We start from the raw sequence: 72089 nt of genomic DNA, 5'->3' as shown, positions 1-72089 counted from the left end.
TCCCATCTAAAACCAAACACTTGTCTTCAACTGCTTCTTCAAACTCTTTGAATTCTTCTGCCAAGAAGTCTTTCAAATGGTCTAACAAAGCTGCAAGATCAAACACAGGATTGAATATTTCATATGCTTTGGTGTACACCTCCATGTCACCACCAGCCATCATAGCCACCAATAGTTTCTCACTTGGACTCTCCTCCAAAATCTCCTCCCGGCCTTCAATCATGGTAGAGGAAAAGTCGACAGGTGAAGCTAGGTACAGGGTACGGGAATATGTCCAACGTTTGCAAATGTACTAGTGCCAATGTACCACAGCAAAACGAAACCGGACCACACGATATGCGCATGACCCAAGATTTGGAAATGCCTCCTTGAGCGTCGTGCGGGACAAAGCCACACAAACACCAAACGGACCAAACGACGCGATAGACGTTGGACCTAGCCTTTGGAATTGCTTCCCTGTGCGTCGTGCGGGAAAAAGCCACACAAAACCGTAAAACAACACCAAACGACGCGATAGGCGTTGGACCCAACCTTTGGAACTTCTTCCCTCCGCGTCGTACGAGACAACGCAAACAAGAAGCGATAGGGTCCACCAATGTGCAATTTGCAAAGATGAGATTGTGCGAGGCGAAAGGATTACACAAAAATAGACGATATCTTGCATCGTATGCGACAAGTGAACGTGCAACATTTTTAAAATTCGAGACCAAGCTTTATATATATCGGATATATGACCGTTAGCGACACGTGTCAGCCATGCACACGTGCCACGTGGCCTACGTACAACGGTCGTCGTACGGACGGCCTTATGTATATAAACCCTTGTCACGTGCTCATTTTGTGTTTTCTTCTATACTTGACATTCGAGTCGTGTCGTCCTCAACTACCCGTACTTCGAGTCATCCGTCCACTAAGTCAAGGTAAGTTTCTTCTCAGCGATGTGACCCTTACGAAGCGATAGGCGCAAGTTCTAGAGTCTCGGTGAATCTCTCATCGCGTCATGCGGGGGATCGACTCGGCATAAAGATTTGACCTCGCATACGAGGCTCTATACCATGTCCTAAGGTGTTTGTGTGCCTTCTACCGCGTTGTGGAAGTCTCTTTCTCGAAATACTCATGACTTTCCATACGACGCGATAAGCGTATGTTGCAATTGTTAGGTGGGGCCCTCATCGCGTCGTGCAGGGGTATTTTCTTGGCTTTAAGATTTCACCTCGCATACGGCGCAATACTGCTATGTTCTAAGGTGTGGTTGCGCCCTCTATTGTGTCGTATAGGGAATTTTGTGAGATTATTTTTGCATGTTCCGGTGGTCACATACGACGCGATACGGACCTATTCCACAGCTTGGGTCACCCTTCTATCGCGTCGTGTTACCCTTCTCCTCACACACGGTGCGATAGAAACATCTTGAAGGTTGTGGCCTACCCCTCTGTCGCGTGGTGTGCTCTTTTACCCAAATGGCCAGGACTAAGCAAACTGCAAGGAAGGTCTACCAAGCCCCAACTGATCCACAAATAGGTGATGCTGAGAAAGATGCAGAGAAAGCACCCCCTCCACTACCTCGTCAGAGGCCCAATGCCATAAAAAGATTGAATTATCAGGTGAAGTCCCTAAGAGAAATAAGAAACGCACAAAAGTCTACTTGTCTACTAATTCCAAAGCTCTCTTTCATGAGGGTTGTGAAAGAGATATCTGATAGACTTGTAAGCATGATGAATATCAAAAGTTTTGTCTCGGTAAGGTGGCAGTCTCAAGCTGTGATGTGCCTTCAGGAAGCTGCTGAGGATTTTCTCATAGACTTTATGAATGATAGCTACATTGCAGCTGCATTTGCTCACAGGGTCACACTTATGAGCAAAGATTTTGTGCTTGTGTCAAGGCTAAGGTACAAGTTTGATAAGGCTCTTGAGCTCATTCCTAGTGAGGATCTTAGAGCCTTCCAAATTTTAAACATCCCTCCTTCCAGGCAGCAAAAAGATTCTGGGGTTGTCATTGAGGATGTTACACATGAGTACGAGACAAGAAAGTCCTAGGATATTAAAGCAGGAAAGGAAGTTGAGAGGGAGCAAGACATGATATCCGAGGATGCTATCCTTAAAGAGCAAGCTGAAATTTTAAGAGCATCCAACTCTCTTCTTTATGAAAAAGCCACAGGCCAAATGGTGGTGGATGTCTCCTTGTTTGGAGACACTGAGGCATATTTGGACATATTCCCTCAAGACACAAGTATGCTTGTAAATCCCAACATTGAGCTTGGTGACACTGTGCTCTATATCTCTCTCAGGTGTGTTGCTTTGCTAATTATTATAATGTGCATGTGCATGGCAGACAGGCACAAGGGGCTCATTGTGGCTTGTGTTTCCTTTTCCAGGTGTCTTATGAGGGATCTTCCAGAGGCTCTAGCTATGCAAATTTCCATACTTGACCCTCTAGTGACACAGTGCCTTTTCAACAAGCAAGGAACCCTTTCAAGTTTTTTTGATGATTTTAACATGCTGACCTGCAATTACATATTATACCCCTATGTTGAAGGGTAATTCTTAACTCCTTACATGTTATTTTTAACATTTTGTGGTATTCTTAGCTAATTTGTTTTTTATTTTGTAGAGGACATTGGAGTTTTATTATCTTCAATCTTTTGGAGAAAGATATTATATTTATGAATTCATTGTCAAGTATCCATGGGAAAAGTAAACTGTAAGTATGAAGCATAATCTATGCTTGATGATGGCCCATTGTTTTCTATTAGTAGCTTTTTGATTCAATGTCTTCTTGCAGTGCTGCCAAACTTATTGTTGGTCACCTGAGTACCACAAACAAGGATTACAATATAGAAGCTTTCAAGCACTACAATCAAAAAGTGCCTTTACAGACAGACTCAACATCTTGTGGATGGAGGGTGCTTGCAAATGCATGGAGATATCTTGAGTCAAGGTGCCGGATGACTACACTCACTGTAAGTGTGGTTCATGTATTTATTTTGATGTTTTATATATGTATGTCATGTCCTTTAGTTCCTTTTTCTATTTTTTTCAGTTGCATGACTATCCAGAGTCTTGGGTCACGTGGGTGAGAGAGAAGGCTGTTTCTATGGTTTTGGAAAGATCAATAAATCCAAATGATCCAGATTCTCCTTTTCCACCAAAGAAAGGTAGAGCCACCAAAGGTTTGGATGCAAAGAAAATGGATCAAAAGAAGAAAAGTCCTGCAAAGATCCATACAAAGAAAAAGGATCACAAGAAGAGTCCTACCAAGGTGAAGAGTCCTGCCAAGGGGAAGAGTCCTACCAAAAAGAAGATCCCTGCCAAGGGGAAGAGTCCCACTAAGAAGACTGCCAAGGGAAAGAGTCCCACTAAGAGCCCTGCAAAAAAAAAGAGCAGATACAAAGGGCCATCCATTCCACTCACCATTGAAATTCAAGGTTCAAAAGCGTCGTACACTTAAGAACAATAAAGGGGAGGCACCTAGCTCACCTTTCAAGCTACCATTTATGTTGTCAAAGAAAGCTGCCAAATCACCCAGGACAGCCAGTCCTAAGGAGACCAAAGCACCAACCCCTGCCAAGTCACCACCACCACCCACTCCTGAACTTTCACCCCCTTCTGAACACAAAAGGAAAAGGGTCTCTGAGGATGCAGAATCCTCTCAAGAAAAAAGAAAAGTGGAATTTCATGATTGAATAGTCCACAAAAGCTATGTACACTTTTGTTCATTTTGTCCATATGAACATATATATATATACCCTTTGGTGATTCATAATTTTGTACTTCCAATACTTAATGCAACTGTCGATTCTTAAATGTGTATCATGATGTCATGTAAGTTTAAAACAACATAAGTAGAGAAAAGATAAATATATTTGCAAAATGATTACAATATTGAACTTGTTTTTTCAAGTCCTTGCAAGTGGCTCAAATACAACTCTTTTTGGGGGAAGGCATGTGATGCAAGAGGTTGAATTCTCCATCCTTGTGCTCACCACAATTTCATCCACTTTGAATCTATACTCGGGAGATGTTTCATCAAGAAACTCAAGAGATTCTCTAACATCATTTAGTCTCCAATTTGTTGTTACTATCAGGCTTCTATACTCGGTGTGTGGATGTACTGTGACCTTTAGTTCAAACTCTAGACAATTTTCCTCAGAGTCGAGAGGAACCCAACTACCTAATTTGCTTCTCCATCTCCTATAGTCGTAGCCCAGAACTAATGATTGACGACATAGTTGATATGAGATAGACATAGAATTTGGGCTTACTCTACAACTAATATTGTCACCAATATGGAAAGTTTCTTTGGTGCTCCATCCGTCTCCAAGAACATTATCAAGTTCAGTCATAGAAAGTCTTCTATTAAGCCACATCGTCTTTGTCCTCTGCAAATCCATTGTTTTGCAACATGCCACAAAGACATGTATAGGCAAGAACCATTGAACTTTAATCCTTCTTGATATCCTGCCCGGAGACATAGCTTTAAGGATGTCTTCTTTGATCTTGGATTTGAAGCTTGATATAGTACATGCATCAGGAGCTTCCCAATCAAGTGAACTTATGGTGGGAACGGGTAACTGATGTAGTTCTCCATATGCACCTTCTCGTGATGGAACTTTGTATTCTGCAAAATAGACAAACAAATCCATTGTTTTGTAAAAGGAAGGTGGCTTGTCAGCATACATAGCATCTGTAATCCCTTTATGCATTGCTTTGAACGTCCCACTCAGACTCTCCACAGGCTGCCATTCCACAGCTGTTGAAGGAAATATACTTGGAATGGAATCAAAAAATGAGAAAAACAATGGGATAATGAAAAAAATTCACTGTATCAAATAGTTTTTTTTTGTACTTATAGTAAGAATGCAGTGTGGGATGTTCTTCCCAGTCTAACACCATATCCTTGGCCATGTACACATGTTGAATCTTAGCTAGCCAGCCATTGTCAGTCACTTTGAAAGCAAGAACACGACCTTTCAAATGGTTTTTTACTTTATCTCGTTTAGTTCTCTTCACTCTGTGTACACCTTTGCATGAAGGAAGCATTGTTACCCAGTCATTCACACGAAAAGATATGGACTTCCAAAGACCATCCTCTCTAACGTTATGAAAGTCACAAGAAGTTATGTTATGTGAAGGGCGACGTGCAAAAGACGCCATGGAAACTCAGAGATTAGAGAAGAAAGAAAGTATAGACGGAAACTAGAGAAACTAAAACCTCTCACAAACTAGAGAGCGAGAAAGGTATACATTTGAAAAAAGTAGGTGATTTGTCATTAATGCTCTTGTTTTGAGAGCCTTCTGACATAGATTTCGTATCTTTTGACAACGCTTTTTTGAAATATAAAATAGAATAAAAGACGAGACTTCATTGCTTTGAGCCGCAAATTTAATGAGCTCTCTCGCCGAAAGCACCTAAATATAGCACTTTCAGCCTTGTGATCAAGACATTTAGCGGTTCTCCGTCAAAATAGGACCACCAAAACCCACAATAGAGGAGACAAGAGTGCCATACTTTTGTATACGTGTCAAATAACTATTGGACTATTCCTTAATCCTTAGACTAACAAACAACCCTTTTTGAGTCATTTTTGGCCCTAATGACCAAAACTCCAAAATTTTGTTGAACATGGATCGTGATCCATGACCTTTTGAGCCAAATATTGCTTGTAGGAATTTCTCCTAGCGCCTGTAGCTAGCCTAGATGCACTAGTGAATTTTGGACCCAATTGGGCTTGTTTTGATCAAGTTATACTCATTTTTCAATTTATGATCAAAGTTTGCATTTTTTGACTTTCCTCGACAACTTGTTGGCCAGCTTCTGGAGCTAATTTTTGGAATGTTTGATTAGAAAATGCCTCGCAAATGACCTAGAAAGCAGTGGGAAGCCCCACCCTACCAGGCCATAGAGATTGCATCAAATGAAAAAGCACATGATCATATGAGACGTTGGCACAAAACCTAGCAAATATCTTCATTGGAATGTTTGAAGATGCCGACGGAACAAAAGTAATGTCAGCCATATTCCCTGAGAAGCTCTTGCATCGGAAACAAGAAGTGATCAAGGGATCAAGATGCCTCCAAATGGACACTTTTTTCCAACTATAGCCGTGGGGAATAGACTTCTAGCGGGTAAACATGGATTCAAAAAGGTTCGATATCCAATACAAATGGGAGGCCATACTTGTGGACAAAGATGGATCCAAATTCAACGTCTGAATCACTTTGGATATGACGAATTAGGCATTGCACTTTCCACTAGGAAACCGTAACTTGTTCCTAAAGACAAAGGCTACTGATAATGACAAAGATTTTGTGAAGCAACAGGGGCACAAGTTCACCTATAAAGACCTTGTGTATTCAGTGATAGAGCTGCCATTAAGGCTAATTTATTAGCATCTCAAAGAATAGAAGCTGCCAAGATACAGAAGCAGAACCCCCCAACCTGCACATTGTGGTGGTGATGGCGATAGGGCTATCAAAGAAAAGGACCATAAAGTTTGATCTAGGCACATATATTCTAGAAAATTTGGTGGAAGCTGAAATAAAAAAAATAGCTACCGCAACAAAACATACATGAATGGTGGACCATAATTGACAACGCTTGACCATCAAGTGTTAGGCATGATCGATGAGTTACCACCTGCAGAGATGCAATTGGAGTTGATCCATAAATCCAAACATGCAGTTAAACCAGTGGGGGGACCTTCTATAGTACAACCTCCAAAGAAGAAATCCATTGGACAAAGCTCAAGGAGAAAGAAGTTTGACAGTGAAGAAACTGAGTCAGATGTAAAATTGAGCGAAGATATACCCTTCAAATAAAAATCATCAAATGACAAAGAAAAGAAGGGGGAAGAAAAAGAAGATTATACGATCCGCAAGGTTTGACTAAAGCATAGAGATCACATTTCGATCTCTAAAGTGCGAAGGTCCATGGAAGAAGCTTAGGAACTAAGAGTGGAGCTCCGCAAAAAGAGAACAGAAGAAAAGAGGGAGTGGGGAGATGATGTAGACGATGAAGGAGAAAGTGACCAAGATAAGTCGCTTAAGCAAAGAAAAGCAGAAATACTACAGAAAATCAAGTAATACAAAAAGACAAGCGGCTAAAGCATATTTAGAAGCTGTCGGCAAAATGTGGCAAAGGATTAGAGAGGAGCTCAAACACAAAGCAAAAGCAAATTAAAAAACAAAAAGAGTCCAAGCGACAACACATCGATGATCTCAAATCATTTCAAGAATTGACCAAGTCCAAGGAGGTTGACGGGACTTACATTGAAGGGGAAGAGACATAAGAGGAGGGTGGTGTGGATCCTTTGGAATTCCATACCAAAAAACATCCCATCCACATCAAATCGTCAACCACCCCTCCTCCTACTCAAGAATCAACTGACCAGAAGGTTGAGTAGACAATAGAGATGCCAAAGAAAACAACCGACCAAGTGTTCCCAACACCACCTACAAATCAAGAGACGGATGAAGCTAAAGGCCAAGAGACAGAGTAGGTTCCATGAGCACCTCAAGAAAAAATTGATAAGAACAAGGAAGAGGAGGCCAAAGACAAGACAGAAGCGGGAATCTGTAGTTAACCTCAAATGACACGACTAAAGCCGAGGTCACCCCGCTTACAAGCCATAATAGAAAAAGGAAAGGAGTTAATAGACTCTTTTGACATTGACGACCATCGGAAACAAATCAAGCTATAGTTTCAATGTCAAAGAGCACTCCACAACCTACGAGGAGTAGAGCTAGAAGATATGGGAGGAGTAGCTAAAGCACTTAAAGTCAATCAAGAGCTACAACAAAATATTGAAGATTTACAAGGTAACCAACAAGACCTTCAAGCTGAGCTACAAAGGGAGCATGCAAATGTTGCTCATTTCTACTAAGAGTCTCAAGCCTTCAACAAGGAGAACACAAAATTACAGGTCGAGCAACAATGCTTAGAAGAGGAACTGGAAAACAAAAGGCAAAAGAATGCCAAATTAGGGGAATCTTATGGAGTTGTCAGAAAACCACTTACACAGCTACTAGCAATGCAAGACGTCCAAGCCCCTCCTTTGACTTCAGCAACGTCAACCTCAACAATACAAGAGTTAAAAGATCTCAAGGTGGCCCTAGCTCAAGAACGATATGACAAGAAAATCATGACAGCATGAATAAGGCCATTGAAAAGCAAAAAGAAGATGAGATTGCATTTTGACATGAACAGCTGGCAAAGGAAAAAGAAGATCTGATTGCTCAAAGCGATCTCAAAGCACCGCACATGCTGTGGCATTACAACAAAAAGATATGGCCATCATTACCATGAAAGCCCAGCCAACCAAAGTAGAGGTTCCTCAGACAATCGAGCAGGAACAAAGGACCATGGATCTTCCTCTCGTAGAACTGCCTAGCACTTCTACAAAATCAGGAATACATGAATTTGCAGATACATCTGAATAAGAAGATCAAGCAAATGCCTGAGAGGAAATTCAGCGGTGGATCTTAGAAGTGTGTGATCCCTCTCACAAAGACTCAAATATGCAATACAAACTCAAGGTACTGGAGTTCTAATGATCACACCTAATGAAGTAGTCAAGAACCATGGGCACAATATGATCGCATTGCCGTTAATGAGACAAGATGCTCTCTTATGGAAAAGGAAAATGTTGTGTAGCCTCGAGCCCAACCACAAAGGGGATTGCAGGGATGTCCCAGTAACTGCTACACAAATTCACACAATCCTCAACAACCAACCTTTGTGGAGGAAAAAATGGTTCAAAAAGCACCCAATCGATGAGACATATTATAGAAACGCACCAGATCATCTGAGGATCAATTTGACTTACTGCCCAATCAATAGAAAACAATCCTGGGATAGCTTCTACAACTGACAAGGTAAAAGACCCCGGCAGTATTGAACTACCAAGCTCTCACAAAGACAGACAGAAACTTTTGGCCAGTTGAGAAATATATGGTCCATAATCTAAGAGGCGTCATCAATCAGATGAAGGATGTTCTGGACTTGGCTTGCCAAATGCTAGTGAAAATTTCCAAGATGATCATCACATGTATCAAAGCATTTGAAGACATAGAAGCAGCAGAGCATCCTTGGCAAGTATTCTTGGAAGAAATCCAAGGGCTATGCTAGAATCTAGAAATAGAGATTTCAAGTCGAAACATCATCATGGGGTTGTACGCCTACGTCATGTTTTTGCCCTTACACTACATGCAAACATTTGAAGAGGCGTTCATGACCGAGTTCTTTGAAGTAGATTCATTCATCAAACCCCATGACAAAAAATATACCGGCTCACTAGATTGCATCACAAATAACTTTGAGAAACAATCTATTCAGGGAGCTGGCAAAAAAAGTAGAGATAGAAGGAAGGGCGGAGAAGTTCAGACAGCTCACACTAACTTTGGAAAAGTGACAATTGGACTACTAAAGAAGATACATCTCACAGTCCATCAGATGTCCAAGTAAAGCAAAGCAATCCGAAGAAAACCAAAAGAGTTTTCACAAACCTGTGCAAAGACTAGGAAGGGAGGAATGCTAGCAGTCAAGCCAGAAAAGCGCCCCAAGTTGACCCCTTCTTCCTTGAGCCTAAAAAATTGATGTATTCCCATTCTTTTTCCGAAATCCTTGTAATTATTTTGATAATCTCTTATTAAAGATGGAAAAGCTCTAAGTATCTCAGTTTTAGAGTCTATGATGAGTTTGAGTCTTGTATGGTTAGCCACTGGCCAAGAGGGCTCTAGGTATAAATCCTAAGTTGTAAAGTGGGAAAACACATTATGATTATTATCAAGTTTTGAAGAGTTTGAGCGAACGGCTAGAGTGACTACTTTCCTACAACTTGTAATCCTCATATCTTGAGCTCTAGTAATGACATTTCAATCTTGAAACTTTCAACGTGTTCTTTGTTTGATGCTCTTTCATTCAAGTATGTTCATTGTCGATTCTGATATGATTTTTTACTACGAGTTAGTAGGCTAAATTTCGACTCAAGAAATTTCGACTATAGGAGAGTGTTCCTAGAATCAAATTAACACTCATTAAATTTTCATAGAGTGGTCCTAGAAATTTCATAAAACACTATGAGTGTGTTACTAATGAGTGTTTTATGAAATTTTGACTATAGGAGAGTGTTCCTAGACCCTAGGGAGACCTTTTTGATGTGTTTTGTTGCAGTTTCTGAGACCTAAATTATGATGGATCATGACTTTGGTACCTCCTCAATATGCCCATGAACTTGGTAGGCTAGTGCCGCTAAGTGTCCTTGACCTCTTCCTAAAGTTTTGTAGAATTTGGAGTCCATTTGAGTGCCGAAACAAGTTCATGACTGAGTACGATGATGTAGGACATAGGTACATTGCCCGGACTGAGAGCAAGAGATTTGCATGTGTTACAAATAGAATTATTCCATCGGTTCACTCCTCAAGATTGACATCATCAAGAGTCTTCGTGCCACATACGAGTTTCTTCCCCATGTATTGACATTATGTTAGTGCCAAAAAACTATGCGATAGACATCCTTTGCGGAAATCTGCTAACAATGTATGCAACATCAGGTTGGATATGCAATTTGCAGTCTCATAGGTCAGCAAATTCATGCACAACCTAGGGTCTAAGCATTGGCAAGCTGTCAAGACGATTTTTTGCTACTTGAGTGGAAATTTACATCTTGGATTGTTTTATCCCAAGGGGGGATCATTGCCGTCAGATTTACATTCTTTTTCGGACTCAAATTGGGCTGGTCGTTTGGACATGAGAGTGTCCACAAGTGGTTTTTGTTTCATGCTCGGTAGTTCATGCATATCATGGTTGAGAAAGAAGCAATCTAATTGGCCACTTGTAGTTGTGAGGCTGAGTACAGGGTAGTCTTCACATCTATAGTTGAGTGTGTATGACTCAGACGCCTTATGGCTGATTTGGGTGTTGGACAGGAGACTACCAACAATATCTACTGATAGCCGTTTTTCGGCTCTTTGTAATTGCCACAGTGAGTTACCTCACCCTACCAAAATCACCCAAACACCGTGGCTATCCCTACCATTTCACTGTACATAGGCGTGCGTGAGTCACGGGACTTTTCCCATATCTTCTTAAAAAACCCTCAATTAGCTAGTCATTGGGCTAGTTGAGCCAAAAAAATAAAAAAATAAAAAATATAAGTATATTATGGCCCATTTGTGTGTAAATATTGCATTGTATATAGGGCCTAAATAAAAAGATTTTTCGTAATTATTTTGGTATTTATTTAAATATTTCTACGTAGGGTGTGTTATTTATGCTATGTACATTGACTCACCATTACCATATTTTTTCTTACCATTTTGCATACTCTTTATTCCATATAAAAATAATCTCATGCAAGCTTCTCTTATTTTTGGTGTAACTCCATCCCAACAAAAAACCAAAAAAAACTAGTTCTATTTATGTGTATATTTTTTCACTATTGTGATTTTTTTCCTTCCTATATCTATTCTCTATTACTCTCATAAGTTAGACCATAAAAAATACTCATTTTTTTATGGTAGACTTATGATGAGAGAGATTTATTTTGACCCCTTTATATTTTTTCCACCTATATTATTTATATTTGACATGTACATATATTTTTAGACCCCTCAATATTTGATTTTCTTAGTTGTACTATTCACTTATATCATGATCTCAACAATATCTTCAATTATAGACCTACCAAATAAGGTCAAGGGTAGGTGGCATGCATACATGCACCATGGAGGGCCCACTCTTGGAGGTATTCAAAAGAATCATCCAAAGAAGGACCCCACAAGGACTTTGTGCAGTGGAAAAAAACAGTCAGTTTTGCTGAATTTTTAAAGTTCACTTGCTCTCCGAATTTGAAAAGGTGATACAAACAAAAGTTGTACCTCGTGGGCTGAACTTTTGCCTCAAATTTTTTCATATTTTTTTTGAGCTACGAGCTGTGAGCTATGATTTTATTAGTGGACCCCAGTTTTCCCATGCTATGCAACCACACTCTCTTTTCCACTTTATCATTTTCCTCTTTCACACACACTTCTCCACTCATCATCCCCACCTCTCTCACCACTCCTCTCTGCACCCTACTCACCTTCTCCTCAACCTTGAAGAATAAGAGAAACCATGGTGAACTCATACCTCCCACACACAATTCCATTCCAAAATTGACCACCTAGTCTCATTTTTTCCTCCTCCAAATTACCCATATCTATCAAAAAAACCACAAAATTCAGCCTCTTCTCTTAAAAGACAGCATCATGGTGGTTGATTACTCAGCTTCAATTACCTTGTCTCTCAAGGAAGGTCAAGAGTGGAGAAAAAATGTACCGTCAAAGCTAGTGGACCGTCAACAAGCGTCAAAATTGGCCCTACTCAAGACACTTGGAGCATCAACCTTGTAAGAAATCCACCTTTTCTTACCTCTTAAGAGTTTTTCTTCCTTATTTGTATCCTACATGGATACTCCCATTGTAAATATCCAATTCCATTTGTAAATTAATACTAACTCTACTAACACTAACCCACTATGAAAAGTCCTATCACCTCCATTTCTCTCCTCTCTCTTTCCCCACCAACTTCTTGATAATTCCAAGCAAAAGAAATTAGATAAATTGCTGAAAATCTAACCCAACCATGGTTAGAGGAGTAACCCTAGCCTTCAAAATTGCTATAAAAGGAGGGTATAGCTAGCACAAAAGGGGGAGCCATAAGCAAGAGCACTATGCTATAGCTTGAGAAGCCAAGCTCAACCTCTCTAGAAGGAGCTCTTGAGTGGAAGCTCATTGTCTTATGCATGTGCATGTGTTGTAATAGGGGATTAGCAAGGGAACTTTATGCCATTGTAAGAGAGAGAGTGATCATTCAATTGAGAGTAGGAAATCTATCATTTCTCCTACTAGTGTAAGCCCAACATTTGCTGAATCAAGGAGGGTGGATTTGGACTAAGCTTGGATACTTTGTCTCCTTCCAACGTGAAGTAATGGACAACAATGATGCGTAAGTGTCTTGGTGTTTTTTGTTAAGTTCTTGATAGCTTGTCTCATGGTGTTGTCATCAATCTAGCCATAAATCCCACATACTGTAAGAAGGCGACAGGGTGGAGAGGACTCCCGTGGCCTTAAGACAGTGATTGGGGTGGCTTTTCTTGTGATGTGTTGTGGTGAAATTTACGCAAGCTATGTTGAACAAATACTAATCTCACTTTGATTTGTCATGACAAATTTGTAAGAAGGTATTAATGCAACAAGCACCCCCTCCCCCTTTCTCTCTCTTTCTTAAATATATAGTTGTATTTGCTTGATCATTGCCGATACGTTTCAAAGCAGCCGAGCACTATCTCTCTCTCTCTCTCTCTCTCTCTACGCGTCTTAGTTCGCATCCAAAACTAGGTGGTGCCCAAAATTTGTGTAGGGTTAGGTTGCGGGTTTGTGTGTGTGTTTGTTGTTTTTTCCAACCCTAACCCAATTGAGCAGCATGGGAGCCTAGAAGAGTGCTTGGAGGCCACTCTTCTTGTCGCCCGCCCCAGACCGCCTCAAATTGGTGCCCCCACTGAGGACAGGCTTGTGTATGTTTTGTGAAGGCGCAACCTTTAGCATAATCAAGTAGCTTGCATGAATCACGAGAATTTGTATGATCCCTTCATTCCCATTGCAAGGCAAAAGGTACACTAATTGTTAGTACTAAGTTGCAATTTCAACATGTTATTCGTAGAATTTTAGGTCCTCTTAGGTTGGCCGAGATAAACGCTTCAGTAAATCCTTTTATTTTGCCTCTTATTAGATACGACCTTAGTTTGGACGTCTATATTTTTGTTTTGTTTTAAGCATTAGGTCATGCATAGACCATGGATAATGGCCCAAGAATAGAGGTTTTCCCCTTCCATTTCACTCTACACATTAGAATAAACATTGCAATTAGTAGGAAAATCCATTTTCAACAACGTATGGTGTTCATGTTTGGTGCCCAAAGAGTAGGAGAAATTCTTGCATCACCAAACCCTGTCATTTTACCTCTCATCAACTACCACACTTCTTTTGATGTACATGTGTTCATTTTATTTTAAAATGAAGTGTAGCCCGGCAAAATAGTGTGTATGTTTGTTTTTTCTTTGTCCAAGTTGTTACAAGAAACAAAAAAAAGATCATTTGTTCTAACTGGGAATGTGTGTGCAGTGAAAGTTCAACCCTTAGAGATCTAGCTCTATTACCAATTGAGTTGCAGGAGCAAGTAGTAAGGCGTCTCCCTCATAACAAGAGGGTGGTGAAGTTAAGACGGAAGGTCCTACGCGTGGATTCCATTTTCCTCTTGTTGTTGGGCACTAAGGAAGACCGCGCATTCATCCAACTAGTGTGTGCCCTAAGATTGGTAAATAGAGTGAAATTTGGCGTTTGGCGAGTGCATTTCACCATTGAGGAAGACTCTTCAGGAAACTTGCGGCCAGAGTTCATGCTTCATAGACTCACATTTGGTGAATTTTTCCCTCATTTGCGTCTTATTAATAGTCTTCCTTTCGCTTTCAACAAAGGAGATAGGGAGCTATTCAGAGCTTGTCTTAATAAAGAGAGCATAGAGAAGATTGCAAATTTGTATAAATTCTCATCCTTCTCTACTTTCTATGACACTTTGTTCATAGAGACATTGTAAATCTCTTTATGCTTTTGAATGATTTAACCATAATCCTAAGGAGTTTTTGTCCAGGAATTTTGTAGCACAAGTGGAGTCTTTAAATCTTGCAAACTTGATTGGACTTGATGAGGATGTTCTTTATGAAATTGTGAGAAGGTTGCCTCACTCCGACTGTGTGGAACTCGAAGGAAAGGAGCTCCTAGTCAATTGCTACTTTCTCACGGCCTTCGACGAGCATGAAGATCTAGTTTTTATACAAACCGCTTGTGCGTTGGGAATTGTAGAGCAAGTGCAATTTATCACTTGGGACGTGGTTGCTCTTTTGGATCCAAAAAATGAAGTTCTAGAGATTTCTGTTTATCGCCTTAGCTTTGAAGAATTTCAACCCTTCTTAGAGCTCATCAATAGTCTACCTTTTTGTTTTGATCAAACAAATCGAGACCTTATTGAAGCTTGGATAGCTGAAGAAGAAAACCTAGAGTGGTATTTTCTTACTTCTTCATTTGCAGGCGAGTGGTTCTAAATCTCTATTGTATCCCTTATTGTAACTCGTGTTGTAATCTTTCATAATAATGGAGAGCCAATGCCAAATGTCTGGATATCCTCTTTTCTTTGGAGAGCCTGGAGAGGATGCAGAATTATTTTTAGCAAATTTCAAGATTTCTTGCCGTATCAAGAGGATAGTAACCGATCAAGAACGTGTAGAAATGTTTGAGGTGGTCCTTAGGAAAGATGCTAGTACTTGGTTTGACTCTTTGCCTGAGGAAGTTAAGGGGAATTACACAGAAGTTTTGAATCGTTTTAAGAGATACTTCTTTGATCCCCAAAACACTCAAAAACTATGTCAAGACATTGTTTCTCATAAGCAAAAAGACTTAGATGACTACTACTTGTACAAGCAAGAGTTTCTACGTCTTTGGGCTCTATGGATACGAAATGTTGCTAACCCTGGTGATGGTGCAGAATTTTTAAAGAAGGAGAGGTTCATAGCCGGACTCTTTCCTGACCTTAAGGTAAAAGTTGAGGCGGGTGCACCTGCTACTTTTGATGCAGCGGAAACTAGGGCTGCCGAGAAGTATAGGAAACTCAAGTGCTTAAGGGGAGAGGTTCCAATAGAAGTTCTTAGACCCAAAGGTAAGTCACAAGCATCAACATCTAGGGAGCTTCCTGAGGTAACGGCTGAAGCGATTGAGAAGTTAAATGAATCTTTAAGCAGCCTGTCAATTCACCTTGCACAAGCTGTAGGTCCAAAGGGACAAGCAAAGAAGTCAGAAGAGAGAGAGCCACGAACTAGGAGAGTCTTGCAATGTTGGAATTGCGGAGAGTCTGGACATGGGATGTATAATTGTCCTTGGCCCCGTGGAGAGCCAGGGAGACCTAACTTGAATTACCCAGTGATGAATGCAGGAGAAGGAGATGGTCAACAACCAAGGCTTCTACAAAGGCCAAATGGACCAAGACCACCTCCACAAGGGGTAGAAGGAGTTCCACCTTTGCCAGATCCAAATGTGCATGTGGTAGAGGTGACAAATTCAAATGAGGTTGACATGGAAGCCAATGGCATTAAGCGTGGCCGAGGGAAAGGTAAAGAGAAAGAAGGAGTCACATCACAGAGTGACCATGGACAAGGCAAAAAGGCAAAGGAGACCAAGGAAACCAAGAGGACTCGACGTCGTATCAACCTCCAAGACTTCCCTCTTGGACATGGTATGGCTCCGTACAACTTGTTGGAAGACATGAGAGGTAAGGGTCCTGATATTTCATGGCCTCAATTTCTTGCATTATGTCCACAAGTAAGGAGGGATTTAACAAGGGCAGTTAGCACTAGGAGAAAGGTAAAAGAGAGTGTGCCTGTTGTAAAAATTGCACAAGCTGAAATGAATGAGGACATTACACCGGTGCTAGACTGTTACATCAAAGGAAGATTGGTTAGGAAAGGTCTAGTGGATGGGGGTGCACAAATTTGCATCATGACAGAGGGACTCATGCAAAGACTAGGCATGCACATCCATGAGACACCTGAAATCAAAGTCAAGATGGCAAACAATAGCAAGGCTAGGTGTGTAGGCATTTGTAAAAATGTCTTTGTAGAGGCCTTTGGCATTAAGAAAGCGGTGGATTTTTATGTTATGTCGACCAAGGGAAGTGGTTATCCATTTATCCTAGGAAGACCATGGCTAATGAAAATGCGAGCTTTGTAGGATTGGGAGAGTGGGAAATTAATTTGCAGGAATGACAATCATAAGAAGGTTGTCTTTGACATGAAGGAGCAACGCCAAGAGGAGCTCCATAAAGAATCATCTCAAAGTGAGACGGAAGAAGGTTGGACCGATAGCACTTCAGTAGAAGAAAGTAGCGGCAGCATTACTGAAGAGGAGTCTTCCATCGAAGTCATGGGGGTAAGGTTTAAGCCAAGCAACCAAGAGACCTCTTGTCAAGGCTTGGAGGAGGTAGGTCCTCAAGAGAACGAAGGTGTTCAAGATGAAGGGATGCTGGAAGGTATGCTATCAACAACACTTACAAAGGATGAAAGAGAGGAGTTCAAATGTGTGCTAAGGAAGTTTCCTAGGCTTTTTGCTAAAGACTACACCGATGTGCGTGGAGTAGATGCTGTTCAACACAAAATTGAGTTGAAGCCAGAGGCCACACCTAAGGCTCAGAAGCTACGAAGGCTAGGAGTCATCAAGGAGCAGGCTTTACTCAAGGAGGTAAGAAAGCTTCTAGCAGCAGGTTTCATTTATCCAGTGGAGAATTCAGAGTGGGTCTCTCCCGTTGTTGTCACTCCTAAGAAAAACGGAAAGTGGAGGGTGTGTGTGGATTACCATCCACTCAATGAGGCAACAAAAAGAGATCACTTTCCCCTCCCATTTCAGGATGAGATACTAAATGAGGTAGCTGGTCATGAGAAGTACACTGTGTGTGATGGCTACTCAGGTTACTTTCAAATAGGGATTGCATTGGAGGATCAATTGAAAACAACCTTTATCACTCCTTGGGGTTGTTATGCTTTTAGAGTCATGCCATTTGGTCTGACAAATGCTCCTGCAACATTCCAATGTTTCATGAACATGGTGTTTCAAGCATTCTTTGGAAAGTCAATTAGGGTGTTCATTGATGATTTCTGTATTTATAGCTCAAAATCATTGCATCTACAAAGGGTAGAAGAAGGTTTAAAGAAGCTCTACGACATGGGAGGTCAACTCAACCCCGACAAGTGCCACATAGGTGAGGATGAAGTGATCTTGCTCGGTCACAAGGTTTCCTATAAAGGCATTGAGGTGGATCCTTCAAAGGCAAAGGCTCTTATTGAGCTCCCATCACCGAAGAGTCTTAAGGAGGTCATCTCTTTCATTCAGAAGGTGAAGTATATGTCACGCTTCATTTACTTAGCTTTGGAGTTGCTTCATCCTTTGCAAAAGTTGACACAACAAGTAGAATTTGCATGGTCTGATGAGCTTGAAGAGTATTTTTGTAACATTAAAGTCATTTTGTCAGAGCTACCAACACTCATGCCTCCTTGTTGGGAGTACACATTCTTTGTTAGCTCTAGTGTTGGAAGGGAAACAATTGGTGCTGTGTTGCTACAACAAGATCCCCACAGTACAAGGATGCGACCCATCTACTTTGCTAGTAGGGTCATGAATGCTTTGGAGAGAGACTACACAGAAGCAGAACTCATGATGCTTTCTCTCATGTTTGCGGTGAGAAAGTTTAGATCCTACCTGCTACCAAAACCTTTTGTAATTCTCACTGCAGAAAATTTGTTCCCTTGGGTGTCATCTCAAATGAATCTTAGTACTAGGATCTCAAAGTGGATTATGGAGTTGCAAGAGTTCCAATACTCTTTCAAGGTAGAAGATAGTGTGCGTGCACAATTGGCAGGGATTCTCACTTATAGGGTACATGAGAAGGAAATTAAGGTGCCTCAAGTAAAGACCCTACCATTGCCACCACCAAAAAGTATTCCTAATGCTTTTACCTTGTTCTTTGATGGAGCTTTTCGTCGAGCCACAGGGAAAGCAGGGGGAGGGCTAGTATTTCTCAACCCAAGTGGAGAGGTGGTCATGAAAGAGAAGGTCAATCTACCAGGTTCAACTAGCAACAATGAAGCAGAATATGACACACTACTTCATGGTTTAAAAATATGTATTGGCCATGGTATACAACGTCTCATGGTAAAAGGGGATGCACTTCTCATTGTGAAGCAGATTTTAGGCATCTGGGCATGCAAAAATGAAAGACTAAGGGCCAAAGTTCATACCATCCGTAGGCTATTTAATCAATTTGAGGAGGTGCAATTATATCATATTCCTAGGAAACAAAATGAAGATGCTGATTTACTTGCACAACAAGCCGTTGCATGTGTAAAGAAAGAAGTGCAGGTCATCATGGTGGTGGCTGCTGTGAAGCAACCGAGGTACCAGGGATTGGAGTCATTGGCTCCCATCATTGGCTACATTTTGGAGGGTGAGTTTCCACCAGACTTCACAAAAGCTCAGAAGAGGAGACTCATGAAGAAGGCAAGCGCATATCTCTTCCTAGAAGGCTCCCTCTATCAAAGAGGGAAGGATCAAGTGTGCAGAAGAGTACCAACTATCGAGGAAATTCCAGCCATTCTAAAAGGTTTGCATGAAGAGGCATGTGGTGGTCATTTTGCCCAAGAATCAACTGTGAAGAGATTTTGCTTGCGGGGTATGTTTGGCCAAGCTTGCATGTGGATGTTCAACATTGGTGTAAAAGCTGTCACAATTGTCAGATAAATGGAAATAGAAGATTGGTCCATGGCCCGAGGCAAATAGTGCTTGCAAATGGACCCTTTGAAAAGTGGGGCATTGATGCTATGGGTCCTCTGCCTAGGACAAAAAATGGTAAACTCTACATTCTAGTGGCTGTAGACTATATGACTAGGTGGGTGGAAGCTCAAAGTGTGGCAAGAGTGAATGAGAGGACAGTTAGCAAGTTTGTGTACAATCACATTTGTTGCAGATTTGGCACACCTTTGGAGATTGTTTCTGATAATGGTCCAGGGTTTAGGAAGGGCTTGCTCACAGAAGTTTGTGAAGAGCTTCACATTCTACATCGTCATAGCACACCATACTACCCACAGTCAAATGGTTTGGTGGAGAAGGCTAATGGTGTCATTGCAGGAATCATTAGAAAGATGGTGCAAAACAACACAAAATTATGGGATGACTTCTTGGATGGTGCCCTGTGGGCATATCGAACCACATATAGGGAAGCCACGGAGTTCACACCATTTCACTTGGTCTATGGTCAAGAGGCTTTACAGCCAATTGAGCTAAACATTCCAACAATGCGACTTCATGGAAAATCAGCACAAGATGATCAAGAAGCATGGATGGATCGACTTCTTACCTTAGCTGAGCTTGAGTGGAAAAGAGAAGCAGCATACGAGTGCTACAAGAGGAAAGCTACGCAGGCGAAGGAGAAGCTTGACAAGAAACTAAAGGACAAAGGCATCAATGAAGGAGATCTGGTGCTAAGGTATGACAATCGACTCGATAATCGTTTTGATGCCAAGCTTGAAACTAGATGGCAAGGGCCATACATAGTCAAGAAGGCTTTCAATTCAAGTTACTATCAGCTTATGGACTTGAATGGTAAAGAGCACTCTAGGAAAGTAGACGGGTATCGCTTGAAGCCCTATTTGAGTCGCCTTCTACCAAAGGATCTACCAAAGATCTGCCAAAAGGCCACTGTCTCATGTAAGTATTGTTACATGAAGCATGAGTGTAACTTTAGCCAAAATTCTGAGGGGCCAAACAATAAAGATCTCGTCAAGGACTCTGAAGCACTCTCTTTGGAAAAGATGCTCTATGATGGTACATGAATATACCATCATCCAGGGGGAGGGCTAATGATAGCCATTTTTTGGCTCTTTGTAATTGCCACAGTGAGTTAACTCACCCTACCAAAATCACCCAAACACAGTACATAGGCGTGCGTGAGTCACGGGACTTTTCCCATATCTTCTTAAAAAACCCTCAATTAGCTAGTCATTGGGCTAGTTGAGCCAAAAAAATAAAAAAATAAAAAATATAAGTATATTATGGCCCATTTGTGTGTAAATATTGCATTGTATATAGGGCCTAAATAAAAAGATTTTTCGTAATTATTTTGGTATTTATTTAAATATTTCTACGTAGGGTGTGTTATTTATGCTATGTACATTGACTCACCATTACCATATTTTTTCTTACCATTTTGCATACTCTTTATTCCATATAAAAATAATCTCATGCAAGCTTCTCTTATTTTTGGTGTAACTCCATCCCAACAAAAAACCAAAAAAAACTAGTTCTATTTATGTGTATATTTTTTCACTATTGTGATTTTTTTCCTTCCTATATCTATTCTCTATTACTCTCATAAGTTAGAACATAAAAATATTCATTTTTTTATGGTAGACTTATGATGAGAGAGATTTATTTTGACCCCTTTATATTTTTTCCACCTATATTATTTATATTTGACATGTACATATATTTTTAGACCCCTCAATATTTGATTTTCTTAGTTGTACTATTCACTTATATCATGATCTCAACAATATCTTCAATTATAGACCTACCAAATAAGGTCAAGGGTAGGTGGCATGCATACATGCACCATGGAGGGCCCACTCTTGGAGGTATTCAAAAGAATCATCCAAAGAAGGACCCCACAAGGACTTTGTGCAGTGGAAAAAAACAGTCAGTTTTGCTGAATTTTTAAAGTTCACTTGCTCTCCGAATTTGAAAAGGTGATACAAACAAAAGTTGTACCTCGTGGGCTGAACTTTTGCCTCAAATTTTTTCATATTTTTTTTGAGCTACGAGCTGTGAGCTATGATTTTATTAGTGGACCCCAGTTTTCCCATGCTATGCAACCACACTCTCTCTTCCACTTTATCATTTTCCTCTTTCACACACACTTCTCCACTCATCATCCCCACCTCTCTCACCACTCCTCTCTGCACCCTACTCACCTTCTCCTCAACCTTGAAGAATAAGAGAAACCATGGTGAACTCATACCTCCCACACACAATTCCATTCCAAAATTGACCACCTATTCTCATTTTTCCTCCTCCAAATTACCCATATCTATAAAAAAAACCACAAAATTCAGCCTCTTCTCTTAAAAGACAGCATCATGGTGGTTGATTACTCAGCTTCAATTACCTTGTCTCTCAAGGAAGGTCAAGAGTGGAGAAAAAATGTACCGTCAAAGCTAGTGGACCGTCAACAAGTGTCAAAATTGGCCCTACTCAAGACACTTGGAGCATCAACCTTGTAAGAAATCCACCTTTTCTTACCTCTTAAGAGTTTTTCTTCCTTATTTGTATCCTACATGGATACTCCCATTGTAAATATCCAATTCCATTTGTAAATTAATACTAACTCTACTAACACTAACCCACTATGAAAAGTCCTATCACCTCCATTTCTCTCCTCTCTCTTTCCCCACCAACTTCTTGATAATTCCAAGCAAAAGAAATTAGATAAATTGCTGAAAATCTAACCCAACCATGGTTAGAGGAGTAACCCTAGCCTTCAAAATTGCTATAAAAGGAGGGTATAGCTAGCACAAAAGGGGGAGCCATAAGCAAGAGCACTATGCTATAGCTTGAGAAGCCAAGCTCAACCTCTCTAGAAGGAGCTCTTGAGTGGAAGCTCATTGTCTTATGCATGTGCATGTGTTGTAATAGGGGATTAGCAAGGGAACTCTATGCCATTGTAAGAGAGAGAGTGATCATTCAATTGAGAGTAGGAAATCTATCATTTCTCCTACTAGTGTAAGCCCAACATTTGCTGAATCAAGGAGGGTGGATTTGGACTAAGCTTGGATACTTTGTCTCCTTCCAACGTGAAGTAATGGACAACAATGATGCGTAAGTGTCTTGGTGTTTTTTGTTAAGTTCTTGATAGCTTGTCTCATGGTGTTGTCATCAATCTAGCCATAAATCCCACATACTGTAAGAAGGCGACAGGGTGGAGAGGACTCCCGTGGCCTTAAGATAGTGATTGGGGTGGCTTTTCTTGTGATGTGTTGTGGTGAAATTTACGCAAGCTATGTTGAACAAATACTAATCTCACTTTGATTTGTCATGACAGATTTGTAAGAAGGTATTAATGCAACAAGCACCCCCTCCCCCTTTCTCTCTCTTTCTTAAATATATAGTTGTGCTTGCTTGATCATTGCCGATACGTTTCAAAGCAGCCGAGCACTATCTCTCTCTCTCTCTCTCTCTCTCTCTCTCTCTCTCTCTCTCTCTACGCGTCCTAGTTTGCACCCAAAACTAGGTGGTGCCCCAAATTTGTGTAGGGTTAGGTTGCGGGTTTGTGTGTGTGTTTGTTGTTTTTTCCAACCCTAACCCAATTGAGTAGCATGGGAGCCTAGAAGAGTGCTTGGAGGACTCATAGAGCACTGATCAAGTCCACATAGAGCACGGCACTTCCCTATAATCTATATGTCAGCTCTCTCTCATTGCATCACTCCTAGGGGGGATTTGTTACCATATACATGTGGTAGTGATGTGTGTGAACACACTTAGGACTGCTCGGGTATTTTTTCCCTCAGTAGGAGTTTTTTTTTCCCATGCATTGTATATACGCCCATCAAACTACGACTATCTTATCTTTCTAATGCACACTAAGCAATATACTCTCTATTGTGTGCATTGAGATTCCTTCTTCTTCTCCAAGATGTGTGTGTTTCTTGAGGGGTCACTATGTATAGATTGTGTATATCACGTGCGTTCTAGGACTATTTATAAAAATCCTCATCTGTGAATTTTTGACAAATAAAACACACCCTTTTTCTATTCAATCTGTATATTTTGATTCCAATTTCATTTTATAGTACCCTTGTATAGTGAAATAGCCCCTTATGCTGCACTCACGTGATAGTCACATAATCATAAAGTGCCCCCCCCCCCCCCCCCCCCCCCCCCCCCCCCCGCGAGGTGTGTTTTCCTGCAGCCCTAATTCCAACATGAATTGCCTAAATTCTCTTTCAGAGCTTTTACAATGACACCTAGGCCACCCCTATTTGTAGGACCATAGGTTTCCCTCTATTCTAATGATTACTTTCTCATTGCATAGTTGGACTCATCTCTCTTTGATCCAATCAAGTGTCAATGAAAAATCCTTCAAGATCCCTCAACTTGTCCAATCAATAGAAACATGCTCACACAGCTCCTAGAATCACAGCTACACCTATGAGAGATACCCCTCCCTAGGTGTCTATGCATAAATTATATAGTTTATACTTTTAAATAAAAATTTCAATATGCATCAAAGTGCTGAAGTGATAACATAGGGAAGTTCTCAACACCCAACCTAGCATCCATGGAGTTTAAGCCATGAGCCAAAACTACATCTAGAGGTACCTAGGAAGTGCTACCCCTGAATGTGTATGAATGAAGGTGTGCTTAAGAAAATGAACAAGGGGAGGGTGAATATGTATGTACATCATATTGTGGGAGGGGGGGGGGGGGAGAGAGAGAGAGAGAGAGAGAGAGAGAGAGAGAGAGAGAGAGTCGATATATATATATATATATATATATATATATATATATATATATATATATATATATATGTATATATATATATATATATAGAGAGAGAGAGAGAGAGAGAGAGAGGAGGGTGACATAGAGTGCATATATAACACAGGAGAATGACAAAAGAGAATCTTTAAATGACTCATCTAAATGAAATAGGCAAACCATGAATTCATGCATATCAAAATCTAGGTGTTTCATAACTTCAAAACCATAATTGACTAAGTAAAATCATTGCACCCTGTGTGGGATTGATGAGTCCACCCATCCCCACACATCCTCTCCTACTACAGATAGAGAGAAATTTAGGGGAGTTTCCCTTTGTTAGGAATGAACTAGAATACCCTCAACTTATCTAAGCCAAACATAAGATGCCTCTTTGCCTCCCTCCATGAACACGAGCTCTAAAAGGATTCCACATATCATCAGGTGGAATAATATTAACACCAACCATACCAGTTTAGGCGCCACCCCTTGTTGATGCCACACTAGGTGTTTAGACCAAGCCAAGACAAGATTCCCAATACATTATCCATGTAGGTCATTCAACTTACAATGAACTAACCATGTCGAATGAGCCTAACAAAATAATAAGTAGATCTAAGCTCCACATCCCCGATCCAGAAAAGCCCTAGGTCATCAAACCTTTTGTCTAATTATAAGCAATGTAGGCGGCCTAATCTATATTGACATTATCATGAGAAACATAACATTAGAGTCGTGCCAAAATATCATCTTGCATTTGCACAAACAATCCTTTCTAAAGAAATGAGGTCGTATATGGTCTCTACCCTTACATGTCTGACATAGTACATCAAAACCACTTCATAATCCAACCCAAAATCATAAATCACAATCCAATCCTTATCACATGGGTGAGCACTCCACCCTACTCTAGGTGATGCACATCCAGCCTGCAAAACCACTTTAGTACATAACATGACTACTACAAGAAATTTGGCAGCATAACTATAACCAAAAAAAAAACCCAAGAACTAGGTCGGCTTCCAAAACCAACAAATCACAACCAAAACCACAAGGGATATTCAGCGCTTAAACCATAAACCGTATTCCTCATTGAACCATTTTCCACACTAGAGTTTTGGTTACACTCACATGTGAAGAGTGCATGTGCACGGATGCGTCTGTGCACAATGCGGTGTGCATGCGAGAAGGAGAGAGTGGAGAGTGTGTGGGCGGAGTATGGCTCAAATAATCTCCTCCTTATTGTTTTGTATATGTACAATAAATAAGGTGGTCAGTGGGCAAGTGCACATGGCCAGGGCAGACGGGCAAGACACAAACACTTGTACCCCAACAATCTCCCACTTAAATGCAAATGTGCTGATAAGTAGGTACTACTAGCTAAACTACTAGTATGTACAAGAAAAAATGTGAGAGACCTACTTGCCCGATTCAGTGTTTCCCGAGTGCTCCAAGCTAAGACTAACAATGTTTATTGTTGCTTTCATTACGCTGCTCACAAGCTTTGCATCAGTTACCCTTGAAAATCGGTCCATTTGCTGTGCAATTCTGAGATGCAATTTACCCCCAAATTGCACTTGCTAATTTTGATTCCCTTTGACTTAATTTCCTTTACTTGATGCCTTTGCTTTCCTAATCACACAAGCCTTGAAATTCAGTGTTCTTGTTCAGTGCCTCTCACCAAGGTTGCTCGATAGCTTGCTATCAAATAGAAATTTTACAAAATCCCATGCTCTACAAGCTTGCCTTCAAGTAAGTCTATTGCATCCCAATTCCTAGTCACAAAACTCCAATCACTTGTCGATTGTCTCCTGTAGATCTCTGACAAGCTTGTTGCTTGATTCGCTTCCACACATGAGCTCCCTACTTATATGAGGGCTGCTACCCTAGTATGCTTGATTTATCAGTGCTTCTCACACCAAGCTTGCAAGTTTGGCTACTCTCCTCTTGGCGCAACGCTGCTAACTCAATATGCTCAATTTTCTTTACTGCCTGATTATTTGACTCAAGATGCACACAATGCAAAGATTCTCTATTGCTTTGCTTTCTACACCGAGTATACATTGGTCAAGATTTTACCTGCTCTCCAAAGCTCTACAGAGATCCCTTTTGTGCTAAGATTCCTTGTTTCTCTCTCAAGAGGGGCTACGCACATCGGGGAAGCCGAGATTCGAGATCTCGCTGATCCACTCCGATGTGTCTTTGATCTGCACCAGATCTGCCATCATCAAGCTCAGGTTTGAGCTTCCAGCTCCGCCATAGATGATGAGCTCCGTTGCTTCTATGTCAATCATTAGAAACCACCATCATGCATATGCCAATCGTCATCGCTGAAGCTTTGATATCATTTGAAGAGTGAGTGTGCATGGATTCATGCATACGCGGTGCGGTGTGCAAGTGGGGAGGGGAGAAGAATAGAGTAGACCATGTGGGTGGATCAAGACTAAAATAATGAGCTATCCCTTGTTCTTTGTATATGTACAAAAGAATAAGGTTTCAGTGCCCTGAGCGACCGGGCAAGGCACAGATGCATGTACCTTAAGAACATGCAGTCACTAAGCCAACGCACATGGCCCTTAAAGAAAAAACAATCAATGCATACAAAGAAGTCTAACTAGTGACCAAACATAATCTAAACTCACCATTTTGGAAATGTTTAATCGTAGGTAAATGATGTATCATGACTGCACCCCACTCCCCTTGCACATAGAGCTCAGTTTGATCTAGAAGGGTGGAAAGCAGTATACACATGCACATGAGATATCCATATCTATCTTTGAGGTTTTATGTATCCCACAACGTCATTAAAAACCCAATCATGATGCAAAACAACCCCATCACTTTGATCAACCATATGCCATAACTTCACATGTAAAGACCATATTAGGTATTTTGGTAAAAATCTCACATTATGGGAATCTCCAAATCGACCGAATTCATGTAATTTGGGAATTTTCCACTTAAAGTGGGAAAAATTGAGGTGTGTGGCTAGTAAATAAAGTGAAAATCTCATAGGATTGTGGTGTTGATAAACACCAAAAGTCAAGAGGGATGTACAACACATGGATTTGAATAATAACTATAAATTACATAAAACAAAGGAAGATACAAAAAAGATTTTGTTTACAAATTGACTAGTATAGTCACAATAGAAGCTCCACATAATTCTACTCCACATTTGATACCATATCTGAACTTTGATCCAAGTGTGGCTGATGTGCACGAGTGAGGCCTTCTTTGGCTTTTAGAGCATGTCTTTCTGGAATCTTTATTCTAGAAAATGGTCCTTCTTTGTTGGGTCTCCAAGACCAAACAATTGAATCTATAGTTTCCCACACTTGTGGGTCCTTATAGTTGACAACCCAATAACCCTTCCAACAATTACTGTAAGCTTGAGTATCTGTCATCCCACTTTTTCTCGCGCAAGGTGCCCAATATTGAATCAAGAGTTTTCTGTAGTTTGGTGATGTAGGCTCATTATCAATGTCAGATAAAGCCATTGCAAGCCACACTGGATAGATTTCTATGTCACTCGGAACAAGCATAAGAAAGTCACCTTGGTGCACATCAGACATAGGGTCAAACTCTTCCCTTGGCCTATCTCGTTGAGGCCCACAAAAATGATCGTTCAACTCTTCAAGGCCTAGGAATCTTTCTGCTCCTTGTTGCAAATTCATTGTAGTGCTTTGTAGATGAGAATATTCTTGAGTTTTTGGCCAAAACATTTCATACAAGACTCCCTCTGATATGATTGCTTTTCCAATCTCTTCAATTACCTTACTCCAATAATCTATCACGGGTCTATAATATCGCGGAATACTTGAACCATTCCCTAAATTTTTCCAAAATTTTATATAGTTCTTTAGCCCCAAAATGACTTCTTCGTGGGCCTTGACATACTCCGCCATTTGTACTAGAGGTGGATCTCCATGTGGTAACATTGGCTTGCCTTCTGTGTCTGTTTTCCAAAGGCGAATACTTCCACTCCAACTTGATACACCTACATGTGCCTTATATTGCATCATTGGTGTCTCATCCTGCATAAAGAACCTGAACTGAAGCGGTTTGGAATGTCCAACAAGTATGTCTTGTCCATCACAAAGATAGCCATCACAATATTGCTTGAAATCAGGGATCTTTGTGAGAAAAAATGGAGCTGGAGATGAAGATGAGCTGTTTCGTAATGTATCCATCAAATGTGGCAAAGTATAGGTTTGTGTAACTCTCAACTTCTCTGAAAACCTACTAAACATGGCGTCTATGTCCTCATGTGTATGCCCAACCATTAAAAATCCCAGCTGGATGGTTTTGAAAACACCCCTTGCAACAAGCATTGACAAATAGGCAAATAAGTATCGATTTTTGTTTTCCCCTGCACAATTATCCAATTGTAGCAACAAGTTCTCTGGCAATTTGCGAAATGTTGACCCCAATTCCTCTTCTGCAATTTCGGACGACTGCACAATGGGCTCTTTTCCATCACTCAAGTTATGGTAGTCCAAAGCATCCCTTGAGTTCAAAGCATGTAGTAGTGAAATATTGCTCCTTGGAAGTCCATTTGTTACTAGATCACCAAGAGGATGCTTATCTATCCTCTCGAGGTTATGTAAACAATTAGCAATTGAGCCAATTGTAAGATTTGGATCAGCTGGCCACAAACCATTCAAGACAAAGTGTCCGTAATGACCTTCTCCATGTCCATGAGTGATCATGCCAATCAATGCCACCTGCAGATTATATCCTGAATCCACACCCTTGGGAACAATGTGTAATCTAGGAATGGCAGTCTTATTTTGATCCATCTTATCATGGATTATGCATACATATTTTTGTGGTTGAGTTTCTGAATACGTGCGCCATGCATAATATAGGCTTCTGCAACTCTTTTGTTGTGCCATGTGAACTTCTCTCTCCCTCAAGAGAAGAGCTCTCTCTTCAAGAGAAGGTTTAGCTTCTAACCTTGCCTTGATTTCTCTACAAATATTGCACTTAGAGAACTCACTCGTCTTTGTCAAAGTGACATGTGGGTACTCTTTGTTCCAAATTCTACCAAAAGAAGATTGGGATAGCTTCTTCTCATAGCCCATTTGGTCAAGTGTCGTGTTGATTTCACATAAAATATCCACTTGTTTGTATGTTGATGGAATCACCAATTGAGTCTCTCTTGAGCCATCTAGCAGTGTTCTACTTCTATGTGGCATCTTCTCAGAGTTATTTTCCACAAACTCGTTTAGTAGTGCTCTTGCTAAACTAGTATGTTGAAGTCCCCTTCTCAATGTACATGTGTTCCCATGTACATATTGGCGCACACCATTTTCAAAGTTCTCCTTGTATCGATAAAATGATGTCTTTGGTATTCCATGTAGCTCATACCATGCTCTTCAGCAAACAATAGAGCCATTTAGCCTGAATTGGTATCGTGACTTCTCATCTTTCTGATAACATATAGAAAGAACATCATAAACATAATTAGTGCGTGATTTTTGAGACTCTCCCCAAAATTGTTGTCGTAACCTTGTCACCATATCACGATCTGCAAATTGGCAGCATTTTTGTGCACAACAATCAATGCATGATACCCTTTGAATTGATTTGTTTGAAAGGTAAAAAGTCGAAGCTGGTGCTGCTTTTGATTTTTGAGTCCTGTTCATGAAAGTGTATCGTCTCTTCCTTGACAACTGGACAACATTACTCCCATCAAGTTTTTTTCCAACATTGCCATCGTTGGATACATCCTCATATGTAGCATGCATGCCATCAACAGGAACAAAGCGTTGTAATGGGCTCCCATTCAACATTGTTGTCTGCTTGATGGGCCACTTTAGCAAAGTGATGCTACCCACTTCAACCACATCATGAATGCTTGCATTTTCTCTTTCAATACCCACACCCACACAATCAGGACCAAGTTCCTGAAAGTTGACATAATCATGTGGAAATACATATAAGATGGTCCCTTCATTCATGGTTTGCATCATTGTGTCATCTTTTAAAAGGACCCTCTGATTTCTCCAAGACTCTCGAATCATTGCTTCAAATTCTGGGCTTGTCATAGGTATTGCATCTGTAACTAGAGGATCAGAATGATCATGTTCTTCATCACCATTGTAGCTTTCGTGTGGATCAATTAAGTTCCCATTTAATACAAAAGATTGCAAAAGAAGCTTTGACCATCGAACAACACTCCATAATGAGCCTTGGAGAGATGAAGTATCCATTGTAGGAAAAGGTAGGACCACATCCTTCAAGCATTCCTCCACTAGTATGGAGACATTTCCCAGCCCTATCTTTGTACCACCACAAGTGGAATCTGGATTTGTTCTACACACACAACCAATACCAACGATTTCATTGTCAAGTATCATATGTACTTTCTCCCCAGATTCGAAGTCCATCCTGTAAGTAAAAAGATTACATTGTTAAATCCATAGTTATAGAAAAATACTCTTCAAACCAAAAATCATGCTACAACATGAAAAAGGTTTGCATAGGTTGGACAAGTGGTGAACCTTGAGACCAAATCCTCCTTGCTATATTAATGGAAGGAAGGTTGGACAAGTGGTGGACCTTGAAACCAAAGCCTCTTTGCTATATGAGAGCATAGGTTGGACAAGTGGTGGACCTAGTTGTAATACCCACTGCCACCTATCAACTACTATCGGACTATGCTTTCCAATGTCCAAGTATCCCTTGAGTCTTTCAAGGTTGAACACGTGGTGGACCTTGAAACAAAAATCCCCTTTCTATATCAGAGCATAGCTTGGACAAGTGGTGGACCTAGTTATAATGCCCAATATCCAAGGTGAAATACCTTAGGACTTTGCTACCTTGCTTGCCAATGTTTACGTAGCCCCTCATTTCTTTAATGGAAGTAAGGTTGGACAAGTGGTGGACCTTGAAACCAAAGCCTCTTTGCTATATAAGAGCATAGGTTGGACCTAGTTTTAATACCCACTGCCACCTATCAACTACTATAAGACTATGCTTTCCAATGTCCAAGTATCCCTTGAGTCTTTTAAGGTTGAACACGTGGTGGACCTTGAAACAAAAATCCCCTTTCTATATTAGAAAGGTTGAACACATGGTGGACCTTGAAACAAAAATCCCCTTTCTTTATCAGAGCATAGCTTGGACAAGTGGTGGACCTAGTTATAATGCCCAATATCCAAGGTGAAATACCTTAGGACATTGCTACCTTGCTTGCCAATGTTTACGTAGCCCCTCATTTCTTTAATGGAAGTAAGGTTGGACAAGTGGTGGACCTTGAAACCAAAGCCTCTTTGCTATATAAGAGCATAGGTTGGACCTAGTTTTAATACCCACTGCCACCTATCAACTACTATAAGACTATGCTTTCCAATGTCCAAGTATCCCTTGAGTCTTTCAAGGTTGAACACGTGGTGGACCTTGAAACAAAAATCCCCTTTCTATATTAGAAAGGTTGAACACATGGTGGACCTTTAAACGAAAATCCCCTTTCTTTATCAGAGCATAGCTTGGACAAGTGGTGGACCTAGTTATAATGCCCAATATCCAAGGTGAAACACCTTAGAACCTTGCTACCTTGCTTGCCAATGTTTACGTAGCCCCTCATTTCTTTAATGGAAGCAAGGTTGGACAAGTGGTGGACCTTGAAAGCAAAGCCTCTTTGCTATATGAGAGCATAGGTTGGACCTAGTTGTAATACCCACTGCCACCTATCAACTACTATAGGACTATGCTTTCCAATGTCCAAGTATCCCTTGAGTCTTGCAAGGTTGAACACGTGGTGGACCTTGAAACCAAAATCCCCTTTCCATATCAGAGCATAGCTTGGACAAGTGGTGGACCTAGTTATAAAGCCCCTCCTTTCTTTAATGGAAGAAAGGTTGGAAAAGTGGTGAATCTTGAAACCCAAACCCTTTGGCTATATATAGAGGATATCTTGGACAAGTGGTGGGCTTAGTTGTAGTATCCAATGTCCAAGGTCCAAGGTGAACTATGTAAAGACCTTACTTCCAAAAACAGAGTCGTACAAGTGGTTCTCCTTGAAACCAAAACCTCCTTAGTGTATTAGAACATAGCTTGGAGAAGTGGTGGACTTAGTTGTAATGGTGAATGTCCAAAGCAAACTATTATAGGACCTTGCTTCCCAAATCAAGTTTGGACAAGTGGTGGATCTTGAAACCAAAACCCCCTTACTCTATTAGAGCATAGCTTAGATAAGTGGTGGACCTAGCTGCCATGGAAAATGTTCAATCTGAACTGCTGCAAGACCTTGCTATTAAATGTCTAAGTAGAGCTAGCTCTTTAATGGAATCAAGGTTGGGAAAGTGGTGCATCTTGAAACCAAAAGCCCTTTATTGTATTAGAGCATAGCTTGGACAAGTGAGGGACCTAGTTTTAATGTGTGATGTCCAAAGAAAAGTATTACAAGACCTTGCTTTCCAATATTTGAATTGGTCAAGTGGTTAAAACTAAGTATAAAACTTTGACCATTTTCTTCTCGAATTGCCAAAAAGCTAGTTTTAGACACCCCTAAATGAAAATGGTTTAGGGTGGCCTTAAACAATGTTTTTTCAAAGACTTGAACAAAAGGGTTGTCGAAGAGTAATGACAATTTATTGTGGCTTGAAGTGCCTGAGTATGTGAAAACAAGCCTAGGTTTTCCACGAGGCAAAAGGTGACATAATAAGAACATTGGAAAGTTAGGATTGACCATGTGGCCTAAACTTTGGCAAGTGAAGTGGTGGCCAAGTTTTGTGGCAAAGTGTGCACTTGGTCCTATATGTGTTGACCACTTGGCTAAATCTAGGACCATAAGGCCAAACCTTTGGCACCTTAAATATAGTATGGGACATAATCTAGAACTGCTATAGTAAATTAGTAGTATAGCTAATATGTTAATATTTGTATTATATTTAAGTATATGCTAATATAATTTATGTTCAAAATTTCACTAATGAAGAATGTTCCCATTTAGCACTCCAGATGCGGGGTCTTAGGGCAATGCCACAATGGGGTGACAAGGCAGCGCTTCCACGTGAGGTTTGGGGGTAGCGCTCTTGATGGGGATGTGGAATATAGCGCTCTCGATGGCGGGGCTTGGGAGGTTGATTTTGGGATATTGTTCTGGGCGGGGTCCTGGGGCAGCGCCCCAGGCGGGGTCCGGGGCAGCGCCCTGGCGGGGTCAACCATGATTTTTTTAATTTTAAGTGAATTCCTAGTATAGAGTTATGCATGTTTTTCATATTTTCAACCATGATTTCTTTAATTTTGGCCGTGTGAATTGGTTAATTTTTTATATTGCTTTTGTTTTTTTTAATCCTATGATAAAACATGGACTTGTAGCATACGTGGCATTCTAATAAACCCTATCAAGATTAGGCACACAGAGAGCGCACGAGAAACGCACACAGAGAAAGCAGGCGAGCAGCAAAAACACAGAAAGCGCACACGGATCGCACACAGTTGGAGTATACGCGCGCGTAGAGGAGCAAGCTCGGCATCGTACACAACACACAGGTGGAGTGCACAGGATTGAAAGTTCGCGCACAAGACAAAGAAACAGCAGCGTACACAACGCTTTCCAGAAGGGCAGGATCGGGCAGTCTTCTCAGGAGACATTGCACACCTCACGAATAGAGAAAAAACAGGTATTTCTCTCTCTCTCACTCTCTGTCTTTCTCCATATAGAGAAGATGGTTCTCTGTAACTCTTCTTGCACACACACTCTCTCGTCAAAAGACAGAGATACATAGTTTAAAAGTATCCCCGCACACATACACATATTCCCACACATCGTCTTCCTCTCTTCCACATACATAACCACAGTGAAATCTGTTATCTTGCTGTCTCTCTCTTGAAAATACATGCACATATTCCCACACATCGTCTTCCTCACTTCCACATACATAACCACAATGAAATCTGTTATCTTGTTGTCTCTCTCTTGAAAATACGTGCACATATTCCCATACATCGTCTTCCTCTCTTCCACATACATAAACACAGTGAAATCTGTTATCTTTCTCTCTCCTCTCTCTAAAAAACAGTTATTTATCTCTCTCTCTCTCTCTCTCTATCTATCTATCTCTGTATTTGCTATCTCTCTCTTGAAAATACATGCTCATGTATGTGTGCGTCTGTGTTATCTATGTGTATGTATGTATATTTGTGTTATTTCATTGTAATACTCATACATAATGCAGATACACAATTACACTTAATTACGATATGCACACATAGTATATATACATACATAAATATCACAAATAACTAACACATTGTAATACTAGTAAAATTGAATGGAAGACTTACTTGCGTGATCTGTTAAAGTCGATTCTTGTAGCGAGTTCTGGATGTATGCTGAGCTGATTTTCCTCTAATCCATTTGTAGATATGATTGTAACTTCTGTTTCTCAAAAATAGTAGTGTTGTTTAGTGATACACCTAATGGACATAAATGGTTTAAACTAGGACATGTAGACCAAAAATACGTGTATTTCTTTGGATGAATATATACACTTTTTGGTGACCCTTACCACAAGTGGTGGACCTTGAGACCAATGGACTATAAGGACCTCCAAACAATACCTTGTACACTCAATCCTTCTTGGTATCTAGGTTGGACAAGTGGTGGACCTTGTTCAAATTCTCTAACCACTTTCTCTAACATGGTGACATAATTTAGGTGTGATAAATTCATATCTATGCAAACTAATATCAGTTTAGGCTTGTTAATTTGAATTTGTTTGAATTTATGTACAATATAATGATTTGAGGTTTGCATATTTGAATTTAGGTGGTATAATGATATCTTTTTGTGGTAAACTTGAATTTAAAATCAATTTTGCGTGGAATATTTTAAATTTAAGTAGTAAAATTTAAATTTTTATAAAAAAGTTTGAATTTTAAAATTTGGGCGGGATAGTTTAAAATTTAGGCGGGATATTTAAGATTTGGGAGGGATATTTTAAATTTAGGCGGGAAGGTTTTGAATTTATAGCGAGATCTCCCTTACATAAGAGAGTATAGGTTGGACAAGTGGTGGACCTTCAAGCTAGAGCATCCATGCTACTGGACATGATAGGTAGGGAATCTAGTTGAATATTGTATGTATAATATATATGTAATAGATCTAGCTTGGACAAGTGGTGGACCTTGGAATAAAACCCCATGTAAAACATATCATGCACATTCCAAGTGGTCAAAAAAAATATCATTTAGAATATAGCCTTATAGGTTGGACAAGTGGTGGACCTTAACACCCAGATATTCTTCATATAATGACATAGAGTGGAAAACTGGTGAATCTTGAGACCAAACCATGCTACTAGCGATAATAGCTTGGACAAGTGGTAGACCTTGAAAGTAAACCCCCCATCTACGGAAATATCGTGGTTTTAAGCGGTTTTTCGTGGGGCCTAGCATTCTGGAGACATCGGTGCATCTTGTTCTCTTCTTGTTTCAATGGAGCCCTATATTCGTGGGAACAAATGGTGGAGCATCATTCTCTCCATGTTTCAATGGACCCTAGCTTGGACATGGTGGTGACCTTGCTTCTCTTTTTTATTCAATAGAGTTAGCTTGGACAAGTGGTGGACCTTGGAACCAAACCCCCATGTAAAACCTATCATGGTCACTCAAGTGGTGAGAAAGAATAAACCTTTAAGATATAGCCTTATAGGTTGGACAAGTGGTGGACCTTAAACCACCCTAATACTTCTTAACGATACTGACATAGAGTGAAAAATTGGTGAATCTTGATACAAAAACCACTCATGTACTAGCACTAATAGTTGGGACAAGTGGTGGACCTTGAATTGTAAACCCCTTGTTTCAATAGACGTTAGCTTTCGGACAAATGGTGGAGATCCTTCTCTCCATGTTTCAATGGAGCCTAGCTTGGACAAGTGGTGGACCTTTGTTTCTCTCTATGTTTCAATTGGAGTTAGCTTGGACAAGTGGTGGACCTTGGAACCAAACCATGTAAAACCTATCATGGTCACTCCAAGTGGTAATAAAGAATAACCTTTAAGATGTAGCCTTATAGGTTGGACAAGTGGTGGACCTTAACACGGCATATTTCTTAATATAATGACATAGAGTGGAAAAGTGGTGAATCTTGAGACCAAACCACTCAGGGTACTAGCAATAATAGCTTGGACAAGTGGTGGACCTTGAATGTAAACCCCTCATCTACGACATATCGTGGGTTTAATGTTTTCGATGGAGCCTAGCATCTTGGAGGACATGGTGCACCTTGCTTCTCCTTCATGTTTCAATGGAGCCTACCTTGGACAAATGGTGGAGCATCCTTCTCTCCATGTTTCAATGGACCCTAGCTTAGACAAGGGTGTGACCTTGCTTCTCTCTTGTTTCAATAGAGTTAGCTTGGACAAGTGGTGGACCTTGGAACCAAACCCCCATGTAAAACCTATCATGGTCACTCCAAGTAGTAAGAAAGAATAACCTTTAAGATGTAGCCTTATAGGTTGGACAAGTGGTGGACCTTAAACACCACATATTCTTAATAAAAGTGGTGAATCTTGAGACCAAACACTCAGGCTACTAGCAATATAGCTTGGACAAGTGGTGGACCTTGAATGTAAACCCCTCATCTACGAAATATCGTGGGTTTAATGTATTTCGATGGAGCCTAGCATTTTGGAGACATGGTGCAGCTTGCTTCTCGTCATGTTTCAATGGAGCCTATCTTGGACAAATGGTGGAGCATCTTCTCTCCATGTTTCAATGGACCCTAGCTTGGACAAGTGGTGGACCTTTGTTTCTCTCTATGTTTCAATAGAGTTAGCTTGGACAAGTGGTGGACCTTGGAACCAAACCCCCATGTAAAACCTATCATGGTCACTCCAAGTGGTAATAAAGAATAACCTTTAAGATGTAGCCTTATAGGTTGGACAAGTGGTGGACCTTAACACGCGCATATTCTTAATATAATGACATAGAGTGGAAAAGTGGTGAATCTTGAGACCAAACCACTCAGGCTACTAGCAATAATAGCTTGGACAAGTGGTGGACCTTGAATGTACACCCCTCATCTACGACATATCGTGGGTTTAATGTTTTTCAATGGAGCTTGCATCTTGGAGACATGGTGCTGCACTTGCTTCTCCTCATGTTTCAATGGAGCCTACCTTGGAAATGGTGGAGCATCCTTCTCTCCATGTTTCAATGGACCCTAGCTTAGACAAGGGGTGGACCTTTGCTTCTCTCTATGTTTCAATAGAGTTAGCTTGGACAAGTGGTGGACCTTGGAACCAAACCCCCATGTAAAACCTATCATGGTCACTCCAAGTAGTAAGAAAGAATAACCTTTAAGATGTAGCCTTATAGGTTGGACAAGTGGTGGACCTTAACACCCACATATTCTTAATAAAAGTGGTGAATCTTGAGACCAAACCACTCAGGCTACTAGCAATAATAGCTTGGACAAGTGGTGGACCTTGAATGTAAACCCCTCATCTACGAAATATCGTGGGTTTAATGTATTTCGATGGAGCCTAGCATCTTGGAGACATGGTGCAGCTTGCTTCTCGTCATGTTTCAATGGAGCCTATCTTGGACAAATGGTGGAGCATCCTTCTCTCCATGTTTCAATGGACCCTAGCTTGGACAAGTGGTGGACCTTTGTTTCTCTCTATGTTTCAATAGAGTTAGCTTGGACAAGTGGTGGACCTTGGAACCAAACCCCCATGTAAAACCTATCATGGTCACTCCAAGTGGTAATAAAGAATAACCTTTAAGATGTAGCCTTATAGGTTGGACAAGTGGTGGACCTTAACACGCGCATATTCTTAATATAATGACATAGAGTGGAAAAGTGGTGAATCTTGAGACCAAACCACTCAGGCTACTAGCAATAATAGCTTGGACAAGTGTGGACCTTGAATGTAAACCCCTCATCTACGACATATCGTGGGTTTAATGTTTTTCGATGGAGCCTAGCATCTTGGAGACATGGTGCACCTTGCTTCTCCTCATGTTTCAATGGAGCCTACTTGGACAAATGGTGGAGCATCCTTCTCTCCATGTTTCAATGGACCCTAGCTTAGACAAGGGGTGGACCTTTGCTTCTCTCTATGTTTCAATAGAGTTAGCTTGGACAAGTGGTGGACCTTGGAACCAAACCCCATGTAAAACCTATCATGGTCACTCCAAGTAGTAAGAAAGAATAACCTTTAAGATGTAGCCTTATAGGTTGGACAAGTGGTGGACCTTAACACCACATATTCTTAATAAAAGTGGTGAATCTTGAGACCAAACCACTCAGGCTACTAGCAATAATAGCTTGGACAAGTGGTGGACCTTGAATGTAAACCCCTCATCTACGAAATATCGTGGGTTTAATGTATTTCGATGGAGCCTAGCATCTTGGAGACATGGTGCAGCTTGCTTCTCGTCATGTTTCAATGGAGCCTATCTTGGACAAATGGTGGAGCATCCTTCTCTCCATGTTTCAATGGACCCTAGCTTGGACAAGTGGTGGACCTTTGTTTCTCTCTATGTTTCAATAGAGTTAGCTTGGACAAGTGGTGGACCTTGGAACCAAACCCCCATGTAAAACCTATCATGGTCACTCCAAGTGGTAATAAAGAATAACCTTTAAGATGTAGCCTTATAGGTTGGACAAGTGGTGGACCTTAACACGCGCATATTCTTAATATAATGACATAGAGTGGAAAAGTGGTGAATCTTGAGACCAAACCACTCAGGCTACTACCAATAATAGCTTGGACAAGTGTTGGACCTTGAATGTAAACCCCTCATCTACGACATATCATGGGTTTAATGTTTTTCGATGGAGCCTAGCATCTTGGAGTCATGGTGCACCTTGATTCTCCTCATGTTTCAATGGAGCCTACCTTGGACAAATGGTGGAGCATCCTTCTCTCCATGTTTCAATGGACCCTAGCTTAGACAAGGGGTGGACCTTTGCTTCTCTCTATGTTTCAATAGAGTTAGCTTGGACAAGTGGTGGACCTTGGAACCAAACCCCATGTAAAACCTATCATGGTCACTCCAAGTAGTAAGAAAGAATAACCTTTAAGATGTAGCCTTATAGGTTGGACAAGTGGTGGACCTTAACACCCACATATTCTTAATAAAAGTGGTGAATCTTGAGACCAAACCACTCACGCTACTAGCAATAATAGCTAGGGATAACCATTAAGATATAGTCTTTCAAGGGGTGAGAAAGAATAACCATTAAGATATAGTCTTATAGGTTGGACAAGTGGTGGACCTTAACACCCAAATATTCTTAATATAATGATAGAGAGTGGAAAAGTGGTGAATCTTGAGAGCAAACCACTCATGCTACTAGCGATAATAGGTTGGACAAATTGTTGATCTTGAATGTAAACTCCCATGTACAAAATAACGTGGGTTTAAGGTATTTCGATGGAGTCTAGAATCTTGGAGATATGGTGCAGCTTGCTTCTCTTCATGTTTCAATGGAGTCTATCTTGGACAAATGGTGGAGCATCCTTCTCTCCATGTTTCAATAGACCCTAGCTTAGACAAGTGGTGGACCTTTGCTTCTCTCTATGTTTGAATAGAGTTAGCTTGGACAAGTGGTGGACCTTGGAACCAACCCCCATGTAAAACCTTTCATGGTCACTCCAAGTGGTCAGAAAGAATAACCATTAAGATATAGTCTATAGGTTTGGACAAGTGGTGGACCTTAATACCCAAATATCTTTATATAATAACACAGAGTGAAAAAGTGGTGAATCTTGAGACCAAACCCCTCATGGGTACTAGCGTTAATAGTTGGACAACTGGTGGACCTTGAATGTAAACCTTCCATTTTCCAATAGAGTTAGCTTCGACAAATGGTGGAGCATCCTTCTCTCCATGTTTCAATGGAGCCTAGCTTGGACAAGGTGGACCTTTGCTTCTCTCTATGAGAAGAATAAATTAGCTTGGATAAGTGGTGGACCTTGGAACCAAACCCCCTATGTAAAACATATCATGGACATTTCAAGTGGTGAGAAAGAATACCCTTTAAGATATACGCTTATAGGTTGGACAAGTGGTGACCTTAACACCTAGATCTTCTTTATATAATGACATAGAGTGGAAAAGTGGTGAATCTTGAGACCAAACCACTCATGCTTACTAGGGATAATAGCTTGGAAAAGTGACTGACCTTGACGTTAAACCCCACATGTAAACAATATCGTGGGTTTAAGGTATTTCAATGGATCCTAGAATCTTGGAGACATGGTGCAACTTGCTTCTTTTCATGTTTCAATGAAGCCTATCTTCCACCAATGGGGGATCATCCTTCTCTAAATGTCTCAGTGGAGCCTAGCTTGGACAAGTGGTGGACCTTTGCTTCTCTCTATGTTCCATAGAGTTAGCTTGGACAAGTGGTGGACCTTGAAACCAAAACCCCATGTAAAACATATCATGGTCATTCCAAGTGGTGAGAAATAATACCCTTTAAGATCTAGCCTTATAGGTTGGACAAGTGGTCGACCTTAGAACCTAGATCATCATAATATAAACGACATAGAGTGGAAAAGTGGTAAATCTTGAGACCCAACCACTCATGCTACTAGGGATAATAGCTTGGAAAAGTGACTGACCTTGACGTTAAACCCCACAGTAAACAATATCGTGTTTAAGGTATTTCAATGGATCCTAGAATCTTGGAGACATGGTGCAGATTGCTTCCCTTCATGTTTCAATGGAGCCTATCTTGGACAAATGGTGGAGCATCCTTCTCTCCATGTTTCAATGGAGCCTAGCTTGGACAAGTGGTGGACCTTTGCTTCTCTCTATGTTTCAATAGAGTTAGCTTGGACAAGTGGTGGCCTTGGAACCAAACTCCCATGTAAAAACCTATCTTGGTAACTCCAAGTGGTGAGAAAGAATAAATTTAAAGATATGCCTTATAGGTTGGACAAGTGGTGGACCTTAGCACCCATATATTCTTAATAGAATGACATAGAGTGGAAAATGGTGAATCTTGAGACCAAACCACTCATGCTACTAGAGATAATAGGTTGGACAAGTGGTGGACCTTGATGGTAAACCCCCCATGTACAAAATATCATGGGTTTGAGGTATTTCAATGGAGCCTAGCATCTTGGAGACATGGTGTAGCTTGCTTCTCTTCATGTTTCAATGGAGCGTATCTTGGACAAATGGTGGAGCATCCTTCTCTCCATGTTTCAATGGACCCTAGCTTGGACAAGTGGTGGACCTTTGATTCTCTCTATGTTTCAATAGAGTTAGCTTGGACAAGTGGTGGACCTTGAAACAAAACCCCCATGTAAAACCTATGCTGGTCACTCCAAGTGGTGAGAAAGAATAACCCTAAGATATAGCCTTATAGGTTGGACAAGTGGTGGACCTTAACACCCAAATATTCTTAATATAATGACATAGAGTGAAAAAGTGGTGAATCTTGAGACCAAACCACTCATGCTACTAGCGTTAATAGGTTGGACAAGTGGTGGACCTTGAATGTAAACCCCCATGTTTCAATAGAGTTAGCTTCGACAAATGGTAGAGGATCCTTCTCTCCATGTTTCAATGGAGCCTAGCTTGGACAAGTGGTGGACCTTTGTTTCTCTCTATGTTTCAATAGAGTTAGCTTGGACAAGTGGTGGACCTTGGAGCCAAACCCCCATGTAAAACATATCATGGACATTTCAAGTGGTGAGAAAGAATACCCTTTAAGATAAACCCTTATAGGTTGGACAAGTGGTCGACCTTAACACCCCGATCTTCTTAACGTAATGACATAGAGTGGAAAAGTGGTGAATCTTCAGACCAAACCACTCATGCTACTAGAGATAATAGGTTGGACAAGTGGTGGACCTTGAATGTAAACTCCCCATGTACAAAATATCATGGGTTTAAGGTATTTCAATGGAGCCTAGCATCTCAAAGACATGGTGCAGCTTGCTTCTCTTCATGTTTCAATGGAGCCTATCTTGGACAAATGGTGGAGCATCCTTCTCTCCATGTTTCAATGGACCCTAGCTTAGACAAGTGGTGGACCTTTGCTTCTCTCTATGTTTCAATAGAGTTAGCTTGGACAAGTGGTGGAACTTGGAACCAAACCCCCATGTAAAACCTATCATGGTCATTCCAAGTGGTGAGAGAGAATACCCTTTAAGATATAGCCTTATAGGTTGGACAAGTGGTGGACCTTAACACCCAGATCTTCTTAATATAATGACATAGAGTAGAAAAGTGGTGAATCTTGACATCAAACCACTCATGCTACTAGTGATAATAGGTTGGACAAGTGGTGGACCTTGAATGTAAACCCCCATGTACGAAATATCATGGGTTTAAGATATTTCAATGGAGCCTAGCATTTTGGAGACATGGTGCAGCTTGCTTCTCTTCATGTTTCAATCAAACCTGGCTTGGACAAATGGTGGAGCATCCTTCTCTCCATGTTTCAATGGAGCCTAGCTTGGACAAGTGGTGGACCTTTGATTCTCTCTATGTTTCAATAGAGTTAGCTTGGACAAGTGGTGGACCTTGGAACCGTACCCCTATGTAAAACCCATCATGTGCATTCCAAGTGGTGGTAAATAATACCATTTAAGATATAGCCTTATAGGTTGGACAAGTGGTGGACCTTAACACCCAGATCTTCTTAATATAATGACATAGAGTGGAAAAGTGGTGAATCTTGAGACCAAACCACTCATGCTACTAGGGATAATAGGTTGGACAAGTGGTGGACCTTGAATTTAAACCCCACATATACAAAATATCATGGGTTTAAGGTATTTCAATGGAGCCTAGCATCTCAAAGACATGGTGCATCTTGCTTCTCTTCATGTTTCAATGGAGCCTATTTTGGACAAATGGTGGAGCATCCTTCTCTCCATGTTTCAATGGACCCTAGATTGGACAAGTGGTGGACCTTTGCTTCTCTCTATGTTTCAATATAGTTAGCCTATATTAGACAATTAGTAGACCTCCAATCTCTCCATGTTGTCTAGAGCTAAGCTTGGACAAGTGGTGGACCTTACTTCTCCCTTCCTTAGTTTACTAGCTTAAATGATCACTATGTATACTTGCTTAGATCTAGCTTGAACAAGTGGTGGAACTTGTATTCACACAAACTTAATCCATTACAAAAAAGTATATGTTAAAATAACATTTGGTTTTTTTTGGTTCAGGAAAGATGGCTCCAAAAAAACAGGTTGCAAGGGTTGCTGTTTCAGTTGACTATACTTGCAATGATCTTAGGAAATGGTATTTGGACATACATGGTATAGAGGGTGCACAATTTCATAAGGTGCATCTATTTATTGCCAAAAAGGATAATGACAGCTTGTTTGAAGATGTTGGACAAGTTGTGGAAGCATCTGTCTCTGTAGTTGATAGTCATCCAGAGGTGGAATGCATTGACATTCTAGTTCCAATGAATCTAGAATTTCAACTATCTCGAGGAGCATATGCATTGGAGCGCATGTCTAGAAACAAAGAAGAGGCAATGTTTTCTCGAGGATGGAAGTTTGCAGAATCAAATCCAAATATCACAGCAGATCAACTTCATAGCTCCATCATTGCCACACTACAACGAAAAAAGGTGAAAGCTTCACGACCACCATCCACAAAGAAGCAAGCAAAAGTGCAGAAAGTAGAAGCTAAGCGAACTAGCTCCATTTTGGATGTAGACAAGGCATCTTTGGCATCCTCATCAACAGAGGGTTCAATGTCAAAGATGAGAATTGTGGATCCAGATGTTTTAGAAGCTGAGGCCATGAAAGGACAAGAAAAAGATACAGGTGGAATGAATAAGTACATAAATTATTTTCCTTTCCAATATAGGGAATTTGATATCCCTATTCAAAATTGTTGGCTTGCTCCTGATCACTATAATGCACGTATTATGGATAAAAAACACGCTGAAAGTGTGTTATTTGGATTTTCACGGAGTACGACCAAGCCTGCAGCATGTGCATATTTGATGCCTGTTCGAAATGCAAAATCAAAGAAGGGGACTCCTTTGGCAGTAGAAGAGGTAGAGGAGCAAAAAATTAAAGATTATCATTATTGGATTCTTGATGGGCAGCATTCAATCTATGCTGCAAAAGTTTTGCTTCACAATGAACAAAACAACAAAGAGATCTTTGAAAGACTGATTAGCGTGTATAAATTTAGAAAGGCTCGCATTGTTGTGAATGCTCCTCCATTTGTTGCAACTGCTATATCTGCCATTGCAAATGAGGAGGCTCAGGCATTGTATGTCAAGCAACCTTACAGCCAAATATTGAGACATTTACGGAGTCAATGGATCTTCTCAGGACGACCACCAAAGGCAGCAAGTGGAATTGCAGAGGGACATGCATCTCGTGCCGGATGGGATGTAAGTTATTTTCTTTGTCTTTTTGATAGTGTTTAATTAACAAATCTTGCTCAATAGTTTAATTATTTCTCTATTTCTTTTCAGGGTTTTCTTCGATTGGCAAGAATGAGTGCAGCAGCAAGTTGGATTGCTAAACAGGCACACATGGTCACCTACTCTGATTTAGTTTATGATTGCTGGATAGAAATCATTGAAAATCTAGAAGAGGAGAATAAGAAACCCCCAACAACTGTATTTAGATATCTTTGTGGCCTTGAGGAATCAGAGGTAAAGACTATTCAAGAAGAGATTAGAGATGAGAAGATTTTACTGTCAAAGAGTGCAAAGGATGGTGATGCAACTGACATGTATGATCGAATCAAGCAGTTGAAGCAAGACAAATTGATTCAAGATGCACTTCTTGAAGGCTTCAACAATTTGAATGAGTCTTCACCATGTAAAGACTGGGAGGAGGTGGTCAAAATGTATAACATCAATGATGTTGTTTATAAAACAATTTTAATGCTATGCGAGGAATGGATCAGATCTAGTTTGACGCGTGGAACAAAGAAAATGGCTTTTCCAGATGGAGCAATAAAATACATGCAATGGGCAATTCACCTTCAAAAGGAGAAAACTGAGCCTAGAGATTTGCCATGGTCAATCTATGTGGTGAGCCTACAAATGGAAGGCAATCTCTACTTGATGCGCCACTTCAATAATAAAGTGCCTATTGGCTTATGTGTTTTAGATATGACAAAAAACGTTGGAGGCAATTTGAAGTGGAGTGAGGAGACATTTAACAATGCTTTGGATGGGATCTTGGCTATTGCTGGAGGGTCAACAGATCCTGGATTTGTCTTTCTTGCATTTGTGGATTTCACTAACTTCACAAAATTGCAATGTGCCTTTCACGCCATGGGAGATAATATGAGCTACCATTGTTGTGGTGCATTGCATCACTTTCCATCAGCTCCTTGCAAAGGAGAAATTCAATTCCTAACAGTTATTGCCTTCTTGGGACAAGGCAATGCATTTGAAGACCTGAGAAGAAGATCAGAGGAACATCCCATGCCAATTGATTGTTCTCTTCTTCAAGTAGCAGATAACGATATGTCAGATTTGCAATATTTGGAGGCCAAAAAAAGAGCTTTGGTCAAGCACTACATTCGTACATATTGTTTTGAAGACCGCAAGCTTGTTGATGTTTTTGGTGATGGCTCCTTGGTTGCACAAGAAGGAATACAACAGAAAAAAGAAGTCATCTGCTTAATTGATAGTGTGGAGGAGGCAAAAAGCATGGAGACCATGCTGCTAGACTTTGTTAAGTCTCATGAAGATATAGAAAAATGGGCTGGCAACAATCCACTTCGCAATCAGGTGACATTGTGCCTGTTACAGAGGAGTGCTCTCCACAAAGAGAAGAAGAACAACAACAACAACATCCTCTGTCAATGGAGGACTTTTTGGAAATGGAGACACGTATGTTTTGAGTTTCTTGTGCATGTTAGTGTTTCTTGTTACTGATTTGATACTCTTAATGTTAGATTTTGCTTTATATAGTATTGATTGAGCTTGTATTTTTTATCTCAAGCATTCAAGGTTTGAATGTAAATAGTAAATTACTTGAGTTTTTGAATGGTGGATCTGTAGACTAAAACTAAAACATTTAATACTCACAAAGACTTAATTACTTAAGAGCTTGAACTCAATAAGTTTTGGACCTTTTATCAATACCCCCTTGATATGATACATTAGATCGTAGCATGGTTAAATGGTGATGCTTCATAAATTGAACCTAGCTTAGACAGGTGCTGGAGCCTAAATTTAAACTAACCTTGCTAGAAGGGAGCTTATGTTTGGACTTTGAGAGAAATAGCATAAGTAATCAATTAGAGCATAGATTAGACATGTGGTGGTGGCCGGCCTTAGAGACCAAAATCTTAATGAGCTTGGAAAGGTATTTAAGTACTGCAATTTACTTAGTTTTAGTACTCATTAAATGCATAGCTTGACAAAAGGTGGACCTTACATGGATCCTAATTTCAAGAGGTGTGGTAGACCTTCAAAACAAGCTCATATAGCTTGGACATGTGGTAGACCTTGCATGAAGACTAGTTTAGACAAGTGTGGTACACCTTGTAACCAACACCCATTTGTTATATTAGCTTGGACAAGTGGTGGACCTTGATTTTATGTTTCAATGGAGCATATTTTGGACAGGTGGTAGACCTTGTTTCTCTCCATGCTTCAATGGAGAGAAACTTTAGCTTGGACAAGTGGTGGACCTTGTTTTTATGTTTTAAAGGAGCATATTTCGGACAAGTGGTAGACATAGTTTCTCTCCATGGTTCAATGGAACCCACCTCAGACAAGTGAAGTACCTTGAAACCAAACCCCCATAATACAACCTACTAAATAGGTTGGAAAATTGGTGGGATATGAAACCATCCATGATAGAGCATAGTATAGGTGAAAACGTAGTGGTCCTTATATCAATTACCCATGCATAGCTTGGACAAGTGGTGGACCTTGATTCTCTCTATGTTTCAATGGATCCTATCTTGGACTAGAGATATATCTTACTTAGTTCCATGCTTCAATGGATTGTAGCTTGGATAAGGAGTGGAACTTCAAACAAAACTCCACAGCATAGCATATATTAATAATTCATGGGTTTTATAGAGATTGTCCTGCCTATTTTGGAGAGTTGGTACACCTTTATTCTCCATTCTTCAATGGATCTGAGGTTGGACAAGCGGAGCTGGAGAAGTGGTCAACCTTAAAATGAAACCTCCCATGCTACAACCCATCATAGATCGTATATGTAGTGGACCTTGAAACTCTTTTATGTCCCTAGCTTAGAGAAGCATTGCACTCTTGATTATCTCCATACATGAAGGCAAGGTTGGACAAGTGGTGGACCTTCAAACCAGAATCTCTATGCAATAATAGGCAAGTGGTGGAGCTTGTTTTCTCCTTGTTCCAATGGAGCCTAGCTTAGACAAACAATGGAGCTTGCTTCTCTCCATGTTTCAATGGATCCTAGCTTAGAAAAGTGGTGGAGCTTTGCTTCTCTCCATGTTCCAATGGACCATAGCTTAGACAAGTGGTAGACCTTGAAAAACACCCCTCGTATACAACATATTATGGGGTTTTCATGTTTCAATGGCTCCTAGCTTGGACAAATGGTAGAGCTTGCTTCTCTTTATGTTTCAATGGATCCAATCTTAGCCAAGGGGTGGACCTTGAAACAAGAATCCCCCCCCCCCCATGTACAACGTATTATGGGTTTTGAAAGCACTGGGAGAAAATAATAGCTTTGATAAGTGGTGGACCTTGCTTCTCTCCATGCTTCAATGGAGCCGAGGTTGGACACATGTTGGAGAGAAGATGGTTGCCCATGAAATAAGACCATGCATGCTATAATCAATCATATGTTGTACACATGGTGGACCTTGCAATTGTTTTATATGCCTAACTTGGACAAGTGGAGGACCCTTGATTACCTCCAGATATCAACAACAAGCCAAGTTTGGACAAGTGTAGTACCACCAAACCAGAATCTATATGCTACAATAGAGTATAGGTAGGACACGCGATGAACCTTGATATCAAACCATCCATGCTACTAGAGATGATAGGTTTCACATGTGGTGGAACCTTGTATCAATGTTCTATGTGTAGTTTTTGACTAGTGATAGACCTTGAAACTAATCCCTCTAGGCTACAAGAAAAAAGAGATGGATGAGGAGGCTAGACTACTTTTGTTGCATCAATGCATCCCATGTTACCACATATACTATAGGGTTCTTGGATAAGTGTTGGATCTTGTGTCAATGCTCCATGTCTAGCTTGGACAAGTGGTGGACCTTGGTTCTCTCTATGCTTCAAATGGGCAATAGATTGGAGACACAGTGGCCTTTTTTTTCCAATGATTTTATTTTTTGGAAACCTTGGAGGCACCATGTAAGAGGCACTCTAAGTCTTCCATACAATGGACCTATTGGACTATAAAATAATGATATCTTTCTTTGATATTGTCATTATTTTATGCATAATATTTTCTTCTTTTTGCAGACACAAAGGAGTTAAGTGATATAAAATCTAGATGTATTTCACACTATGATTGGCATGAAGATCCTTTTGGGACACCAACTTTTCCTATTCCCAAAGATGTAATTTTCCATATTAACGGTGTGGATTTTGAAGTGCGACTTTCATGTATTGAAGGAGCTGGTTATGGGCTATTTGTGCATACTACCCTGGAAAGTGGTTTGACTATTCTAAACTATGGAGGGCATAAGTATAGATTTCAAGACTGGAAAAAGATATGCAAAATATTTCCAAGAGCTTATAAATATTCTCTTCTAGAGGATCCAAACATAGAAGAAGAGGAAGATCAATCATACATTATTGGTTGTGTAGAAGAAGGAAACGTGTCGGGCTATATAAATAGTTCTCACAGTACAAATGTCTGTCCCAACGTACGCTATACATTTGATCCAAATTTTCCACCTTGGCATAAATGCACCTCTTCACACATCAAGTCAGAAGAATATGGCCATGTATGCATTGAGACTATTTGTCAAGTTGAAGCAGGAGAAGAGTTGTTTGCTGACTATAACTTTACTTGACATTGTAAAGTATTGTACATGGATGGAAATCTCAAGTACATGCATCATTTTCATTTTTCATGGATGAAATCTCAAGTGAATATAACATTTGATTATTGTTTAGTTTATGCTCAACGAGAATCTAAAGTGCTCTTATGCTTTGTGTGTTGTCTAACATATTTGACTACCTTGGCCATAGAATCTTGATTCTACTCTAGATTTGTGATAAATCTTACCAAAATTTAATCAATGTCTAGGTTGGACAAGTGGTGGGGCTTCAAACATTATTGTCTTAAACAAGTGGAGTTATCTTACTTGAATAAGTGGTGGCCTTTGAATCCAAATCTAAGCCAAATCTCTAATTATTTTCTTGTAGTCTAGGTTGGACATTTGGTGGACCTTGTATCCATGTTTCCTCAACAAGGGTGGCTTTTAGTTTTCACTTTAAGTACTCATCTTTAATAAAGTGTAGGATGGAAAATGTTGAGTTAGTAGATCGTATTTTAGACAAGTGGTGTTTGGTGTACGAATGCTGAAAATGGTTGCAAGGATTCTAACAACGACTTTACCTTAAATAAATTTCTTACTAGGAGTTCTACATATAAATATGGTGAATAAAATTCTAGTGGTTTTGAGATACCATTTGTGTGTGTGTTTTCTTAGATTCACAAACTGGGATGGATAACGCTCCTATGGTTCAGTCAACAACTATAGAATCCATAGATTCTATGGTTTCTAAAGTGCCCAAGATGGATGATATTTCTATACTAGAGTCTAGTGTTGTGCAACTTGAGCAAGCTTCCAATAATGAGAACCAAGAAATCGATGCTTCAAAAATGCAACATACATCAAAAGAGACTGAAAAGTCCACTCACGAGCTATTGCCAATTGGTACTACGTCATGTAGCGTAGATGTTGAGAAATCCATGCTTACAATTATATTGGATTTAAATGGTCTATTGTTGAAACGTTCCCCTCAACCATCCTCACACCACAACTCAGTGCAAATGGATTCAAAAAGATATATTATACTCAGGCCAGGTTGCATCCAATTCTTGAAGACTATTTTACAAAGGTTTAATGTTGCAATTTGGTCGACAGCTACTAGGAATAATGTGTATCAAATCCTTGCAGCACTAAACAACTTAGCTGAGGATACATTGCCTTTCTTTGCAAATTGTTTAGACCCGACAATCCAAACGTTGAGGCAATGTTCAAGCCTCTAGCCAAAATTTCCATGGGGTTTGAATGTGATCCACAAAGAACAGTGCTTATTGATGACTCTCCTTACAAGGGATGTATTTCACCAGCAAACAATTGCATTTTTCCACCACAATTTGATGCTGAGAAGATGGTTGACAATATGCTCTTGGAGGAGCTACTGCCATACTTGATTCAGCTTGATGAGAGAAGGGATGTGCGTGATTTAATTGCTTCTAATCGTTATGGACAACCTATAGTGACAAATGATAGTGAATACAAACAAATCATGGAGTATTGGAAGCAGAAAAATGATGTTTGGTCAGCTAAGGTGTTCTTTACAAGAAGAATACCACCTGCAAAAGGTGACAGAGATGAAACTATCATTGAAGATGCAAGTGACACAAGCCACCGCAATGAAATGAGAAGAGCCCAAATACAAGAGATCTTGGCAAAGGAGCGTACACCCATTGAAAGCATGAAGGCGTCACAATTGACCACTTTAGCTAGGCAATTGGGTTGTAACACAAAAGGAGTTTTGAAGGCAACCACAGCAAAGGCTTATATAAATAAGGTGAAAGCTGAGAACAATCTTCTAAGGCTGGATAGAAAGCAACCCTAAGGTACTAGTGACATGTCATATATTCTTGATACACATGCTTGAACACTCATGTGCATGGGATCTAACAAATCTTTCTTTTTATTCCTTCTTGCAGGATCTTACAAAGGATACTACTAGATGGAGCTCAATCAATAGAGATTTTGATATTTTTGCTCAAAATAATGAAGCAGTCACCTACATTTTTTGTTTATCAATTTCTTGAGAGACTTTATTTTAGTTTGTAATCATCAAATGAAATGAAAAGTATCCTTCTTATTAAGATTGTTGATCTTTTTCTTGTTCAAACCTTTCAATTGTGATTTATAGTTTTGTTAGCATGAGATTGTGCTTTTTTAGTTTGAAAAAAACTGTCAAAGATCCAAGTCTTTTTGGCTTTACTTAAGTTATTAATTGTGAAAGATCCAAGTTTTTTTTCTTTACTTAAGTTATTGATTGCCTATGTAATAGTCCTTAAAACAATATCGGATGGCTTTCTTGCTCCCATGTCTCACATTGGTCTTTAGGTAAGACAAGTGGTGACCTTGAAAGTATGGTCTCATATCTCGATCAAGTGAAGAGACATGAAGCTTAAATATCACTACTATGTATCTAGTGTTAAACTCCATCGAGACAAAGACTAGATAGCCAAATTGCAGTCGAGTTTAAGTGAAAAATCCATTTGAGCTAAGGTAAAACTTATAGTGCCTCATTTTTCTAGGATTCTACCCCATCAAGGAAGTTATAATCTAGCACAAACCAATTAAGACTCTTTTGGAGCCTAGATAGGACAATTCGTGGAACTTATGAAACTTATTATTGAGTTAGAGTCTAGTTTAGATAAGCAAAAGATCTTCAAACCAGCACTTGGTCTTACTATTCAATATTCAAAGTCCCTTGAGGCTAACAAATTACATACCCACTTGTAACCTAACTAATGAGTAATTATATAGATCTAAGCAAGTATATATAATGAGTCTTCAAACTAATAATCCAAGGGAAGAGAGTAGCAAGGTCCACTACTTGTCCAAGCTCAGCTCTAGACAACATAGAAAGATGCTAGTTCTACTAATTGTCTAATTATAGGCATGGAGAAATGATAGAAGGTTGACCACTTGTCCAACCTATCATCTCTAGTAAGATGGGAGGTTTGGCCTTAAGATTCACCATGTAACCAACCTATACATCATTGTATTATGAAGAGTAAAAAAGCAAAGCTCCACCACTTGTCCAAGCTAGTTCTAAAATCCACATGGAGATAAGCAAGCTCCACCATTTGTCGAATCTCTCTTCCATTAAAACATGAAAAAACTCATCTATGTTGTACAGGGGGACTTTTTTCCAAGGTCCACCACTTGTCCAAGCTAGGATCCCTAGTAGCACGAGTGGTTTGGTCTCAAGATACACCACTTGTACACTCTATGTCATTATATTAAGAAGAACTATGTATTAAGGTCCACCACTTGTCCAACCTATAAGGTTATATCTTAAATGGTATCCTTTCTCACCACTTGAAATGCCCATGATATGTTTTACACGGGGGTTTCATTCCAAGGTCCACCACTTGTCCAAGCTAACTCTATTCAAACATAGAGAGAAGCAAAGGTCCACCACTTGTCCAAGCTAACTCTATTCAAACATAGAGAGAAGCAAAGGTTCACTACTTGTCAAAGCTAGGCTCCGTTGAAGTATGGAGAGAAGTAACCTCCATCATTTTTCCAAGATAGGTGCCATTCAAACATGGAAAGAATCAAGATCTACCATGTCTCCGAGATTCTAGGCTCCATTGAAACACCCTAAAACCATGATATTTTGTACATGGGGTGTTTGCATTCAAGGTCTACCACTTCTCTAACGTATTATACCTAGTAGCATGAGTGATTTGGTCTTAAGATTCACCACTTATCCACTCTATGTCATTATATTAAGAATAACTGGGTGTTAAGGTCCACCACTTGTCCAACCTATAAGGGTATATCTTAAATGGTATCGTTCACCACTTATCAAGGTCCATCACCACTTTTCCAACCTATAAGGTTATATCTTGAATGATATTTTTCCTCATCACTTGTAATGTCCATGCTATGTTTTACAAAGGGGTTTTGTTCCAAGACCCACCACTTGTCCAAGCTAACTCCATCCACCACTTGTCCAAGATAGGCTCCATTGAAACATGGAGAGAAGGATGATCCACCATTTCTCCAAGATAGGTTCCATTGAAACATTGAGAGAAGCAATCTCCACCATGTCTCCAAGCTAGGCTCCATTGAAATACCCTAAACCCATAATTTTGTACATGAGGGGTTTACATTCAAGCTCCACCACTTGTCCAACCTATTATCCCTAGTATCAAGAGAGGTTTGGTCTCAAGATTCACCACTTGTACACTCTATGTCATTATATTAAGAAGAAATATGTGTTAAAGTCCACCACTTGTCCAGCCTATAAGGTTATATTTTAAATAGTATCCTTTCTCACCACTTGAAATGCCCATGATATGTTTTACATGGGGGTTTCATTCCAAGGTCCACCACTTGTCCAAGCTAACTCTATTAAAACATATAGAGAAAGAAAGGTCCACCACTTGTCCAAGCTAGGCTCATTGAAACATGGAGAGAAGGAACCTCCACTGTTTCTCCTAGATAGGCTCCATTGAAACATGGAGAGAAATAAGCTCCACCATGTCTCCAAGTTGCTAGGCTCCATTGAAATACCCAATACCCATAATTTTTTGTACATGGGGGGTTTACATTCAAGGTTCACCACTTGTCCAACCTATTATCCCTAGTAGGTTTGGTCTCATGATTCACCACTTGTCCACTCTATGTCATTATATTAAGAGGAATTAGGTGTTAAGGTCCACCACTTGTCCAACCTATAATGTTATAGCTTGAATGGTATTTTTTCTCACCACTTGTAATGCCCATGACATGATTTACATGGGGGTTTTGTTCCAAGGTACACCACTTATCCAAGATAAATCTATTGAAACATAGAGAGAAACAAAGGTCCACCACTTTTCCAAGCTAGGCTGCATTGAAACATGGACCTTAATACCAAATTATTTCTAGTAGCATGAGTGATATTTTGTACATGGGGCGTTTACATTCAAGGTCCACCACTTGTCCAACCTATTTCCCTAGTAGGTTTGGTCCCAATTTCACCACTTATCCACTCTATGTCATTATATTAAGAATAATTGGGTGTTAAGGTCCACCACTTGTCCAACCTATAAGGTTATATATTGAATGGTATTTTTTCTCACCACTTGTAATGCCCATGATATGTTTTACATGGGGTTTTTGTTCCAAGGTCCACCACTTTTCCAAGATAACTCTATTTAAACATAGAGAGAAACAAAGGTCCACCACTTGTCCAAGCTAGGCTCCATTGAAACATGGAGAGAATGATGCTGCACCATTTATCCAAGATAGGCTGCATTGAAACATGGAGAGAAGCAAGCTTTACCATGTTTCCAAGCTAGGATCCATTGAAACACTCTAGGGGGTTTTATTTCAAGGCCCACCACTTGTTTAACCTATTATCCCTAGTAGCATGAGTGGTTTGGTTTCAATATTCACCACTTGTACACTCTATGTCATTATATTGTGTTAAAGTCCACCACTTGTCCAACCTATAAGGTTATATCTTAAATGGTATCCTTTCTCGCCACTTGAAATGCCCATGATATGTTTTACATGGGAGTTTCATTCCAAGATCCACCACTTGTCCAAGCTAACCATATTCAAACATAGAGAGAAACAAAGGTCCACGACTTGTCCAAGCTAAGCTCCATTGAAACATGGAGAGAAGGAACCTCCACCATTTCTCCTAGATAGGCTCCATTAAAACATGGAGAGAAGTAAGTTCCACCATGTCTCCAAGATGCTAGGCTCCATTGAAATACGCAAAACCCATGATATTTTGTACATGGGTGATTTACATTCAAGGTCAACCATTTCTCCAACCTATTATCCCTAGTAGGTTTGGTCTCACAATTCACCACTTTTCCACTATATGTCATTATAATAAGAGGAATTGGGTGCTAAGGTCCACCACTTGTCCAGCCTATAAGGTTATACCTTGAATGGTATTTTTTCTCACCACTTGTAATGCCCATGACATGCTTTACATGGGGGTTTTGTTCCAAGGTTCACCACTTGTCCAAGAAAATTCTATTGAAACATAGAGAGAAACAAAGGTCCACCACTTTTCCAAGCTAGGCTCCATTGAAACATGGACCTTAATACCAAATTATTCCTAGTAGCATGAGTAATATTTTGTACATGGGGGGTTTGCATTCAAGGTCCACCACTTGTCCAACGTACTTTTCCTAGTAGGTTTGGTCGCAAGATTCACCACTTGTCCACTCTATGTCATTATATTAATAATAATTGGGTGTTAAGGTCCACCACTTTTCCAACCTATAAGGTTATATATTGAATGGTATTTTTTCTCACCACTTGTAATGTCCATGATATGTTTTACATGGGGATTTTGTTCCAAGGTCCACCACTTGTCCAAGCTAGATCTGTTCAAACATAGAGAGAAACAAACATGCACCACTTGTCCAAGGTAGGCTCCATTGAAACATGGAGAGAATGATGCTCCACCATTTATCCAAGATAGACTCCATTGAAACATGGAGAGAAGTAAGCTCCACCATGTTTCCAAGATGCTAGAGTCCATTGAAATACCCAAAACCCCTGATACTTTGTACATGGGGGGTTTACATTCAAGGTCCACCACTTGTCCAACCTATTATCCCTAGTAGCATGAGTGGCTTGGTCTCAGGATTCACCACTTGTCCACTCTATATCATTATATTAAGAAAAATTGGGTTTCCATATCTAAATGGATCTTTGCTTGGATAAGTGGTAGACCTTGAGACCTAAATACCCATTCTACACTAGAGCATTGGTTAAGCCTTATACACTTCAAGCATACCTTTAACAACAAGTAGTAGTTATTAGTTGACTTAAGTCTAGTTGAACTCCATGGTATTGAGACTAAGAGAGAGTGTAGCATAAAAAAGAGTCAGGATTTTAATTTGACTTTCTTTCTATTAATGAGTAGATCATAGATGGATTTTGGTATCTAATAAAACCTTAGGGTAGACAATGTAAAAATCATGTCTATTGTTGTGTTTGCATTAAGTGTTCTTGTTCTTTAATTTCAGAACCATTACAGAAAAATGGATTGGCTATATGCTGGCATACATTGAAGAAAACTATTGAATTACCCATCCAACCTCCTCCAAGACCTTGTCCAAGGAATGAATCACCTCCTTATCACCTACCACTTGCTTTCAAGGACATCAAAAGAGTACTTATCTTGGATCTAGAGGGGTTACTTCTCAAGACAGTTGAAATGAAACATGGAGATTCTATGCCATCTTGGGCTCAACACATGCGACTTGTGGAGGACAAAGATGAAGTTTATCATGTGGTGCGACCAGACGCACAAAGTTTTTTGGATTTTTGTGATGAATACTTTGAGCTATGGATATGGAGTTGCTATAACTTAACAAGGGTGCAACGCATCACACAAAAGTGTTTTCCTGAGCAGTATACCAAGTTCAAGGTGTTTATGAGTAACAAAAATTGCCAAAATCCAAATATCATGTTAGGATTTACAAGGGTTTATCACAAAAATCTGAGTGATATTTGGAAGATATTTGAGGATTTGGATGCAAACAATACCTTAATTTTTGATGACACTCCATATAGGGTGATGTGGAACATGCCAGGGACATATCTTATATTTCCAAAGATGTGGAGGCAAACTTCCGAGCAACTTCAAAACTTCTTGCAGAGAACCATAATTCCATGGTTGGTAGGATGGTTGTATGCAAGAGATAAGAGAGTCTATACATATAACACAATTGTAAATCAGTATAGTGATTCTGAGACAAATTATGTCCTTGGTGTGTACTTGTCAACACGAAAGCATTGAATAAATATGGCTATAAGATGCTTTTTTTATTCTAGTGTGTATCTTTCAACATTTGTATAATTTGATATAGTCTTTTTTTTTTTAATAAAAGGTGTGTCAATTTTATGAACACTTGAATGGAGTGCACCCTACTCTAAGGGGACTTCAATGTACTATTGGAGTGCATCCTATTGTAAGGGGACTCTGATGTATTGCTAGAGTGCACCCAAATTTTTGGGGACTCATTTTTTATTTGATTGGGGCCTATGTTGGGTCATATAGTAAAAGAAATTCATTTTTTGTCAATTCATATCGAGGTTGCATTTATTTGGAACTATGAAAGAATTGATGTTTGATGTCAAAATAAAACTTGTAAGTGTGGATCAGAGAATTCATGGACTTTAAATATGTGAGAGGGATCTTTTTCTTGGGCACAAATGTTTGCTTCAAGAATTTTGTCATTACATACTTTATGTGAAAGAGTTTTAGAACCTCAAAGACTTTGAAAACAAAACTATGGAATCTAAGTGCATGTATTCTTGAATGGCTTGAAAGTTGATGTATACATGCATGTCGCCTTGATGAAGATTTAGATCTGACAAGATGGAAAGATATAATTCTTGGACGTTACCTTTGTCAATTTGGTAATAACATATTTAACTTTCTTTTAATATGGGTGGAAAATATATTATTATGTGCATTTGGAAAATATATTATTATGTGCATATTTAACTTTCTTTTAATATGGGTGGAAAATATATTATTATGTGCATTTGGAACCTAATTGCTTGACCTTCAAACCAAGATTCCTATGTTATTTTTTCATATACTTTTTTATACTGAATTAAGATTGTGGATGCAAGGTCCACCACTTGTTCAAGCTAGATCTAAGAAAGTATATATACTGAGTCTTCAAACTAGTAAACCAAGGGGAGAGAGAAGCAGGGTCCATCACTTGTCCAAGCTCATCTCTAGACAACATAGAGAGATGTTATGTCTACTAATTGTCCAATATAGTCATGGAGAAATGATAGAAGGTTGATCCACTTGTCCAACCTATCATCTCTAGTAAAATGGGAGGTTTGGCCTTAAGATTCACCATGTAACCAACATATACTTCATTGTATTATGAAGAGTAGAAAAGAAAAGCTCCACCACTTGTCTAAGGTAGTTCCAAAATCAACATGGAGAGAAGAAAGCTTCACCATTTGTCCAAGATAGGTTCCATTAAAACATGGAAAACCTCATATATGTTGTACATGGAAGCTTTTTTCCAAGGTCCACCACTTGTCCAAGCTAGGATCCATTAAAACATGGATAGAAACAAGGCTCCACAACTCGTCCAACCTTTATAGCTGCGAAGTGTACCGGTTGTCTAAACTAGGCATGGGAAAATAATAGAAGGTCCACCACTTATCCAATATATTATCTCTAATAGCATGGGAGGTTTAGTCTCAAGATTTAGGAATTGGCTGACCTGTATTTCATTGTATTATGATGAATTTGGTTTTAAAGTCAACTACTTATCCAAGCTATAAGTTTATATCTTGAATGGTATTCCTTCCCATCACTTAGAAAACCAATGATATGTTGTACATGGGAGGGTTTGTTACAAGGTCCACCACTTGTCCAAGCTAGTTTCATTGAAACATGGATGAAGACAAGCTCCACCATTTGTTAAAGCTAGACTCCATTGAAATCTAGAAAATCCATTCTATGTTGTACATGGGGTTTTTGTTTTAAGGTCCAACACTTGTCCAAGCTAAGATCCATTGAAACATGGAGTAGAGAAACACTCCACCACTTGTCCAAGCTAGGCAACATTGATAGTAGTTGGTTTATTTTGAAGATCCACCACGTGTCTAAGCTAACTCTATTGAAACATAGAGAGAAGCAAAGGTCCACCAACTGTTCAAGCTAGGCTCCATTGAAACATGGACAGAAGCAAGCTCCACCATTTCTCCAAGATAGACTCCATTGAAACATGGAGAGAATCAAAGGTCCACCATTTCTCCAAGCCAAGATCTAGTTGTCCAACCTATAAGGTTATATCTTAAATGGTAATCTTTCTAATCACTTGGAATACCCATGATATGTTTTACATGGGGGTTTTGTTCCAAGATCACCACTTGTCCAAGCTAACTCTATTGAAACATAGAGAGAAGCAAAGGTCCACCACTTGTCCAAGTTAGTCTCCATTGAAACAAGGAGAGAAGCAAGCTCCATCATTTCTCCAAGATAGGCTAGCATGGATAAGTGCACCTTGAAACCAACCTTCCTATGAGGCAATAGAGCATATGCTACATATTTTATGTATGCCCCATGCCTCAAATTAAGAAGTTATAGATTAGAAGTGGACCTTGCTTAAATGTCACATGCAATAAATTAAGGAAAAATAGCCAAGTGGATTGTATTCCTCAATGGATCCTTGCTTTCACAAGTTGTGAACCTTGAGTCACTTTTACATTAACTTGGACAAGTGGTGGACCTAGAAACCAAGCTCTCCATGTTGAGATAAGTTGTAGGTAGGACATTAGAACATAGACAACGATAATGGATGCAATATACTCCTCTCCTAATAATCCAATTGATTGAAACCATGATATTTTAGTTGTTTTCATTGTGTATTGTATGTGCATAAAGTGGAATGAGACCTTAAGAAAACTCAAATTTTTGACAAAATCTCTATATTTTATACATGATATATTGAAAGTTGTCCAACCTGGGAATTGGGATTTTCCCACTTTACCTAATATGGTCTTTGTAGGTGCAAAACATTTTTTTTCTATTGCTAGATGCACACATGACATAAAAAAGAGAGTGTTTGAACTCATATAAATACATCAAGTGCATCCCTATACTAGATACTATTACCTTGTCACATAACTTTGCCGATATGAAACTCATGGTAACAACGTGACACAAAGCCATTTTATGCAAAACTACTCATACAGTTTGGGTTAGCTAGCCACATATAAGTTTATGGATGTTAAACACATGGAATCAACTAACCAAAACAAACCATAAAACTACTCATACAGTTTGGGTTAGCTAGCCACATATAAGTTTATGGATGTTAAACACATGGAATCAACTAACCAAAACAAACCATAAAACATATATGAAACTCACATCAAACCCACATCTCTATATGGTACCCCACCTAAGTAGCACCTTCACATGTATAGGTAATCTTGTACAAAGAATGATTCATAACTCACACTGATGAAGTGAAAATGGGGATCTAAATACATTTATCAGCATACCTAATCAAGATCTTGAGTTGTCTTAATGGGTTTCTCCATCAAAAAAGTCTATATAGTGGCTCTCTAGGAGCCTGTGAAGTGGGCAATGGCAGTAAGATTTATTCTGATCATAAATCTTCACTCAAGCGGAATTTTCACATGGCTCATAGAGAAAAAACTTAATAGCAAATGAATCAAAGATTCTTTGAGATGGATTCAATAATTAGTTCGTCCAATAAGACTTGTAAATGATAACACGAGAAAACTACAAGTTTGAGAAATGAATGGATGACCAAGCTTATGTAAAGTTACCTAAATGGTCACGAAGAAAGGTTTTCAATTCTAGTCAAATGTAAATGGTTAGCTTACAGGCTTGAGATTTCCAACTCGTTGGTCAAAAGTTATGCCTATCAAGTAAGCATATGAACTTCTCTTATGGAGACACTTATTATTCACAGCATGAATTTGAGTAGCTTGAGGACAGTACCAAGGCTCCTCAAATATGCGGATAAGTTGCTACCCAAAGATAAGGAACTCTATATGCATATACATCATTTTTTATGACTTTTGATAAGTAATGAATTGCAGCTATATGATCCAATGCATATGAGTATGCAAATGAATTTGCATACTCATCTGAGTTGAACACCAAAGAAGACACTGATGTACAAATGATTTCAAAAAGCAAGACTTTATCTTTATTTCTCTTATGTGATCATTAAAGTTTTAAATTTTGAAAAATTTTATGTAAGAAGACATGCTTGTGGCAGACTATGCCCCTCAAGCACCACATAGACTAGCCATTTACGATGGGAAAGCTCTATAAGCTAATGCATGGAAACATGCTTGCGATGGACTGTGTATCTCAAGTACTGAGTAGAGTAGCCACTTGCTACAGCAGAGGGTTGTTACCCAAATGAATATTTACAAGCACTGTCCTTAATTTCCTTTAGACGACTTGTACTTGAGGATGATTATGATGTAAATGTAGGGTGATGTCACCAAAATACATAAGAACCCCATCAAAGTTTAGCTATTGGATTTCATTTTCTAACATTCTACAATGTTTTGAGAAAATAAAAACAAAGTTTGAGGCTTAAAACATGATTTTCTCTTTTTAGGCTAGAGGAAGAAAATAATTCGTAATGCCTAAATTAGAGATGCAAATGTACTGGGAATGGTCATGCCAGACTCTACATGAGGTATATGTTTTTTAAACATTCAAGAGTCATTAAGGATATATCTATGAGATTTAAATATAATTTTAGTTGATTCTCTCTCTCTCTCTCTCTCTCTCACTCTCACACACACACACACACACACACACACACACACACACACACACACACACACACACACACACACACACACACACACACACACACACACACACACACACACATAGACAATATCTATGAAAGTTATATTCAAAGGTACACAATAAGTGAGAAGGATCGTGCAAAAGCATGGAGAAATCATAAAAAATTGGAACATTTATGAGGGATTTAAATATTTCCAAGAAATAGTCAAGGATGACTATGATTTCAAGGGAGAGGTAATGTCATCAATTATTCTTTTTATGGTATAATTTTAATGATTTATGAATTCTTTCTATGAAATTTATGCTTAGAACATACTTTAGAAGTCATTTTTCTTGTATAACACAAAGTTTTTCCAAAAATCAAAAAGTGATTCTTGATGTTTTCCTAAATAGGACAATTTCACAATCGAGAATCTATCCTTGGATTTGAAATTTGGGAAGGCTAACTGCTTGCTTTCTAAGGTTAAATATTATGCATGTCTTTTGTAGCTAATGATAGCATGTAGTCTAAGTGTAGTGTTCTATGCTTTTAACTTTAAAAAATTATATCTAAAAGATTACGCACATACTCTTTTGTTAACGATCTTTCGTTATATCTAAAATTATATCTAAAAGATTACGCACATACTCTTTTGTTAACGATCTTTCGTTGCCATATTGAGATGATGTCTTTTACGTTTACTAAATCAGGTCCAACATCACACCCGCACTTGTTTGCAGTGAAGTTTGTATACTTTGTGATACTTCACATATTGAGAACCATATTTAAAAATATGTATTGCTCTCAAGTATTGCAAGTTGAAAGATTGTCATCATAGCATGAAATGTAGCTTAAATACCATATTACCCTTTAGTAAGGCATAGGCTTTAAGCACAATTTTTTCTCATCATACTTGCAACAACAAAAAGGCTTGTGTGTCAATTTAGTAGTAGCATCTACAATATCTACCATGCTTGGTAGCCATTGAGATATGCAACTGAAATAATTTGAATTCTTATGCATTATGAGACCGTAATTTATAAAGCTTTTGTTGGAAAATATCAGCAACATGAAAAATCAGATACATAATAAAAAAATGATTGTACCTTATTCAATGGAAGAAGAAACTCCCCAACAGTTCTTCCTTTTTCAAGAGAAGAGCTAGTATGAGTGCTTGAATTGTCTCCTTGACTTTATCTTCATGAATAGAAAACACCCAACTCCTTGAGAGGAATTCATTGATGAGATGCTCAAGTTGATGCTTATAATTCTCTTCTTTGGATTCTATCTTGCGAGAGTATGGATGCTTTGTCTCACATTCTCTTGGTGTTTATGTTGTTACTCTTGTATCTTGATTGCTTAGACACAACATTCAAAGAGGAAAGGTGTCACCAAATTTAATTTTGGTTTGCTTAAATCATTTTCTCTTTTTAAAATTGGCCATTTAAAAGAGAGAAAATAAAAAGAGTGGAAGGACCAAGATTACAAAGATGGTTGTAAGGTGTATCTCAAGGCTTTTTGGTACTAAAAGGGTGATGAAACTTTTAAAAATGTCAATGCATTTAATTTGAGGTGCACCTTAGGACCTCACTGGAGCCAGGTCGACCTCACTCAAGGATGTGCCATCTGGCATCTTTTTGGCCTTACCAAGTGTCTTGGAGATAGTGGGAATCATGTGAAGGTAGCACAAATCGACGGCATGTTAAACGGATGCTTGGTGACCAAGATATAGCAGGATGAAGTTGGGAGCATTTGGCGGTGGAGAGTTTCCAGATAATTTTCTTTGTTTTTTTATGTCCGCAGAAAGCAAGCTCAGAGAAGTCAGAAAGTGATGAGATTTTCATGGCCCGTGCTTGACACAGTGTAGATTCGATACGGCATTTTGTCTCGGCCATCCGGCATGGGAGAAGAGAGAGGGAGAAATGGTGGTGTGTTGCCAAAGTACGGGATGAGAGATCTTGCTGAATTTTTTTGTGAAGGCTTGGGAACCCATGAGGGTGCAATGGAACGAGGGGCCAACATGTGGTAGGGGTTAATCCTGCATGTGTGCAGGGTGTCATAAATTGGGCACACTATATGGGCAGGGACATGTGGCCCTCTTCAATCACAAGGTGGAGTGTGGGGAGCTTAGACTCCTGTGAGCTATGGCGTGAGAGATTGGCGGTGCTTCCAGCGCTGTGCCTGAGCGGCGAGGGTGGAGCTTGGTAGTGTTTTTCCCAGGAGGCATGGCAGAGGCGGTACGTGCCCGCGTGGGGAGCCGATTGTGATTTTATGGCTATAGTACAATGATGACATGGCAGGCGCTTTTGCCCGCGGCCATTGGAAGCCCTACTTTTTGAAGGTAAAAGGGGGGAGGCAATAGCGATGTCTCTAATGCCCCCCACCCCGGCATAAAGAGGAGGACAGTCCCACAGAGATGACGAGAGGGCCAGAGTGGCCGGGAGATTAGGTGCGAAGGGGGCAGTCCCGCAGTGTGCGAGAGAGAGAGAGAGAGAGAGAGAGAGAGAGAGAGAGAGAGAGAGAGAGAGAGAGAGAGAGAGAGAGAGAGAGAGAGAGAGAGAGAGAGAGAGAGAGAGAGAGAGAGAGAGAGAGAGAGAGAGAGAGAGAGAGAGAGAGAGAGAGAGAGAGAGAAAGCCCGAGGGCCGCCATGTGTACAAGGAGAAGGCAAGGACCATTGTCGAGCAAGGACAAGCCAAGGCAAGAGCAAGGTGGAAGCCAAACCAAAGGGAAGGAGGAGAGAGAAATAGAGAGAGAGAAGGCAAGTGGGAGTCGGACAAAGAGAAGCAAAGCAGGGCCAAGGAGGCAGTGTAAGCTAAGCTCCCCAAAAGGGATTAAAAATGAAGGAAGAATAAATAAAAAAGAAGCCTTGGGGGCAATAGCGACCTTGTTATTGCGCCCCCCCCAAGTGCAAAGAGAGGAAGAGAGAGTAGAGGAAAAAAGCAAGATGGCTACCCCTTCCAAAAGATTCTAAAATTGAGATGCTAATTGTTGAAATATAAGAGTAGTTTCCAAAGTTGAAGACCCCCCCCATAAAAGTCAAATTTTCATCAAATTAGGGGCTTTTTTTGTGCTTTTTGGTGCCGTTTGAAGCATGCAAAGTGGAACTCTCTGACATAGGAGTGTGCTTGTCAAAGCCCTTTGTATTTTCTCATGAAAATGGCCATGGTGATGGCGTTGTAAGCATGTGTACATGCTTTGTGAAGTGCAATCGAGACACTGTTGCCTGGCTTTGTTGTTGTTGCCCCTTCCCCCCTTCTCTTTGTCCTGCTCTGGTGTTTTCCCTCGGTGCCAATAGTGTGGAAGTGTGTGCCCCCCTGGATCGACGGTGTTTTGTGTGAGAGAGTGAGATTGAGCGGCTGTGAGCGTGTGTAAGGGTGGAGACAGACCGTGGCATTATGTGTGCATTGTGTGGTGGATTTGTGGAGTGTGTGAGCTGTAAGAATTGGGCAGGTGGTGGTCTGCTAGCGTAAGTGTATTATCGAAGGTGTTTTCTGAGAGGATAGGGATGTTGTGGATACCGTGAGCTATAGAGAGGCCCTTGTGTTTGTGCCAGGCGTGTTCCCCCATTCCCCCTCTCCATCTTCTGGTGCCCCCACTGCGGAGTGTATTGATGCTCCTAGTTGATGTGAAGGTGGTGATTTTGGTGATGCCAAAGGTGCGGACTTTAAAGAGCACGTTCTGCTAATGATGGCTTGGATAGGATTTCCCATTTTCAATGGGGTTGAAGATGCGGAAACCTGCTTCAAGATTATGGATTATTCGTGTTGCAAAGCAGTTTATCGAGAGAAGATGGTGCGGTATAGGTGTTCGCGCTCCTGGTTCATGGTAAAGTGAGGCTATGGTTCGATAGCCTTGGTGATGAAGAAAAAGCAAATTGCGAAGCCTTGAAGGTGGCTTTTCGAAGCAGATTTATTGCGGATCCGCAGCTGGATGAAGTAAAGCAGAAGCTGTACCGGTTGAAGCAAATGTTGGAGGGTGATTTTCAAGCATTCGAGTGGGAGTTAGAAGCCCCGTGGGGGAAATTGATCAAGGTAACTGCGGTAGAAAATGCCAGTTTTTTGAAGTTGAGTAAACTCATGGATTTCCTACATGAGGACGTGCGAGATAAGGTGGAGATAGATGGTATGATGTTGTATGAAGAGGCAGTAGCTCTAGCGAGAGGGCGACCCAAAAAGATGTTGAAGAAGCACAAGGCTAGGCAGGTTTTGTCAAGCGCAATGATTCCAAGGCAGTGTAATGCGGTGGTAGCCGATCCACAGGTGGTACAAAGAGAAGTGCAAGTGCGAGAAGAACCAAGGGTTCTTTGGTTACAGAGAATCATGGTGGTTCCTATGCCGAAGATACTGGCTAGAGTAGTTCCGACTGTGAAAGAAGTACAAGTGGTTCTAGAGTGGACAAAGGACATGATGCCAAGTTCGAATGCGGCTGTAGAAGCTCCATTGGAGTGTGGTAAAGAGCAAAGAGTGCGGTTTGGAGACAAGGTTGAAGAGGTGAAGCTAGAGGAGTTTCCCGAGCTTGAAATTGACGACGGGGTCAAGTCGAGTAACAGTAGTTCTAAGGACGCGGACACTAGTTGGGAGACCGAGTCGTCTCAATCCAGGTATAATGAGTTTGACCTCTTACATGTGAGTGGAGAGGCAGTGAATGTGTGCAAGGAGCAATATGAAGTGCAAGTCGAGGTGCCTAGTGAAGACCAAGTGGAACGGTCTAGGCCTACGAGTGATGATGTGCAGGTAAGGGTGATGTGTAGTGTCATGCTAATGGCCATGTTGATGAAGGTAGCTCTCTCTCTCTCTCTCTCTCTCTAAGATTTCTTCAAAACCCACTTTGGCATGTCCGGAGTTATGGTCTATGGAGCACATAGAGTGGGGAAGCAAGGAGCTCCTCGCTCGGGAGAACGGCCAATTGTATGCACCATGCCGGATGAGACCAAGCGAAAGATTATCCTTGATAATAGTTGGATCTATTTGAGGGATACAAAATGTTTTGTATGTGAAGACCGCACTATTAAGCAACAAAATATGTGTCGCAAGGCATATGAGGAAAAGAATAATAAAAACAAGGAGATCTCTCATGAAGAAAATGTGCCCAAGGAGGAGGCAAGTCTCTCAAGCAAATAGGGATGCGTGACCTATGAGACCGAGTTACAATTGAAAATATGCTTTTGGAATTGTAATGGATACCCATGGAATGTGGGGGTTGGCATTGATGAACTAACAAGCAAAGCCGATGTTGTACTTCTTGTTGAAACTTGGGAGCATGATACACAAAGGATTAACGGCTTGGAGGATTACAATGTACATTCATTGATGTGGTCAAAGAATCTCAAGCAACGAAGAGGACAAGGAGGGTTAGAATGTATGGTTAAGAAAGGATTGGAAGATTTTGTATCAATTGTGAAAGATGACAAGTACAAACGTTATGTATGGCTGAAAATTATGACACCAAAAAGAGCACCCATTTTTGTAGCCGGTTGCTACATTCCTCATCATGATTCTCCCTTTTATGCTTGCATGGATAGAGATCAACCATTTTCTGATTTGGAAGAGGACATTGCTTATTTCAAAGGTGAAGGTGATGTTATTGTATTTGGGGATATGAATGCTCGCACAAAAACATTGCAACATGATACTCAACAATTTGATATGCCATACATTTCAAGGGAGTTGGAGGAAGTTCACTTGTATGATCGTACTTCAATGGATGAGCTAGAAAGAGCCGGATCACTATGGAAAGTTACTTTTACACATGTGTAATAGCACGGGTATGCTCATTGCCAATGGTGTATCTTTGTGGAGTGGAACCAATGGATTTACATGTAGGAGACATAATGGGGATAGTGTGATTGACTATATGCTACTCTCTGAAGCCATCATGTATCGTATAAAGAGTTTTATGTTTGGTCAATGGACCCCGGAATCCGACCATCGCACCTTATGTATTGACCTTTCATGTGGAGAAGCAACTAAGCATGATAATCTCAGCCAAAGGAAAGAGAAGTTATCACTATGTATGGGTTTCAAACGGGCACCAATGTACATTGAAATGGTTGAGCAAAAATTATGGATGACAAAGCTTCAATGTGATGCACCATTGGAAACTAAATGGGAAGCTTTCAAGAAAGCTATTTGTTCTTGTACGGAAGAATGCTTTGCCATAAAGCATCTCCATGGTATCAACAAAGATAGATCACGCAAAAGGTGGTTTGATAAAGAATGTCAAGATGCTCGAAAGTACTTGATAAAGCTTGATGCAACTATGGACAAAGACAACTATCAAAGTCATTTGCATACATACAAGGCATTGATTCAAAAGAAGAGAAGAAGATGGGAAGTAAAGCAACAAGAATTTCAAGTCCAAGAAAAGGCACATGCATGTGGAAGATTTTGGAGAAACTTGAGAGGCAAGTGGGTTGAGAATTTTGGTAACTTGAGTCTAGTGGATATGTACACACATTGTAGGAAATTATATGAGCAAGCAAATACTGAAAAAATGTCATTTTATGGTTCACTCCCATGTATGCCGTCTTTTTTTACTATTGAGGATGTATGCGGTGGGCTTGAAAAGTTGGCCACTCGCAAAGCGGGAGATCTTCAAGGTATCAAGCCGGAGATGATCAAATGGACGGGAGATTTTACCCATGAGTGGATGTGTGATATGTTCAACCTTGCACTTCAACATGGTATGCCTTATGATTGGAGTACTAATTGGGTTAAGCCTTTGCATAAAGGAGGGGATGTAAAGAATGTAAGCAACTACCGGACTATAATGATTGGGTCTCTTATGGAAAAGTTGTTTGGGTGCATAATGGAGATGAAATTGAGTGATTGGGCTGAAGAGAATGACAAGCGTGCAAAGGGACAAGCGGGTTTTTGTCGATGCCATAGCACCATTGATCATCTTGTCACTCTTCGTGTTCTCATGGAGGAAAGTCGGTTGAAAGGCAAGCGATTGTATTGTTGTTTTGTGGACTTTAAGAAAGCCTTTAACATGATTCCACGTAACAATTTGTGGAGAAGGATGGAAGAACTCCAAGTGCCAAGTGAGTTTATGCTTGCGGTTTCTCGAATCTATGAGAAGGTGATTTGTCAATTGCGCATGGGAAGAGAAATTTCAAAAATTTTTGTAAGCACTATTGGGTTAAACAAGGATGTCCATTGTCACCAACTCTCTTTGGTCTATGCATCGATCAATTGGAACAAATGGTACTTGACTTTATACAAGAAGAAGGCATTGAAGAGGTAACTATTTGCAATGCGGTAATCATACTTTTGTTGTATGCGGATGATGTAGTGCTTCTAGCACACACTTTAGAAGATGCACAAAAGCTTATGGTTGTCCTTGAGAACTTTTGCTTGCATAGTGGGCTGATTGTAAATGAATCCAAAACAAAGGTTATGCTTGTGAAAACCAACCATAAGGAGAAGCCATGCATTGTGTACAACAACGAGACACTTGAAGTTGTTGAGAGCTTTAAGTACCTTGGCCTTGAGGTTCCATCCAATCACAAGTAGCATGAATGTGCTATGCGTCGTTTGGAAGCGGGAAAGAGAGCATATTATGCATTTGAGAACATGTGTAATGCGGGAAACATCAAGTGTTGGGTTCTCAAGAAGTATCTTTTTGATGCATTGGTGACACCGGTTCTTCTTTATGGAGTTCAAGTGTGGGGTGGGAGAATCTTAAAGTCTACTTGGAAAGAGTTTGAGAATGTCCAAAAGCGTTTTCTTACAAACTTTCTCCAAGTTAAGACACAAACACGATATATGCTCCTACTTCTTGAGTCGTGATCTCTTCCAATTGAGGTTATGGGCATGGAAAGGGTTGTGGAGTACATGATAAAGATGCGTCAAAACCCCTCACATCGACTTCCTACAATTGCATGGGAAGCAAGCAAAAAAGTTCAAAAGACGCATAAAAGCAAGATCTTGAGCACGGGATGGATGCAAGACATAAAGAAGTGGTTTGGGAGATGGGATGCATTACACTTGCTACATGATGCTTCAATTGAATCTCAAGTGAATGAAACTTTTCTACAACGCCAATGTATTACGGCTTGGGAGAAATCCGGTGGTTCACGCTTCATACATTACACCACCTATATTGCCCCCAACTACAAAACCATGTTCTTCGCTGAGAGAGGAAACCGTACTCACACTTACATGCTTGAGCCTATTCCCTTGTCCGCAATACACACTATCGCAACAATTCGGCTTAGCTCCCATTTCCTTCGATGCGAGATAGGGCGTTGGGGCAATGGAGAAGAGTCAAATCGATTGTGCACATTATGCTCACTGCAAGTTCGAGAGTCTGAGTACCACACACTACTAGAGTGCTCAGCTTTTGATCACATCCGAACTTGCTTCTCTCACATTTTCAGCCATAACTTAGACCTACACACTTTCCTCTCCCAGCCAAAGTGTGGGCTCTCCATTGCGACTCTCATCACTACAATTTTGGAGCATCGAGAGTCACTCATCAGCCATACACATACTACATCACATGTAACTTTGGTCCCATAGGTCATATTTGACCTCCGAGGACGATAATAAAATCTCTCTCTCTCTCTCTCTCTCTCTCTCTCTCTCTCTCTCTCTCTCTCTCTCTCTCTCTCTCTCTCTCTCTCGTCAAGTTTTCTTTTGCCCTTTGTATATCGTTTCTCAAAGGAGGCCTTAGGTACACGTACATCATCATGTGTTCCTTCACTTTGTAATGTAATGTCACATGCCTTTAAAAAGAAAGAATAACTAATGGAATTTGTAGAGAGACCTATGCTTTGAATTTGATGAGAAAAACTTAGAGATTCTTTGCCCTACACATTGTCTTAGCCTAAATAAGTAAGGAATAAGTGCAAGCAAAAATACTCCATACAATATTCTTATGAAGCACATCATGTGCTTTAATGAAAACAGTGTGCACTAGGCATGTATGTCAACCAAAGCATTGGCAAGAATGGAATTGTTTGGAGACCTTAATTGGTAACCTAATCATGAAAATATATTTTACAATGTCATTTTACTCCATGCTATTGCATGCCTTCATAATGTAGAGGGCAGGCTTGTATGTAAGATTAAGAGGGAACATCCTACAGAAGAAGCTTAGCAAACCACACTGCAAACTACTATGAAGACACCATACATGCTAGGAAAGCATTGCAAAGGATTTTTAGCCAAGAGCTCTCCACTAATGATTTGAACATAAAGTTGTTTACCCATCTTTATTTCTTGCATAAAGAGGAATTCCTTGAAGTTGCCTTCATAATTTAAATTTATAAGCCCTGCCCAAGTTCGAGGGGTGCACTATATAGTCATGTTAATGTAATACATGAGTTTAGTAGGAGGGGTGTTTAAATGCAAACATTTTAGGAAAATGGACAGAGATACATTAACGAAAGGGATTTTTATATTTGATTTTGGAAAATTTTCCTAAAAAAGGGGTCATTTTATTCGTACAAAATTTTTTAGAAAGGGGTTTTTCAAATACCCTCTGAGCGCACATTATATAGGGGGTTATCAATAGTGCACTGGGAGTGCACCCTCGGAGTACCCAAGAGACAACATCCCGGTCAGGAAGCCTCTCAAGCACATTATATACTTTGGCAAGCAACCCACTCTAGAACACCATTTTAGATAAACTGGGAGAATCATGTTTTCCAAATGCTAAATTTGCATGTTAGGATGATTCTATCTAGTATTTTTAAGCTGAATTGGCCCTTAATTTAGATAACATTTCATGATTCTAGCACCCAAATATGCATTTTCTATATTTATTTTTATAAGAAAACTTTCGATATTGATTTTTGCAAAAGAATTTGTATCAAAGAAATTCTTTAGAACATCAATCAAAGCTCATAAAGATGGATTTAAAAAAGATAATGTATCAAAACACCCAAATGATGTGGCTACTAAGCAATATATAAATTGATTGTGCCAACCAAAAATATAACATCTAGACACAAAAAGCACCAACAACTCTTATCATAAAATTGGTTAAGTTAATCTCAAGTAAGAAAAATACCTAGTCCCAATTTTAAAACACTATCAAGTTTCAACTACACTATTGTATGTAGGACATCCAAATTAACATTTGATAATTAAGAAAACTAAAGAATATGGGGAGTAGTTATGTGCCAAAGAATCTATATGAACATGTCACATTTTCATTAATACATGCTTATAAAGCTTCTAGACATGGTCTCGCAAAACTTCAATACATGTTTTAAAACTTTAATATATCTTTTAGTGGTGGTGTCTCAAAAAAGGAGGTGTTTAAAAACACCATTGATATGACTAATAAGCAGCATATGGATTGATTACACCAACTATGTATGGGTTGTACACAAAGATTTCCAACAACTCATTTTTTTAAAATTTATGGTCTTTATCTCATGCAGTAAAATACTAAGTGCACGGAGTATAATATCTTCAAGATAGAGGGTGTTTTGCTTGAAAGAAGTTGGTAGCTGATCAAATCATTGTTCCACTTTGAATGGGATACTTGATGTAACTTGAGAAGAAACTCTTCTAATTTATGAAATTATAATAGAAAAATGTTTTTCAAAATACATCCTTGAATAACAACAGAAAAAGCAATTCAATAGTTTCAATCCAGTTGGACAACATATCAAAATGTGTTTAACAAACAATAGAGCATAATGTACATATAAGACTTAGTGTCGTTGAAGTCATAGGATACC

Source organism: Adiantum capillus-veneris, chromosome 29, assembly GCF_014529385.1.
Source record: "Adiantum capillus-veneris isolate H3 chromosome 29, ASM1452938v2, whole genome shotgun sequence".
Taxonomy (NCBI): domain Eukaryota; kingdom Viridiplantae; phylum Streptophyta; class Polypodiopsida; order Polypodiales; family Pteridaceae; genus Adiantum; species Adiantum capillus-veneris.
Note: the sequence above shows the minus strand (reverse complement) of the source record.